This window comes from Oncorhynchus tshawytscha, linkage group LG13 (assembly GCF_018296145.1).
Source record: "Oncorhynchus tshawytscha isolate Ot180627B linkage group LG13, Otsh_v2.0, whole genome shotgun sequence".
NCBI classification, from domain to species: domain Eukaryota; kingdom Metazoa; phylum Chordata; class Actinopteri; order Salmoniformes; family Salmonidae; genus Oncorhynchus; species Oncorhynchus tshawytscha.
The window spans coordinates 41,072,018-41,136,354 of record NC_056441.1 but is presented as its reverse complement, the minus strand read 5'-3'; the positions used below and the strand labels follow the sequence as shown (position 1 = coordinate 41,136,354).

General features: G+C 42.1%; 1 protein-coding gene across 2 annotated transcripts; it reads right to left on the bottom strand.

The window, feature by feature from the left end:
• Positions 1 to 7,550: 7,550 nt before the first annotated feature.
• Positions 7,551 to 49,879, bottom strand: lrp12 (low density lipoprotein receptor-related protein 12). Of its 2 annotated transcripts, none has more exons than XM_042295737.1 (10): positions 49,861 to 49,879; positions 39,744 to 39,800; positions 28,835 to 28,970; positions 21,440 to 21,642; positions 16,953 to 17,131; positions 12,693 to 12,923; positions 12,251 to 12,472; positions 10,918 to 11,387; positions 10,455 to 10,587; positions 7,551 to 9,553 (listed from the first exon to the last, which is right to left on the bottom strand). In XM_042295737.1, the coding sequence occupies exons 1-10, from the start codon at positions 49,871 to 49,873 to the stop codon at positions 8,606 to 8,608; spliced, it is 2,592 nt and encodes an 863-aa protein (XP_042151671.1). In that variant the 5' UTR covers positions 49,874 to 49,879; the 3' UTR covers positions 7,551 to 8,605. The 2 variants fall into 2 exon arrangements, with proteins under 2 accessions (XP_042151671.1, XP_024297666.1); XM_024441898.2 differs by lacking the exon at positions 49,861 to 49,879 and adding an exon at positions 48,141 to 49,676.
• Between the last annotated feature and the right edge of the window lie 14,458 nt (positions 49,880 to 64,337).

The following is a 64,337-nucleotide window of genomic DNA, read 5'->3' as shown; positions in this document are numbered from 1 at the left end:
AGGAGTAGTTTGTACCAAACCAGAACATCACGTTTAAGAGATACAAGTTTTTCTTTCATGATCCGTTTTGACCAGTACTTCACTGAGCTGAACACACTGAGCAAAACATGTGAATTTGAAAATCTGAAAGACTCACTCGTGAAAGACAGGATAGTCTGTGGCATACTTGATAAATGTACTGCTGCATGAGCAAGATTTAACTTAGGAAAAAGCAGTGAAGGTGTCGAAAAAAATTGCCCTAAAAATTGTCAAAGACCCCAGCCACCCCAGTCATAGACAGTTCTTTCTACTACGGCATGGCAAGCGGTACCGGAGTGCCAAGTCTAGGACAAAAAGGCTTCTCAACAGTTTTTACACCCAAGCCATAAGACTCCTGAACAGGTAACCAAATGGTTACCCGGACTATTTGCATTGTGTGCAAATTTTGTGAAGAGGGTATGTAGTGACAGACTGAAAATGACCAAGAATCACTACTGGCTGAGTATGAGGACGTGTTTGAGGGTCTCAGATGTTTACCTGAAGAATGCAAAATATGTACTGATGACAAAATTACTCCAGTTGTGCAAGCAGAAAAGTACCATTTGCACTGAGGAAAAAGCTCAAGGAGGAACTCGGACTCATGGAAAAGATGGACTTCATCACAAAAATGGATGAACTGACAGATTGGGTAAGCTCACTGGTTATTGTGATGAAAAAGAACGGCGAGCTCAGGATATGTCTAGACCCGTGGGATCTCAACAATACTATCAAGCGAGAGCATTTCAAGTTGCCTACCAGAGAAGAGATAATGTAGCAGTTTGCTGGAGCAAAGTAGTTCAGAAAGCTTGATGCCTCATCAGCATTCTGGCAAATTAAGCTAGATGATTCAAGCTCAAAGCTATACACGTTCAACACACCTGAGGGCAGGTATAGATTTCTTTTTCTAGCATATGGGATTCTCTCGGCAACATCAAGACAATCCACATGATTTTCAAGCACATTCCAGGAGTAGAAACCATGATTGTCAACATTATCGTCAGGGGGGAGGCATAGAAAAAGAGTACGACGTCTCACTCTCGCGTGTGCTGGACCTGACACAGAAAGTCAAACTAAAACTTAACAAGGATAAATGCCAGTTTGGTATAAAAACACTTTCTTCATGGGAGACATGAGGAAATTAGCCATCAACAACCTGGAACGCCCGAAGAATAAGGACAACGTGAAACGCTTCATGGGCACCTACCTTGCAAAATTCATATCTCAACTGTCAGCACCATCCACTCCACTCACGTCTTCAGGAACAGAAAAACGATTAGGAATGGGCCCATAAGCAGGAAAACTGCTTCCAAAACCTGAAGACAATCACAGAAGAGCCAGTGCTCAGGTTCTATGATCCAGAGAAAAGCACAAGGATTTCTGCAGACGCATCAGTTTGGCCTGGGAGAAGTTCTTCTGCAACAGCATGACGACACATGACAACTCGTCGCTTATGCGTCCAGAGCCTTGACAGGCAGAGAAACAAGGTATGCACAAATCGAGAAAGGACTACTGGCGAGCACATACATGTGTGGAAGGTTTCACCAATAGCCTTCAAAGTAGAAACCAACTACAAACCATTGGTGTTGATAATGTCTAATGTTAGATTTGCATCAATTCAAATCTGGTATCAGGATAAATATGACAATGAGTCACCGATTGTATACTATGTATTTTTTATTAGCAAAGCAATAAGTGGTAAATGCAGTTTTCGTATATACAGGCTCTCTGTTCCACCGCGCAGAGCAAACAGAGAACTGACTTGTTCCTGACAAAGATATTATAATATACCCTGATGACAGTAGTAGTTCCGGCTTCCGAGCCGGCTTGTCAGAGTATAGACTGGGCGTGGTTTAAACTCACCCAGCCTATCGTTGATTGTTGTCGTACGAGCTGGTACCAGCCCCCGGGCGCTCCAGTTGATAGATGTAACTTGCTGTGTCGAGTATCTATGCGCTCATTCCCTAGATACCGTTATCACATATCTGGTTTCTCTTATTGTTACGTTTGAGTTCTAACAAAAACAGTCTGTGGTTTGCTACACTACGTTCTGTATGTGTCCGTTTTTATGTTATTCTGTATTTTTCCCATCATGAGAAAGGCCCATGGCCCTGAAACTGTTAACAATGTTTCAAGTCAGCTATGTTGCATAACACCTACATACATCCACACAAGCCAACAGCAGATAATATTCAATCACATATATGGTAACAGGCTATAGTGCATAACACAGAATCCTCATACTAAGCCACTGAATGATTGTCCAATGAGAATCCAGAGAATGTTGATCAGACTGCAAAAGTGTGATGTGAAGATGATCTACACCCCGGGAAAGTTCATGTTCGCCACAACACTCTTTCAAGAGCAGTTGATAAGAAAGAGAGAGCCGACGTACAGAAAAACACTGAGATTCAGGCCTGAGTCGAAATGATCATAGCATCAATTCCTGTCTTCTGGGAGAATGGAGCAGATCAAAAGAGAGACTGCAGCTGACCAAACAATGACAGGGTTGAAAGAAGCAATAGTGAAAGGATGGCCCGCAAAGAAAAACAGTTCAAGGAGAATACAGGATTACTGGATTTGCAGAGCTCACCGTTGTGGATGACAGTGTTCAAAGGCAAGAAGATTATCATTCTCATGACACTATGCAAAGAAATGCTACAGAAAATACAAGGGCCACTTGGGTGAGGAAAAATGCACACGAAGAGCATGAGAAGTAATGTACTGGCCAAGAATGAACCAGGAATTGGCCAGACCACTGCTTCATGTGAACTTTGTTTGACCTACAGGCCAAAGCAGCGCTGCTAATGCCTCATCCAATACCCAACCGACCCCACTACAAAGTTGGAGTTTGCCTTTTTGACTGCAATGGCAAAAGTCACATTGTTGTTACCGACTACTTCTCAAACTACCCTGAAGTAGTAACACTGTCAACTACCTCCAGCAGAGATGTAATCACTTACCTGAAATCAGTCTTCGCAAGACATGGGGTTACGTCTGAACTGTACTCAGACAATGGCCCGCAGTTCTCAAGTTCCGAATTCTGATCGTTCACTAACAACTGGGGATTCCTACACAACACCTCCTACCCCAACTATCCAAGGTCCAATGGCTTAGCAGAGAGGTCAGTCAAAATTGTCAAAGGTCTGATGAAAAAGGCAAATGGAAAGGAGAAATTCCTAAAATTTCTGATAATCTACCGCAGCAGAACAGATGTTCACCTGCACAAATGTTGATTGAACGTCACATCAGAACCAACCTACCCATCAGGACTTGCTAACACCTAGAGGTGCTCAAAAGTCAAACATGCAAAGGAAAAACAAAGACAAACAAAAACAGTGACACGACTAAAGTGCAAGACACTTAACTGAAACCGGGAGATTATGTACGACTCTGAGGCATCACTACAGGAACCCGGACTGAATGTTTTTCTATCTGAAAACAAATAGGGCCACAATAGAGAATTGTTGGACAGAGACTGCATTTAGTAAAAACCAATAAATACACACTCAAAATATGTTTATTGCCTCAAGTGATGAGAGCGAATCAAAAAAATAAAGGGGAAAGAAATGTGCGGTTATTGAAAATTGCATGTTACGCAGGTTGAGTACACAAATGTGAAATTTGACATGTTTAGTAACAGAGAAAAGTAGTTCTCTTTTAAAGCAATGAAGATGTGTTATCTTCTTTGGGGTAGGGGGCAGTATTTTCACGTCCGGATGAAAAGCGTGCCAAGAGTAAACTGCCTGCTACTCAGGCCCAGATGCTAGGACATGCATATTATTAGATTTGGATAGAAAACACTGAAGTTTCTAAAACTGTTTGAATGATGCCTGTGAGTATAACAGAACTCACATGGCAGGCAAAAACCTGAGACACATCCAACCAGGAAGTGGGAAATCTGAGGTTTGTAGTTTTTCAACTCATTGCCTTTCCAAGATAGTGTAAATGGGGTTATATTGCACTTCCTAAGGCTTCCACTATATGTCATCAGTCTTAAGAACCTTGTTTCAGGCTTCTACTGTGAAGGGGGAGCGAATAAGAGCTTTTTGACTAAGGGGTCTGGCAGAAGGCCGTGAGCTAAATCATGCGCGCGGGCCGTGAGCTGCATTCCTTTTCATTTCTAAAGACAAAGGAATTGTCCGGTTGGAATACTTTTGAAGATTTATGATAAAAACATCCTAAAGATTGATTCTATACATCGTTTGACATGTTTCTACGAACTGTAATATAACTTTTTGGACTTTTCGTCTGAACTTTCGCCTGGACTTGCCCAAGCCTTGTGAATTTTGATTGGTGAACTAAACGCGCTAACAAAAGGAGGTATTTGGACATAAATGGACTTTATCGAACAAAACACACATTTATTGTGGAACTGGGATTCCTGGGAGTGCATTCTGATGAAGATCATCAAAGGTAAGTGAATATTTATAATGCTATTTCTGACTTTTACTGACTCCACAACATGGCAGGTATCTGTATGGCTTGTTTTGTGTCTGAGCGCTGTACTCAGATTATTGCATGGTCTGCTTTTTCCGTAAAGTTTTTTTCAAATCTGACACAGCAGTTGCATTAAAGAGAAGTATATCTTTAATTCTGTGCATAACACTTGTATCTTTTATCACAGTTTATGATGAGTATTTCTGTAAATTGATGTGGCTCTCTGCAAATTCGCCGGATGTTTTCAAGGCACAACATTACTGAACATAACGCACCAATGTAATATGAGATTTTTGGATATAAATATGAATTTTATTGAACAAAACATACATGTATTGTGTAAGATGAAGTCCTATGAGTGCCATCTGATGAAGAACATCAAAGGTTAGTGATTAATTTCATCTCTATTTCTGCATTTTGTGACTCCTTCTCTTTGCCTGGAAAATGGCTCTATGTTTTTTGTGACTAGGCTCTGACCTAACATAATCATATGGTGTGCTTTCGCTGTAAAGCCATTTTGAAATCGGACACAATGGGTAGATCAACAAGTTAAGATTTAATTTGGTGTATTGCACTTGTGAATGTATGAAAGTTAAATATTTTCAAAAAATATTTTTGAATTTCACGCTCTTCCTTTTCAGTGGATGTTGTCGAGGGGTTCAGAACTGAAAAAGTGTGTGCGAGCAAGGAGGCCTACAAACCTGACTCGGTTAAACCAGCTCTGTCAGGAGGAATGGGCCAAAATTCACCCAACTTGTTGTGGGAAGCTTGTGGAAAGCTACCCGAAATGTTTGACCCAAGTTAAACAATTTAAAGGTAATGCTACACTTAATTAGTATTTGGTATGTAAACTTCTGACCCACTGGGAATGTGATGAAAGAAATAAAAGCTAAAATAAATAATTCTCTCTACTATTATTCTGACATTTCACAATCTTAAAATAAAGTGGTGATCCTAACTGACCTAAAACTGAGTTTTTACTAGGATTAAATATCAGGAATTGTGAAAAACTGAGTTTAAATATATTTGGCTAAGATGTATGTAAACTTCTGACTTCAACTGTACTTCTTGCACTTCGCTGAGCTGTTGTGAAGGAAGTTGTCAAGGAAGCAAGTTTGTGCTTATACTGGACCTCCCGTACGGCGCTTCTGCATGCTAACATAGGCTCTGCAATTGTGTAACACCATCCAATACGGCGCCTCCGACCACATATTCGGATCAAGCATAAATTGCCTTTAAGATAGATTGGCCTAACATCACAACAGCATGTTTCCAATAAAAGACACATCAAACTAGTTCTGCTATTGAACAATTCACATTGAACAGGCCCAAATAAACGTGTTCCTTCAGTGATGTACTTTGTTGTTTATATTGCTTATGAAAGTGGACATGGAATGGAAAGTCCTGCCACTAGAGAGTAGATATCTTCTCACAGTTTGCATGCATCATGACCATCAAAACGCTAATTTACAGAATACTCCAATGCCAGGTATTACCATGGCAACTGCCCAAGCCTGTTGTTGTACAATATAAGGGTTGTACCAGAATGTGAATTACGCTATGACATTTGGGAAGGTCTCAGTATTGTGCATGATTTTTCTTAAGGGCCTAATAATAAACTGTACATTTTAATGTGGCATGAACTCAACCAGTCAGGATATCTTCATCTGATTGTCCAAGAAATAACTTCAACTTTTTCAGCTTCTACCCTCCACTTGGCCTACACCACTGCCGGTAGCCCTCTTAGCCAAGGCAATGCTAAACACTTGAACATGCACAGAATAGACTACATGTAATATAATACATGTTTTGCACCCTAGTTCATGAATTGTCCATAATTCACGAGTTAATGCTTTGGAGTCTTCACAGATCATGTGATATAAAACACTACATTTCTTTCCTTACATTAGTGTTATGTAGCATTTAACAATTAAATTAGAACATTGAACTTAAACCCTGTACGAATCATGGAGATCTCAGAAAATGTACCATAAGTGTAACTATACCTAGGTAACATTTCATTATGTTTCGCCGTGAAAACAGATCTCACACAAATCCAACATATTGTAGGCATATGCTAATTCAGAATCGAATGCCTCTAACCAAAATAGTTAACTATAGGCCTGCTGTCATTAACATATACTGTACACTGAACAAAAATATAAACGCAACATGTAAAGTGTCCCAGAAATGTTCCAAATGCACAAAAAGCTTATTTCTCTAAAATGTTGTGCACAAAGTAGTTTACATCCCTGTTAGTGAGCATTTCTCCTTTGCCAAGATAATCCATCCACCTGACAGGTGTGGCATATCAAGAAGCTGATTAAACAGCATGATCATTACGCAGGTGCACCTTTCCTTGGGACCATAAAAGAACACTCTAAAATGTGCAGTTTTGTCACACAACACTGCCACAGATGTCTCAAGTTGAGGCACAGTAGTGTGCAATTGGCATGCTGACTGCAGGAATGTCCACCAGAGCTTTTGTCAGAGACACCCTACCCAACTTTATGCAAAGTAGATGAGTCGCACTGCATAAGGCAAATGGTGGTCACACCAGATACTGACTGGTTTTCTGATCCACGCCCCTACCTTTTTTTGTAAGGTGTCTGTGGCCAACAGATGCATATCTGTATTCCCAGTAATGTGAAATCCATAAATTAGGGCCGAATGATTTTATTTGAATTGACTGATTTTGTTTAAATCTTTTTGTTCAGTATACTTGGATGCGCATTCTTTATTAAACCTGTATTTAACTAGGCCAGCCAAAGAAGAACAAATTCTTACAATGACAACCTAGGAACAGTGGGTTAACTGCCTTGTTCAGGGGCAGAATGAGATTTGTACCTTGTCAGATCTGCGATTCGATCTAGCAACTTTTCGGTTACTGGCCCAACGCTCTAACCACTAGGCTACCTGACGCATTTGTGTCTAGCTGCAGGCTAGTTGTCAAGTGATATTGTCGACCATCAGGTGATTCAGTAAAGAAAACAAATATTGACAGCAATACAGGTACAAACATTAGTCCTGAATTTACTATTGACTTATTGAGTATTACAGATTTCACCTCATATCCCAACAAAGAAACAAACAAGTTAGCAGGATGAATGCTTTATTCTGATTTTCTACATGCAGAAAACAGTTATGCTTATATACTTGTTTTTCAATGTATCACTTTAACAAAACAATAGCACAAGACAATTTGACATGCATCTTCTCAAGTAATAACTACTGAAAATGAAATAAATACACAGTGGCACAAGTATTCTCAGTACCAAAACACAGAAGTTACCAAAACAGTAACAAAACAATAAATACAACAAACATCTGTGGATGTTATACAACGTTTCGTCTTCAGAAAGAGGTTCTCTGCAATTTACTTTTCATAAATAAACTGCTCTTGCTAAGATCACGCATGAGAACACATCAGTACCTTTCAATAGAAAAGGAGTTACACAGCCTCCCATTGAACTGAAATGAAACAAACATACCATCACACGGTAAACCACAGATACTCAGAGCCCTCACCCTCACATTCCCTGTACCGAAGAAGAAGAAACAACTGACATCAAATAAAGCTGACAGCTATTTTTAAATCTCGTCTAGCTTTTCACAGGCTCTAGTTTGTTAATTGTCCGTACTCTATACTTGGTCTCTCTCGTACCATTATTCTTGAACATAAAAAGACAGCTTGTTTATTCTGCTTAATCCCAAATTAGTGTGAGAAGAAGAGGTACTGTGGCTGCGTTGTTATACACCTCAGTCCCACTCTGCTTGCCTTGAGCTAAGCCTAACTCACACTCACAGGTGCACGTGTCTTGTTGCTATGGAGGCAATTCAACTTCTGCTCGGCTAGACAAAGTCAAGGTTCAGTAGTTCTACTCCCCAGTTCCCAGGCTGAGTTGGAACTCCCGAGGGAAAGGTGGAACTTGGAGGGGAAGAGGGGGAGGTTGGGCAGAGATTGTACCATCTGATGAATACACCAAGAAGACTGCAATACAGTACGAACTACAGACGTTTCAAAAACGGGGCATAAAAATGACATTTACCCCCGCCCTCTTCCAGAGAAAATAAATGGCAAAGTTTTACAGGGATGGTCCATTTTGACAGTCAGTTGAGTCAAACTGTAACGTCATTTAGGTTAGAGCTATTAGCAGAGCAGAAGTAACTCGTCATCACTATTGGTCTCCGTCTTGCCTGTGGCCTCCAGACAGGCGTCTGGGATCTGTGCGGTGTGAACCATGCTACAGTGTTCACAGGGCCCGTTCCGACCCAGGGACACCCGGCCTGACCTGAGAGAGGCTGGGGATGATAGGCGGGGGGCAGCCTGATCTAGACCTACCTCCAAGCTGAGAAGCCTGGAGGTCTCGCTGGTGGAGTCAGTGTCCGAGGCAGCATCCGATACAGGGATAAGCAGCTCCACGTCGTCTTCGTCCTCCCTGGTCCCTGCTCCGTGCTCTAGGTGCCTCAGAGGGCTGTGGTTCTGGGTTCCCCCACCCGAGGAGCCTCCGGAACGGCCCAGGGAGAAACGTACCCAGTGCAGGCTGCGGGTGACCCGGCTCAGGGCACTGCTCAGCTGGCTCCTCCCGGTCGCAGTACACTGAGGCTCTGCTGCCTCTCCCCCTGGGGTCTCCATGGTGTGTGCCTCCACCACTGCCGGGTTGGCCCTAGCCCGGTGGCTGTCCCTACGGCTGGGCAGAGGGGCGGGAGTGGTGGAGTTTGTCGACACCGAGACGATGGCCTCCACTGCAGTTGCCGGAGGGGTCTTTACGGGGAGGGGGGCTACAAGCCCCCCCACGGCCCCAGGGACATCCCGGCGCTCGCTCTCTGTATCTGTGTCGTCCGAGTCGAGGGGCAGCAACCCACGGTGGGGTCCAGCCCTGTCGGGTTCGTGGGCCGAGCAGCCACCGTTACCGCTGCTGGTGCTGTTGTCCTCGCCGTCAGCAGACACCAGGGCCAGTGAGCCGGAGCGCCGTGAGCGTGTGAAGTTGAAGAGGCGTTGCCAGATGTTGCTGTGGCGACCGGAGGTGGGCAGGTGGATGGAGGTGAAACCCAACTGGGAGCGAACAGCCAACCTCAGGTTCTCCAACACAGACGCCTGGACAACACACAGGGAGAACAGCAAGACTGTTAGTATCATCAATCAAATAATAAAGCCCTTTTTAAATCAACAGTTTTCACAGTCCTTTACAGTAAGTAACCCAATCTATTATAGATGACAATAAACATCAAACTCCTGAGATGTGAATCTGAAGGTCATTGGGAAATGTGTCTCCCAACAGAAACCAGGAAAGAAGACAGTTTATCCCACATAGTTGTAAGCTGGCGGCAAACGGGACTGTTTGTTTGGATTTCCATGACAAAGGCTTTATGAGGAGAGAAAAGTTGGTGCTGAACAAACTTGTTGGAGGAGTGGCCATACAGAGAAGCAGGCAGGACAGCTTGATTCGTGGCTCCGGACCTGTCCGTGTTTGGCTGACTAACTGTGACCCTCCTGGCTGCTACCGCGATCTTCCCTCCACTCAGAGACAAACGATGCTTCCTCCCTCCACTCCAGTTCCAAACGGCTTTAAATCAATTATTTAATTTCACCCGAATAATATCTTTTCCCCCCCTTTTTTGTCCGTACACTGTAATTCAGCTTTCAGCTGTGAATGTGTACATGCTCAAATAAACATTACTATATATAAACGGCCATATACTGTAAACAGCCATAATGTTCTCCATACAGCAGTTACTGTTAAACTAAACAATCCCAGTCAACTTCCACTTAATGAATCACAGTTAAACCGCTTCAACTTTGGTTACTGAAGTCAGGTTGTTAGACATTACACAGTTGATTCTTGGTGTCTCCAATCCTATGACAAAGATAGACATTCACGCCCGGACTTGAAATGTGCACTCTTAACACAGACGTAAGCTTAAGTCGTGTACGGACAAGAGGATCACATCTTCTGAGGAGAACAAGAGAAGGCAGTGTGATCTAGATGTAGACTTACCTGGTTGCCGGAGCAGACAGGGAAGTCCTCCACCGGGGGTATAAGGCCCTGGGCGATCAGCTGGCCATACGACGGAGGAGCCTCCCTCCTCAGGAGCTCAGCCTCAACTCTGGACAGCTGTGTCTCAAATGACCTGGGGAAACAGTTAGAGGGATTCAAAGGAATGGAGGCAACAAACACAACCAGATCAGTTAGATGTACAAAAACAAAGTTCATTCAGTGTCCTTTGATGAAGATCAAAGACAGAAATCACTAGCTATATGAATCCAAAGAAAGCATTTACAAAAGCCTAAAAACTAGTCTGGATTACCAATCATCTATCGTAGTAGGTGTACAACATACTAAAGCTGTCATAGCAAACCACACAGACAGAAACAAAGGCTTATGACTTATGTGGGCACTATATAACTGTTTAACACCTGTGCAATAACAAGAGTAATAGCATGGGGTCTGAGTTTATTACCTGCGCTCAAACATCCGGAGGGAGTAGAGTTTGCAGGTGCAGCCCAGAGCGATGACCAGCAGCAGGCCACAGATGAGACTTCCTATAACCGCTGCCGTGATGACCCGTGTGGGCACGATGACCGGGCAACTCTCCTCGTCGCTCCCGTCGCCGCAGTCGTCCTGCGCGTCGCACACCCAGCTCTCGAACACACAGCGGTTGTTCTTGCAGTGGAAGTTGCCAGGCTGGCAGAAGAAGCAGTTCTTCTCGTCCGAGCCGTTGGGGCAGCGGTTCTGGTAGTTGCAGCGGTCCGAGCGCGGGTAGCAGGCGCCGTTCCTGGAGCAGGGGAACTCATCCTCCTGGCAGGTGCTGCAGTTGACTTCGTCGCGGCCATTGGGGCAGTGCCAGTAACCGTCGCAGCGCTGCTGCTCCGTGTAGCAGCCCCAGTTGCCCCCACACGGGATCTCCCAGGGCAGACAGAAACCGTCCACCTGGCAGGAGATGAGGTAGATTTCATTAATTAGTTGATTCGAGGGCATCTGTAATGATTCCGAAATAATGAAATCGAGACCTTTCAAGGGAGAGTTTAAAGGGAAATATCAGAAGCACTTCTAGGTCAGTGAGATGTGTTTTACACATATTTGGCCTCGAAGAAAGTGCGCCTGGGTTTCGTGCGTTTAACGATACACGTGCGCCGAACGATACACTATACACCCATTGACAACAATACGGACGAGATCAGAAAATGAAAGTAAGTCCTGCTTTGTGGCATTTCGCAAAGCCTCTGATATACCAATCACACAATATATTTGTGTGCGTGTAGATATTGTTGTACTTCTTCGATAGAGCCATTGGATGTCTTTCAGCGGATTCATTCCGATATATACACACGACGACACATCAGAAATACTACAGCTCTGTGTGGGCCAGTGCTTCCTGCTCTGGTCCCGTCGTGCATTCGGTATGAATGCTGGATCTCGTGGTACACTATGAGCAGAGGAATAGACAGGAAGTCGAATCTTCCTAATTCTACCAGTGAAATGAAAATGAGCTTGTTCTAGCTTGTGGCGAGGAGATTTTTTATGTTTATGAAAAACGTAACGTTGTTAATATGCTATATACAGTGGCAGAGATAAGGCTAAATGTCACTTTAAATAAACAAGATTGTTTGTTTAGATGTATTTTTTTTAAAGCCTTTCTCCCGCGCAATAAATAAGAAGCTAGTATGCAACGATGTGGGTACCTCTTACTATATTTTGCCCGGAAAACTATTAATTGAATCAATCGGCCATAGCAACCAAACCAATAGCAACTAATCGATTTGGAGAAACTTGGGTTGAACTCATGCGCCTACCTGGTAGGTGACATTGAAGCCCCTTGCCGCATTGATCTTGTCAGCGTAGAAGTGAACGCGCAGCTGGCCAGAGGACGAGACAACGGCCATGGGGGCACGGGAGTCGAAGGCTGTGAGGACGCGGAGTAGACGGCGAGGGTTCTCTTCCAAGCCGTCGTACACCTTGACGTAGTCCCCATAGCCCGTCCCGTCCAGCTTGAAGTCCATGAAACGCAGGATCACCTGGAATCAGTCCATTAAAGAATTAATTAATATTTTTAAATACATAGTCTGCGTCTGGTGAGCCTTTGTCAAAAATAGTTTACCATATAAGGACAGCGTGTCATTTCAGACAAACCCATAGTTGTCTCAGCCATGTGAATACCGTACAATAATACACACATGCAAAAAAATCATTGAGGATAAAAAATATAAAAAATCAACAGTCCTAGCTACATCCAACCTTGCGGTGGTCGCCTGTGTCGATAAGCCAGGTGCAGTTGCTGCCTGGTGGGTAGAAGTCAGGGTAGTTGGGTGAGCTGAAGGTGCCGTAGAAGTTCCGCAGCCACTCGCCGCAGGTAGGCACGTCACAGTCGATCTCGTCACCAAGGTCCTGGCAGTCGATGCTGCCATCGCATTTGAGCGACTCGTGCAAGCAGGTGTAGACGCGGGTATAGCGGGAAAGGCAGGGAAACTGAATGATAATTGTATTAATTAATAATATTAATATTATTTTATTTGACAAATGTAAAATACATATAGTTGTCTCGGCCATGGGAGTACAACAAAAATTGTAGAGGATTGAAAACAAAGTCTATCAAGGTATTTTCAATTGTGGTCCTTGCTTTTATCAAGTGGGCAAAATAATGGACAGCTTGCGCAAGATTGGCTGTACACTAGACACCCCATACTCACTTTATATTCAATTAAATTGGATAATACATACAGAAAGTATTCACACCCCTTGACTTTTTGCACATTTTGTTGTGTTACAGCCTTAATTTAAAATCGCCTAAATTTAGATTTTGTGTCAAGTGGAATTATGTGGAAAAACATTTTCTACAAACTAATTTAAAATGAAAAGCTGAAAATGCTTGAGTCAATTAGTATTAAACTCTTCTGTTTATAGCAAGCCTAAATAAGTTCAGGAGTACAAACGTGCCTAACAAATTACATAAGTTGCATGGAGATCACCTATTGGTAGATGAGTAAAAATACTGACATTGAATATCATTTTGAGCATGGTGAAGTTATTAATTACCCTTTAAATACACCCAGTCACTACAAAGATACAGGCGTCCTTCCTAACTGAGGTTTCCTACCTCTTCAGAAACTCAGGGATTTCACCATGAGGCCATGGTTACAGAGCTCAATGGCAGTGATAGGAGAAGTCCCACGTGGCTCAGTTCGTAGAGCACGGTGCTTGCAATGCCAGTGTTATGGGTTCGATTCCCACAAGGGACCAGTACAAAATAGTATGAAAAATGTATGCACTCACTCCTGTAAGTCAATCTTGAGAAGAGTTTCTGCTAAATGTTAAAAATGTCAAATTTAGTTACTCCACAATACTAACCTAAATGGCTGAGTGAAAGGAAGGAAGCCTATACCAAATAAAAAAATATTCCATGACATGCATCCATTAAAATTAAAATGCAAAAAATTTGTGAAAGAAATACACTTTTTGCCCGGAATACAAAGTGTTATGTTTGGGGCAAATCCAGTACAACACATCACTGAGTACAACTCTTCATATTTTTAAGGGTGGTGGTGGCTGCATCATGTTATGGGTATGCTTGTCATCGGCAAAAGGACTAGGGAGTTTTGGGGGGGGATAAAAATAAATGGAATAGAGTTAAGCACAGACAAAATCCTATAGGAAAACCTGGTTCAGTCTGCTTTCCAACAGACACTGGGAGACAAATTCACCTTTCAGCAGGCCAAATATACAGGAGTTGCTTACCAAAATGACATTTAAAATTGGCTTGAAAATCTATGTCAAGGGTAAAACATTGAGGGCCTCCTGCATGGCTCAGCGGTCTAAGGCACTGTATCGAAGTGCTAGCTGCGTCACTACAGATCCTGGTTCGATCCCAGGGCTGTGTCGCAGCCGGCCGCGACCGGGAGACCCATGAGGCTGCGCACAATTGGCCCAGCATCATCCAGATTAGGGGAGGGTTTGGCCGGCTGGGTTGTCCTTGTCTCATTGCGCTCTATCAACTCCTGTGGCGGGCTGGGCGCAATGCATGCTGACAAGGTCACCAGTTTCCTCCGACACATTGGTGCGGTTGGCTTCCGGGTTAAGCAAGCATTTTGTCAAGAAGCAGTGCGACTTGACACAAAAATTGGGAAGTAAAAGGGCAATAAATAAATAATTAAAGACCGTAAAATGGCTGTCTAGCAATGACCAATAACCAATTTGACAGAGCTTGAAGATTTATACAATCCAGGTGTACAAAGCTCTTAGAGACTTACCCAGAAAGAGTCGCAGCTGTAATCGCTGCCGAAGATTATTCTAACATGTATTGACTTAGGGGTGTGAATACTTACAGTACCAGTCAAATGTTTGGACACTCCTACTCATTCCAGGGTTTTTCTTTATTTGGACTATTTTCTATATTGTAGAATAATAGTGAAGACATCAAAACTATAAAATAACACATATGGAATCATGTAGTAACCAAAAAAAGTGCTAAATCAAAATATATTTCAGATGATAGATTCTTCAAAGTAGCCACCCTTACCCTTGATGACAGCTTTGCACACTCTTGGCATTCCCTTCAAGAGGTAGTCACCTGGATTGCATTTCAATTAACAGGTGTGGCTTGTTAAAAGTTTGGTAAAAGACCAAGTCCATATTATGGCAAGAACCACTCAAATAAGCAAAGAGAAATGATAGCCTATCATTACTTTAAGACATGAAGGTCAGTCAATCCAGAGTTTCTTCAAGTGCAGTCGCAAAAACCATCAAGTGTTATGATTAAACTGGCTCTCATGAGGTACGCCACAGGAAAGGAAGACCCAGATTTACCTCTGCGGCAGAGGATAAGTTCATTCGAGTTACCAGCCTCAGAAATTGCAGCTCAAATATATGTTTCAGAGTTCAAGTAACAGACACATCTCAAAATAAACTGTTCAGACACTGCGTGAATCATGGTCAAATTGCTACAAAGAAACCACTCCTACAGAACACCAATAAGAAGAAGAGACTTGCTTGAGCCAAGAAACATGAGCAACGGACATTAGACCGGTGGAAATCTGTCCTTTGGACTGATGAGTTCAAATTTGAGAGCTTTGGTTCCAACCGTAGTGTCTTTCTGAGACACAAAGTAGGTGAATGAATGATCTCCGCATGTGTGGTTCCCACCGTGAAGCTTGGAGGAGGAGGTGTGATGGTGCTTGCTGGTGACACTGTCTGTGATTTATTTAGAATTCAAGGCACACTTGAAAAGCATGGCAACCACAGCATTCTGCAGCGATATGCCATCCCATCTGGTTTGGGACTATAATTTCAACAGGACAATGACCAAAAACACACCTCCAGGCTGTGTAACGGCTATTTGACCAAGGAGAGCGATGGAGTGCTGCATCAGATGACCTGGCCTCCACAATCCCCGACCTCAACCCAATTGGGTTGTGCCGTGGCGAAGATCTTTGTGGGCTATACTCAGCCTTGTCTCAGGATGGTAAGTTGGTGGTTGAAGATATCCCTCTAGAGGTGTGGGGGCTGTGCTTTGGCAAAGTGGGTGGGGCTATATCCTTCCTGTTTGGCCCTGTCCGGGGTGTCCTCGGATGGGGCCACAGTGTCTCCTGACCCCTCCTGTCTCAGCCTCCAGTATTCATGCTGCAGTAGTTTATGTGTCGCGGGGCTAGGGTCAGTTTGTTATATCTGGAGTACTTCTCCTGTCCTATTCGGTGTCCTGTGTGAATTTAAGTGTGCTCTCTCTAATTCTCTCTTTCTCTCTTTCTTTCTCTCTCTCTCGGAGGTCCTGAGCCCTAGGACCATGCCTCAGGACTACCTGACATGATGACTCCTTGCTGTCCCCAGTCCACCTGGCCGTGCTGCTGCTCCAGTTTCAACTGTTCAGCCTTATTATTATTGGACCATGCTGGTCATTTATGAACATTTGAACATCTTGGCCATGTTCTGTTATAATCTCCACCCGGCACAGCCAGAAGAGGACTGGCCACCCCACATAGCCTGGTTCCTCTCTAGGTTTCGGCCTTTCTAGGGAGTTTTTCCTAGCCACCGTGCTTCTACACCTGCATTGCTTGCTGTTTGGGGTTTTAGGCTAGGTTTCTGTACAGCACTTTGAGATATCAGCTGATGTACAAAGGGCTATATAAATAAATTTGATTTGAATTGAGATGGTTTGGGGTGAGTTGACCGCAGAGTGAAGGAAAAGCAGCCAACAAGTGTTCAGCATATGTGGCAACTCCTTCAAGACTGTTGGAAAAGTATTCCTCGTGAAGCTGGTTGAGAGAATACCAAGAGTGTGCAAAGCTTTCATCAAGGCAAAAGGTGGCTACTTTGTAGAAACTAAAATCTAAAATATATTTTGATTTGTTTAACACTTTTTTGGTTACTAAATGATTCCATATGTGTTATTTCACAGTTGATGTCTTCACTATTATTCTACAATGTAGCAAATAATAAATATAAAGAAAAACCCTTGAATGAGTAGGTGTCCAAACTTTTGACTGGTACTGTATGTAAATGAGATACCTGGTTGAAGGCACAGGGCTGGAAGGAGAATGCTGCCGAGGGGTTGGGCTGGACGCACAGCTCCTCGTCAGAGTTGTCACCACACTCGTCCATGGTGTTGCACTTCCACGACTCTGGGATGCATTTTCCGTTGGAGCAGTGGAACTGGTCCAAGTCGCAGCTGATCATCTCCGATTTTCCTGAAATTAGGAATATTAGGAAATACTAGGACTGTGGCGGTCAGGAAAGTTCGTCAGCCGGTGATTGTCAAGCAAATATCTGTCGGTCTCAAGGTAATTGACCGTTAATTAACATGAACACGTTTTGCATCTCCTGGCTTCCACACATCCCTGCCACTGACGCAGACTTTTGGAACATGTACATTTTTTAAAAGTCTCATAAATACATGTAATATGGCCTACATCTTCACAATAAATCCATTATTCATTTTAAAATGGGTCTAAAGAAGCATGATATGAAGAAAATGTCCTTATTTAGGTCCTGATCTGGCTATGCCAAATGGCTGTGGGCTACACTAGTTCATTTAGCAGACAAGATTTGCTTAGGATTCCGTGGCATTATTTTATAGTGTATGAAGAATACAATAGAACAAAGCTGAATAAAATAGAAAGGACATTTTCTCCAAACAATTTGAGGGAGTGCACACGTGCGCAGTTATTCTGTGTTGAGGGGTTAACAAAGAAATACCTATTCCTATATGCTTAATTTAGAGTTATTAGTGTAACTTCAATTCTACAAATGTTGGGATATATGTTTTGACTTTTAGTACATTGTAAGGCTGCATGATGCGACTCTAATGATGATTTGAAAAAAGTAGCTTGAAAGGCATGAGCTCTGCTTTGTTTCTTGAGCAGGCTGCATACACATTACATCAGTCCCTCATCACAATTTGACAAGCACTTGATAATGCTTATAATTTCATGTCGGCAATAAATATTCCAAACAGTCTGGTACAGTTGTGGGATGCGAAGGGTAGCCCAGTGGTTAGAATGGCAGGGTAGCCTAGTGGTTAGAGCATTGGACTATTAACCGAAATGTTTCATGTTCAAATCCCTGAGCTGACAAGGTACAAATCTGTCGTTCTGCCCCTGAACAGGCAGTTAACCCACTGTTCCTAGGCCATCATTTAAAATAAGAATTTGTTCTTAACTGACTTGCCTAGTTAAATAAAGGTTAAAAAAAACTTGAAACTCACACACTGCTTGCTTGGGTCTGCCAGTTAGGCTCTACACCCCTTGTAGAGCAGCTTAATTTTAAGAAGTTATTTGGCCACTTTAACCTTATTTGGCCATCCAAACCTTATCAAAATATATAGGACTATGGGCTAGGCTACATGAGGTGTGATACTAACCTTATAGGACTATGGGCTAGGCTACATGAGGTGTGATACTAACCTTATTAAAACGTATAGGGCTTTGGGCTAGACTACATGAGGTGTGATACTAACCTTATTAAAACATATAGGACTATGGGCTAGGCTACATGAGGTGTGATACTAACCTTATTAAAACATATAGGACTATGGGCTAGGCTACATGAGGTGTGATACTAACCTTATTAAAACATATAGGACTATGGGCTAGGCTACATGAGGTGTGATACTAACCTTATTAAAACATATAGGGCTTTAGGCTAGACTACATGAGGTGTGATACTAACCTTATTAAAACATATAGGGCTTTGGGCTAGGCTACAAGAGGTGTGCAATTATGATTTGAAAAAGTTGCAAAAAATGCAGTTTCTTATGCTGGGCATCATTCACAAGTGATATTATATAATTCACAAGTGATAGGCTAATATTGTCACCCATCAGACTATTCCTGATTTAATCATGTCTTTACATATACTAAATAATATACAGTGCCTTGCGAAAGTATTCGGCCCCCTTGAACTTTGCGACCTTTTGCCACATTTCAGGCTTCAAACATAAAGATATAAAACTGTGTTTTTTTGTGAAGAATCAACAACAAGTGGGACACAATCATGAAGTGGAACGACATTTATTGGATATTTCAAACTTTTTTAACAAATCAAAAACTGAAAAATTGGCCGTGCAAAATTATTCAGCCCCCTTAAGTTAATACTTTGTAGTGCCACCTTTTGCTGCGATTACAGCTGTAAGTCGCTTGGGGTATGTCTCTATCAGTTTTGCACATCGAGAGACTGACATTTTTCCCATTCCTCCTTGCAAAACAGCTCGAGCTCAGTGAGGTTGGATGGAGAGCATTTGTGAACAGCAGTTTTCAGTTCTTTCCACAGATTCTCGATTGGATTCAGGTCTGGACTTTGACTTGGCCATTCTAACACCTGGATATGTTTATTTTTGAACCATTCCATTGTAGATTTTGCTTTATGTTTTGGATCATTGTCTTGTTGGAAGACAAATCTCCGTCCCAGTCTCAGGTCTTTTGCAGACTCCATCAGGTTTTCTTCCAGAATGGTCCTGTATTTGGCTCCATCCATCTTCCCATCAATTTTAACCATCTTCCCTGTCCCTGCTGAAGAAAAGCAGGCCCAAACCATGATGCTGCCACCACCATGTTTGACAGTGGGGATGGTGTGTTCAGTGTGATGAGCTGTGTTGCTTTTACACCAAACATAACGTTTTGCATTGTTGCCAAAAAGTTCAATTTTGGTTTCATCTGACCAGAGCACCTTCTTCCACATGTTTGGTGTGTCTCCCAGGTGGCTTGTGGCAAACTTTAAACAACACTTTTTATGGATATCTTTAAGAAATGGCTTTCTTCTTGCCACTCTTCCATAAAGGCCAGATTTGTGCAATATACGACTGATTGTTGTCCTATGGACAGAGTCTCCCACCTCAGCTGTAGATCTCTGCAGTTCATCCAGAGTGATCATGGGCCTCTTGGCTGCATCTCTGATCAGTCTTCTCATTGTATGAGCTGAAAGTTTAGAGGGACGGCCAGGTCTTGGTAGATTTGCAGTGGTCTGATACTCCTTCCATTTCAATATTATCGCTTGCACAGTGCTCCTTGGGATGTTTAAAGCTTGGGAAATCTTTTTGTATCCAAATCCGGCTTTAAACTTCTTCACAACAGTATCTCGGACCTGCCTGGTGTGTTCCTTGTTCTTCATGATGCTGTCTGCGCTTTTAACGGACCTCTGAGACTATCACAGTGCAGGTGCATTTATACGGAGACTTGATTACACACAGGTGGATTGTATTTATCATCATTAGTCATTTAGGTCAACATTGGATCATTCAGAGATCCTCACTGAACTTCTGGAGAGAGTTTGCTGCACTGAAAGTAAAGGGGCTGAATAATTTTGCACGCCCAATTTTTCAGTTTTTGATTTGTTAAAAAAGTTTGAAATATCCAATAAATGTCGTTCCACTTCATGATTGTGTCCCACATGTTGTTGATTCTTCACAAAAAAATACAGTTTTATATCTTTATGTTTGAAGCCTGAAATGTGGCAAAAGGTCGCAAAGTTCAAGGGGGCCGAATACTTTCGCAAGGCACTGTATGTGTGAAATTTGTTTTGGATTTAGAATGGACCATTATCATGCACCTGTATCGAAACAGGGACAGCGTGAAAAAATACATGTCATCTATGGACTTAAATAGTGAATGGAGAACGCTTTTCCCCGTGGTTTATTTTCATGCCAGCCAGGTAGGCTATACTCCTGTTGTAAAGATAAACAATGTGCTTAATATTAGGAAAGTTGAGAAATAAATATCGTAGGCCTAGCCTTCAGAAAGCTGATGGGATCCTCCTCTTTTAGTAGAGGCCATCACTCTTGTTTTCTCACGCAATTGCATAGCCTATAGAAATGTTACGCAACATGAGCTCATGGGCTCTCATGAAGTGTTTGGTTCAATTTTCTGAAACATTTGCATTGATGTCAGAGTGATTAGAGGAACAATATAGTGCTGACTACCAGGTAGGTAGCAAGTTTGGTAGGCTACTATATGACCAGCAGCCGCATCAGAGCTTGGAGAAGCCTAATTACCGTGACTAAATGGTCACATGGATTTTGACTGCCTTCATGACTCGCGACCGCTGCTGTAGCAGAAATCTGATCACCGCAACAGCCCTAGGGAAAATACCACCATTTAATGCAGTGTGTGACCATTTAAAAATGTTTTACAATTAGTGACAATCAAGCGATTGTGGTATCATTTAGTTAAATTACGTACAATGATAGTGTTTATTGATCAAGCTGTGCACCATCAACATTATATCAGCAGAATCAATTTCTTCATACGTTCATTTATAGACGTGCACAGTTCGTGAGCCTCTGATCCTCTGTCTTTTTACACATTTGAAAATCCAATGCTTGGAGACAAGAGAGAAAAGCATAGAAAGAGGACAAAAAAACTAAAAGCTGCTTTCTCTCTTTTCTCTTGGGGGTAGGAACATCCTCACCACCAGTAGACATCTGTCCACATGTCATCTCTGATCTGACCGTACAGTAGCCCTTGATACATATATAAATAGTATGACTCTGCGAGTGGTGCTACCTGTTATATAAGACAGCCTGAAGCCCTTGCCAGTCATGATGTCATCTGAGTGGAACTTAATCCACACGTGGTCCTGGGAGGAAATGTAAGGGGCTGGGATGGATGAGCCACATGCCCGGTAGCCGTCCAGGTTCTTGTAGGTGCTAATGGAGATCCAGTCCAGGCCGCAACGGTGGGAGCTCTGGATCTCAAAGTCCTGGAAACTGCGGGGAGAAATGGCAAAGGGTTAAAAGAGGTTTCCCGACAGTAAAAACCATTCATGTACTGTACATTTCACAATTTAGTAAGTTAAAGATCGAATCTGCATTTTGGGAAACAGCACCACTGTTCGCCCCAGCTTCTTTGTTATTGTTTTGTTGATGAAACAATGGAGAGGGGTGTCAAGCAGCGTGGTAAAATAAAATGTGCAGTACATATTCGGCTGTTCTATTGTGCGTGCATTGATGATCGAGTGTTCGTTGTTTGCCGTAACTTGTTGAAATATCCCAAAAGGACGTGGCAGGTCCACTAATTAAGGACTCTAGAGACACTCTTATCCAGAGCGAATTACAATAAGTGCATTCAACTGAAGTAGGTAAGAAAACCACATATCTTGTCGAAGTCTGTAAATTGGATGTCACCGATATGAGCGACTTTCATAGGGTACATGCTGGAAAAAAGCAAACAGTTGAAAGAAGTTTCCCAACAATAAAGATGATCAATGTATTTCCCTGATATGACTAGTTAGTTGACTTTCCTCCAGGGTTAGAATACAATGGATGAGACATAACGAATAACTGAACTGCTTTCATAAAAAATAAAAAAAAGAGAGTAAAACCACTTATATTACTAATGTGTAGAACCATGACTTAAGTATAAACACTACTAACCTATTATTAACACATTCGCTAATTTAGTGGATTTATCAAGTGTTTTTTGCATGCAAGCCCTGTTGCCCATTAATGGTCATTGATAGATTGCATTTTCTGTTTGTTCTTAACCACTAAACAGGGTCTATTTCTGTGCAGGTAACCATGGACATAGCACAGCCATAAAGAAAAGGCAAGTTACTGTCAGCACTCTGATCGGTGCTCATCCAGAGGTGGCGTTCCTAGTGGCCAGGGACTTTAATGCAGGGAAACTTGCAACATGTGCAACCAGAGGGAAAAAACCTCAAGACAACCTTTACTTCACACACACAAAGATGTGTACAAAGCTGTCCCTCGCCCTCCATTTAGCAAATCTGACCATAACGCTATCGTCCTGAAGCAGGATGTACCAGTGACTCGCTCAATACGGAAGTGGTCAGATGATGCAGATACTAAGCTACAGGACTGTTTTGCTAGGAGACTGGAATATGTTCCAGGACTCTTCCGATAGCATTGAGGAGTACACCACAACCGTCACTGGCTTCATCAATAAGTGCATTGATGACGTTGTCCCCACAGTACGTACAGTTGAAGTCGGAAGTTTACATACACTTAAGTTGGAGTCAATAAAACTCGTTTTTCAACCACTCCACAAAAATCTTGTTAACAAACAATAGTTTTGGCTAGTCGGTTAGGACATCTACTTTGTGCATGACACAAAACATTTTTCCAACAATTGTTTACAGACAGATTATTTCACTTATCATTCCCTGTATCACAATTCCAGTGGGTCAGAAGTTTACATACACTAAGTCGACTGTGCCTTTAAACAGCTTGGAAAATTCCAGAAAATTATGTCATGGCTTTAGAAGCTTCTGATTGACATCATCGGAGTCAATTGGAGGTGCAGCTGTGGATATATTTCAAGACCTACCTTCAAACTCTTTACTTGACATCATGGGAAAATCAAATTAAATCAGCCAAGTCCTCAGAAGAAAAAATGGTAGACTCCACAAGTCGGATTTCCAAACGCCTGAAGCTACCACGTTCATCTGTACAAACAATATTACGCAAGTATTAACACCATGGAACCACACAGCCATCATACAACTCAGGAAGGAGACACGTGGTCTCCTAGAGATGAACGACTTTGCGAAAAGTGCAAATCAATCCTAGAACAGCAGCAAAGGACCTTGTAAAGATGCTTGAAACAGGTGCAAAAGTCAAATGAGTCCAATATCGACATAATCTGAAAGGCCGCTCAGCAAGGAAGAAGCCACTGTTCCAAAACCGCCATAAAAAACAGACTACGGTTTGCAACTGCACATGGGGTTAAAGAACGTACTTTTTGGAGAAATGTTCTCTGGTCTGATGAAACAAAAATAGAACTGTTCGGCCATTATGACCATTGTTATGTTTGGAGCAAAAAGGAGGAGGCTTGCAAGCCGAAGAACACATCCCAACCGTGAAGCACAGGGGTGGCAGTATCATGTTGTGGGGGTTCTTTGCTGCAAGAGGGACTGGTGCACTTCACAAAATAGATGGCATCATGAAAAGGGAAATTCTGTGGATATGTTGAAGCAACATCTCAAGACATCAGTCAGGAAGTTAAAGCTTTGTCGGAAATGGGTGCTCTAAATGGACAATGACCCCAGGCATACTTCCAAAGTTGTGGCAAAATGGCTTAAGGACAACAAAGTCAAGATATTGGAGTGGCCATCACAAAGCCCTGACCTCAATCCTATAGAACATTTGTGGGCAGAACTGAAAAAGCATTGCTTGCCTCGAAGCGAGCATAAAATTGATTTAGCCAGTTGGGTAGGCTCATGTCACTGGGCAACTCGCGGCTGGGTTTCCCTTTGTAGTCCATAATAGTTTGTAAGCCCTGCCACATCCGATGAGCGACAGAGCCGGTGTAGTAGGATTCAATCTTAGTCCTGTATTGATGCTTTGCCTGTTTGATGGTTCGTCTGAGGGTATAGCAGGATTTCTTATAAGCGTCCGGATTAGTGTCCCGGATTAGTGTCTTGAAATCGGCAGCTTTAGCCTTTAGCTAGGTGCGGATGTTGGCTGTAATCCATGGCTTCTGGTTAGGATATACAGTGGGGCAAAAAAGTATTCAGTCAGCCACCAATTGTGCAAGTTCTCCCACTTAAAAATATGAGAGGCCTGTAATTTTCATCATAGGTACGCTTCAACTATGACAGACAAAATGAGAAGAAAAACAATCCAGGAAATCACATTGTAGGATTTTTAATTAATTAATTTGCAAATTATGGTGGAAAATAAGTATTTGGTCACCTACAAACAAGCAAGATTTCTGGCTCTCACAGACCTGTAACTTCTTCTTTAAGAGGCTCCTCTGTCCTCCACTCGTTACCTGTATTAATGGCACCTGTTTGAATTTGTTATCAGTATAAAAGACACCTGTCCACAACCTCAAACAGTCACACTCCAAACTCCACTATGGCCAAGACCAAAGAGCTGTCAAAGGACACCAGAAACAAAATTGTAGACCTACACCAGGCTGGGAAGACTGAATCTGCAATAGGTAAGCAGCTTGGTTTGAAGAAATCAACTGTGGGAGCAATTATTAGGAAATGGAAGACATACAAGACCGCTGATAATCTCCCTCGATCTGGGGCTCCAGGCAAGATCTCACCCCGTGGGGTCAAAATGATCACAAGGACGGTGAGCAAAAATCCCAGAACCACACGGGGGGACCTAGTGAATTACCTGCAGAGAGCTGGGACCAAAGTAACAAAGCCTACCATCAGTACACACTACGCCGCCAGGGACTCAAATCCTGCAGTGCCAGACGTGTCCCCCTGCTTAAGCTAGTACATGTCCAGGCCTGTCTGAAGTTTGCTGGAGAGCATTTGGATGATCCAGAAGAAGATTGGGAGAATGTCATATGATCAGATGAAACCAAAATATAACTTTTTGGTAAAAACTCAACTCGTCGTGTTTGGAGGACAAAGAATGCTGAGTTGCATCCAAAGAACACCATACCTACTGTGAAGCATGGGGGTGGAAACATCATGCTTCGGGGCTGTTTTTCTGCAAAGGGACCAGGACAACTGATCCGTGTAAAGGAAAGAATGAATGGGGCAATGTATCTTGAAATTTTGAGTGAAAACCTCCTTCCATCAGCAAGGTTATTGAAGATGAAACGTGGCTGGGTCTTTCAGCATGACAATGATCCCAAACACACCGCCCGGGCAACGAAGGAGTGGCTTCGTAAGAAGCATTTCAAGGTCCTGGAGTGGCCTAGCCAGTCTCCAGATCTCAACCCCATAGAAAATCTTTGGAGGGAGTTGAAAGTCCGTGTTTCCCAGCAACAGCCCCAAAACATCACTGCTCTAGAGTTGATCTGCATGGAGGAATGGGCCAAAATACCAGCAACAGTGTGTGGAAACCTTGTGAAGACTTACAGAAAACATTTGACCTCTGTCATTGCCAACAAAGGGTATATAACAAAGTATTGAGATAAACTTTTGTTATTGACCAAATACTTATTTTTCCACCGTAATTTGCAAATAAATTCATTAAAAATCCTACAAATTGATTTTTTATTTTTTTTTCTCTCATTTTGTCTGTCATAGTGTAGTGTACCTATGATGAAAATTACAGGCCTCTCTCATCTTTTTAAGTGGGAGAACTTGCACAATTGGTGGCTGAGTAAATACTTTTTTGCCCCACTGTATATGCGCACAGTCACTGTGGGGGTGACGTCATCGATGCACGACCAGTCGCGGAAAAAAATATTGGCACCCTTGCACTTTTTTTAAATATTGCACCATTTCTTCCAGAAAATGGTTGAAATTAAAACATATTTTGGTATCACATATGCATGTCTTTGGTGTGCAGTTGAACAAAACCAAAAAAATCGGAATAATTTACTAAATCTTAGATAATTCCACAAAGAAATCCTAAAACGGCCCTGACAATATTATTGGCACCTTCTAGAAGTAGTTAGAAATAATTCGATTTCAAGTAGGTGATTCTCATTTACTTTGGAATTGAAGTCACCTGTGGTGAATGGAAGGTGCCTGCAGTAAAAAAAATATTGTATTTATCATGTTTGAATAGAGAAAAAGACTCATTGTCCTGTTTTGTGTCACTGCGTGTACCACACTGAGCATGGACAAAAAGAAAACCAGAGAATTATCTGAGTAGGTCAGACACAAGATTGTCCATGCTTGGCTACAATCTCAAGTTCATCTCCAGAGACCTTGATGTTCTGGTTTCTCCTGTACGTAATGTTATCAAGAAGTTTAAGGCCCTTGCCACTGTTGCCAACCTCACTGGATGTGGCCACAAGAGAAAACTTAATGGAAGATTGCAGCAAAGGATTGTTCGAATGGTGGCGAAAGCACCTCAATCAACTGCCACACAGATTCAAGCTGACCTTCAGACACAAGTTACGAGTTTCAACTCGCACCATCCGTCACCAACTCAATGAAGGGGGTTATATGGTAGGAGACCCAGGAAGACCCCACTGCTGAGAGAAAGACATAAGAAAGTCCGATTGTAATTTGCCAAAACACATCTGAACATGACAAAATCCTACTGGGAGAATGTTCTGTAGAAAGATGAGACCAAATTAGAGGTTTTTGGTAAAGCACACCATCCCTATGTTTACAGAAAACAAAATGAAACTTTCAAAGAAAAGAACACCTTCCCTACAGTCAAACATGGAGGTTGAGTGATGTTTAGGGGTTGCTTTGCTGCCTCCGACACTGGGTGCCTTGAAGGTGTGCATGGCATCATGAAGTCAGGTGAATACCAAGGTATTTTGGAGCGCAATGTCGGACCCAGTGTCAGAAAGCTGGGTCTCCGTCGAAGGTGATGGGTCTTCCAGCTGGACAATGACCCCAAACACACTTCAACCAGCACAAAGGAATGGTTCAAGACAAAATGCTGGACTGTTCTGAAGTGGTCATCAATGAGTCCAGATCTAAATCTTGTGGAGAGATCTGAAAACAGCAGATAGGAGAAGGCACCCTTCTAATCTGGCAGAACTGGAACAGTTTGCCCAAGAGGAGTGGGCCAAACTGACTGTACAGAGGTGCAGGAAGCTCATCAATGGTTATAGGAAGCGTTTGATCGCAGTTATTCTGACCAAAGGCTGTAGTACCAAATATTGAGTCTAGAGTGTCAATACTTTTGTCAATTTAAATGGATATATTAAGTTCTGAAAAAACAAAGGTTCTGTAATATTAACAGTGAAATAAAGAATTGTGGAGACCAAATACTTTGTTCAATTTCAACTTATTTTTAGGGTGTATTGTGAGTTACTTGAAAAAAGAGCAAGGGTGACAATATTTTTGGCCATGACTGTATTGATGAATCCGGTGACTGAGGTGGTAAACTCCTCAATGCCATTGGAATAATCACAGAACATATTCCAGTCTGTGCTAGCAAAACAGTCCTGTAGCGTAGCATCCAACCACTTCCATATTGAGCGAGTCACTGGTACTTCCTGCTTTAGTTTTTGCTTGTAAGCAGGAAACAGGAGGATAGAATTATGGTCAGATTTTCCAAATGGAGGGCGAGGGACAGCTTTGTACACATCTTTGTGTGTGTGAAGTAAAGGTTGTCTTGAGGTTTTCCTCTCTGGTTGCACATGTTACATGCTGGTAGAAATTTGGTAAAACTGATTTAATTTAAGTTGGCCTGCATAAATGTCCCTAGCCTCTAGGTACGGCGCTTCTGGATGAGCATTTTCTTGTTTGCTTATGGCCTTATATAGCTCGTTGAGTGTGGTCTTATTGCTAGCATCGTTTTATTTGTGGTAGATAGATGGCTATGAAAAATATAGATGATAACTCTCTTGGTAGATATTGTGGTCTACAGCTTATCATGAGGTACTCTACCTCAGGCGAGCAATACCTCAAGATTACCTTAATATTAGAAATTGCACACCAGCTGTTATTGACAAAGACACACACCCCCTTCCCCATGTCTTACCGGGCGTAGCTGTTCTGCCCTGCCGATGCATGGAAAACCCAGCCAACTGTATATTATCTGTGTCGTCGATTAGCCACAACTCGGTGAAACATAAGATACTACAGTTTTTAAGGTCCCGTTGGTAGGACAGTCTTGAAATGAGCTCATCCAGTTTATTATCCAGTGATTGCACGTTGGCTAATAGAACGGATGTTAGGAACGGGTTGAGAGGGCCGACTAAAGTGTTCTGCACCTTGCTTAAGGGCCCCCAGTTACCCAACCCCCATATGGGCCCCCTACCTCCTCTCTTCCCCATCTTCTGATTGAGTGCAGGTTTCTGTAGTTGTCGGTTGCAGAAAAAAACATCTCTGCATTTTCCCCACCTCAAGTGCCCCCTACGAGCTTGGGCCAGGAGGAATCAGCCCCTGCATTAATCAGGCCCTCTTATCGCGTGGGCAATGTATGCATCCAGCTAGGCTGAGGAGGGTACAGACTGAGGCAGAGAGCTACTGAGGGAGGAGAGGGAGAAATGTTTCGAAGTGCAGAGGGAGACAAACGGTATAGATTGCGGAGAGGAGATGGTGTAGAGCTCTACCTGATGGTGATGATTTCCCCAGGGTTAGCCCTGATGTTCCAGCTGCAGTTGATCCTGGAGGGGTACTGGAAGGGCCAGCCAGGGCTGGTGATCACTCCACTGGACGCCCTGATCTGCTCTGCAACATCTCCACAGGCTGGACACACACACACAAACACAGACAGGCGTGCGCACACACATGCACACCCACGCAGACACACAAATGAGCATTTAAAGTGATAATTTAAGGCCGGTAGTTTTGAAAGTAGTGCTCTCAAGCCAAAACGGTTCACCAAAGATTGTGTTCCACCTTACATACAGTTGAAGTCGGAGGTTTACATACACTTAGGTTGGAGTCAATAAAACTTGTTTTTCAACCACTCCACACATTTCTTGTTAACAAACTAGTTTTGGCTAGTCGGTTAGGATATCTACTTTTTGCATGACACAAGTAACCTTTCCAACAATTGTTTACAGACAGATTATTTCACTTATAATTCACTGTATCATAATTCCAGTGGGTCAGAAGTTTACATACACTAAGTTGACTGTGCCTTTAAACAGCTTGAAAATGATGTCATGGTTTTAGAAGCTTCTGATAGGCTAATTTATTTATTTTATTTCACCTTTATTTAACCAGGTAGGCTAGTTGAGAACAAGTTCTCATTTGCAACTGCGACCTGGCCAAGATAAAGCATAGCAATTCGACACATACAACAACACAGAGTTACACATGGAAATAACAAAACATACAATCAATAATACAGTAGAACAAAAGAAAACAAAAAGTATACATATAGTGAGTGCAAATGAGGTAAGTTAAGGCAATAAATAGACCATGGTGGCGAAGTAATTACAATATAGCAATTAAAAACTGGAATGGTAGCTGTGCAGAAGATGAATGTGCAAGTTGAGATACTGGGTTGCAAAGGAGCAAGACAAATAAATAAATACAGTATGGGGATGAGGTAGGTAGATGGGCTGTTTACAGATGGGCTATGTACAGGTGCAGTGATCTGTGAGCTGCTCTGACAGCTGGTGCTTAAAGCTAGTGAGGGAGATATGAGTCTCCAGCTTCAGAGATTTTTGCAGTTTGTTTCAGTCATTGGCAGCAGAGAACTGGAAGGAAAGACAACCAAAGGAGGAATTGGTTTGGGGGTGACCAGCGACCAGTGAGACATCATTTGAGTCAATTGGAGGTGTATCTGTGGATGTATTTCAAGGCCTACCTTCAAACTCAGTGCCTCTTTGCTTGACATCATGGGAAAATCAAAAGAAAACAGCCAAGACCTCAGAATATTATTTTTAGACCTCCACAAGTCTGGTTCATTCCTGGGAGCAATTTCCAAACGCCTGAAGGTACCACGTTAATCTGTACAAACAATAGTATGCAGATATAAACACCATGGGACCATGCAGCCGTCATACTGCCCAGGAAAGAGACGTGTTCTGTCTCCTAGAGATGAATGTAGTTTGGTGCGAAAAGTGCAAATCAATCCCAGAACAACAGCAAAGGACCTTGTGAAGATGCTGGAGGAAACAGATACAAAAGTATCTATATCCACAGTAAAACCAGTCCTATATCGACATGAATGAACCTGAAAGGTCGCCCAGCATGGAAGAAGCCACTGCTCCAAAACCGCCATTAAAAAAAGCCAGACCACGATTTGCAACTGCACACGGGCACAAAGATCGTACTTTTTGGAGAAATGTCCTCTGGTCTGATTAAACAAAAAAATAGAACTGTTTGGCCAATAATGACCATCGTTATGTTTGGAGGAAAAAGGGGGAGCTTGCAAGCCAAAGAACACCATCCCAACCGTGAAGCACAGGGGTGGCAGCATCATGTTGTGGGGGTGCTTTGTTGCAGGAGGGACTGGTACACTTCACAAAATAGATGGCTTCATGAGGTAGGAAAATTATGTGGATATATTGAAGCAAATCTCAAGACATCAGACAGGAAGTTAAAGCTTGGTCACAAATGGGTCTTCCAAATGGACAATGACCCCAAGCATACTTCCAAAGTTGTGGCAAAATGGCTTAAGGACAACAAAGTCAAGGTATTGGAGCAGCCATCACAAGCCCTGACCTCAATCCCATAGAAAATTTGTGGGCAGAACTGAAAAAGTGTGTGTGCAAGCAAGGAGGCCTACAAACCTGACTTAGTTACACCAGCTTTGTCATGAGGAATGGGCCAGAATTCACCCAACCTATTGTGGGAAGCTTTTGGAAGGCTACCCAAAACATTAGAACCAATTTAAACAATTTAAAGGCAATGCTACCAAATACTAATTGAGTGTATGTAAACTTATGACCCACTGGGAATGTGATGAAAGAAATAAAAGCTGAAATAAATCATTGTCTCTACTATTATTCTGACATTTCACATTCTTAAAATTAAGTGCTGACCCTAACTGACCTAAGACAGGTAATTTTTACTTGGATTAAATGTCAGGAATTGTGAAAAACTGAGTTTAAATGTATTTGGCTAAGGTGTATGTAAACTTCCGACTTCAACTGTATGTGTATCATGCCATTGTTCTCGAACCCTGCACTGTGCACAAAGAGAGTAAATTAAACAGATGTGCTTGGATCCACTATGCAAACTCATTGGACAATACTGGGCTGACCTGATCCCGTCTAACATTTTTACCTTGCAACCTAATTGGGCATGATTCCACCTGCCAATAAACATTGTCCATCATGCTAGGTTGCTGTAAGCTACTGATTTTCTATCACACTTTGTGGCATGGTCGGAAAAGACTAGGGCAAAATATAATAACATCTGAGGACCTTCAGAATGTATTCACACCCCTCGACTTCTTCCAAATTTTGTTGTGTTAAAAGTGGGAATAAAATTTATTTTATTTTCATTTGTGGTCAACAATCTACAGAAAACACACAAAAAAATATATATTAGTATATTAGTAGATAGGTAATGTTAGAAACAGCTAAGATTTTTGCACACCTGGATTGTACAATATTTGCCCATTATTTTATTTTTCTATTCTTCTTCAAACCTCTGCCAAGTTGGTTGTTGATAATTGCTAGACAGCCATTTTCAAGTCTTGCCATCGATTTTCTACACTGAATGTACAAAACATTAGGAACACCTGCTCTTTCCTTTCCATGATTTAAGCCCTATTCGCATAGGGACTAATACTACTATAGAATGTCAGTAATTATTAGCCCAGCATGTCCATTTTTTCAGTGGACGATTCGGACGGAATTGGTTTTACCAAACTGCCACTGCAATTCTTTTTTTCCCCTCATTCAAAATTGGCTCTTCCTTGCGTGAAGACATTTCAAATATCTAAGGATAGCCTAATATTAGCCTACAGTTCAGAGAAAGTCAAAATAATAATGCATATTATTAAGAACCATGAACTGTAACCTATCCAGACATTTAATTACCTGACGTGTACGGAAATGTAGCAATTCATTGGCACAATATCGTCCACTTCATCTTTTAAAAGAGAAGTATGGCACTAGGAAAGTTGATATATGACAAAACAATTAATCCGAAGGACCAAAAAAAAACGATACCAATGAATTGGCAGATTTAAGAAAGAAAATGTATTTGTAATAATGACAATAGCAACAATACTGAATGAACACATATTTTAACTTAATATAATACATCAATAAAATCAATTTAGCCTCAAATAAAATGAAACGTTCAATTTGGTTTAAATAATGCAAAAACAAAGTGTTGGAGAAGAAAGTAAAAGTGCAATATGTGCCATGTAAAAAAGCTAAAGTTTAAGTTCCTTGCTCAGAACATGAGAACATATGAAAGCTGGTGGTTCCTTTTAACAGGAGTGTTTAATATTCCCAGGTAAGAAGTTTTAGGTTGAAGTTAAAATAGGAATTATAGGACAATTTCTCTCTATACGATTTGTATTTCATATACATTACTATTGGATGTTCTTATAGGCACTTTAGTATTGTCAGTGTAACAGATTATCTTCCGTCCCTCTTCTCGCCCCTACCTGGGCTTGAACCAGGAACACATCGACAACAGCCACCCTCGAAGCAGCGCTACCCATCGCTCCAAAAACCGTGGCCCTTGCAGGGCAAGGGGAACAACCACTCCAAGTCTCAGAGCGAGTGACGTTTGAAACGCTATTAGCGAGCACCCTGCTAACTAGCTAGCCATTTCACATCGGTTACACCAGCCTAATCTCAGGAGTTGATAGGCTTGAAGTCTTAAACAGCTCAATGCTTGAAGCACAGCGGCGAGCTGCTGGCAAAACGCACAAATATGCTGTTTGAATGAATGCTTATGAGCCTGCTGGTGCCTACCATCGCTCAGTCAAACTGCTCTATCAAATCATAGACTTAATTATAACATAACACACAGAAATACGAGCCTTAGGTCATTAATATGGTCGATTCCGGAAACTATCATCTCAAAAACAAGATGTTTATTCTTACAGTGAAATACGGAACCGTTCCGTATTTCATCTAATGGGTGGCATCCATAAGTCTAAATATTCCCAAACTGTTGCACATACACTGACTCTGCATGCAATGAATGCAAGAGAAGTGACACAATTTCACCTGGTTAATATTGCCTGCTAACCTGGATTTCATTTAGCAAAATATGCAGGTTTAAAAATATATACTTCTGTGTATTGATTTTAAGAAAGGCATTGATGTTTATGGTTAGGTACAGTCGTGCAACGATTGTGCTTTTTTCGCAAATGCGCTTTTGTTAAATCATCCCCCGTTTGGCGAAGTTGGCTGTCTTTGTTAGGAAGAAATAGTCTTCAGAGTTCACAACGAGCCAGTACACATTGGAGAAAGACAGTCCTTTTTCGCGAATACGCATCATCAACCATGTGTAGTTAACTAGTGATTATGATTGATTGATTGTTTTTTATAAGATAAGTTTAATGCTAGCTAGCAACTTACCTTGGCTTCTTAACAGGCAGTCTCCTCGTGGAGTGCAATGTAATCAGGTGGTTAGAGCGTTGGACTAGTTAACTGTAAGGTTGCAAGATTGAATCCCCGAGCTGACAAGGTAAAAATCTGCCATTCTTCCCCTGAACAAGGCAGTTAACCCACCGTTCCTAGGCTGTCATTGAAAATAAGAATGTGTTCTTAACTGACATGCCTAGTTAAATAAAGGAGTAAAAAAATATATTAAAAAATCAGCTAAAATGGTCTCCAAAAATACAGATTTCTGATTGTTATGAAAACTTGAAATCGGCCCTAATTAAATCGACCATTCCGATTAATCGGTCGACCTCTAATCTGAAGGCTATATGCATAGTACTTTGTTTTAAACATCAATTGTCCAGATGTTCTTACCCAAACTGGGTGCAGCACCTGTTGAACTCTGTAATATCCCTAAAAACCGAGGCGTGACGATTTGCACAGGATAATTATTATCTGAAGAGCTGGAAGTTTGCTGAAAAACAGTAGGTTTTTAGGGCTGGGATAATAACCTTCCTGCCAAGTAAAACTGACTGACATGGCAGATTTGAATGGGACTAAAATGACAGATGTTCTCTTCACAGTCCATGCTGTTCCATAGGGTGTATTTTTATCATAAAAAAAAGAAGAAATCTGATTCAAATGCTTGCATCTGTTACCCGATGTGAATTTGGGTGTCTGAGCTGTGTGCTAGTAGTTTAAACGGACAGCTCTGTACATTCAGCATGTCAACACTTCTTACAAAAAACAAGTAGTGATGTCAATTTCTCCTCCACTTTGAGCCACGAGAGATTGACATGCATATTATTCATTTTTAGCTCTCTGTGTAAATTCAAGGCCAAGCTGTGCTGCCGTGTTCTGAGCCAATTGTAAAAAGCCAGGAGCTTTTTTTCATAGTATAATTTCTAATAGTATAACTTCTTATTTAGTTTAGTCACGATTTCTCAATTTGCAGTACTTTTGCCAATCAGTTGTGCAGCCAGACTTATTTGCCTCAGCTCTCTCAACCATACAATTTTTATATTCTTCATCAATCCACTGGGATTTAACAGTCTTTGCTGTCATTTTCTTAAATGGGTGCATGCTTATTAGTAACTGGATTAAACAATTTCATAAATGTGTCAAGTGCAGCGTGTGGTAGCTCCTCATTACACACCATAGGCATACAAATATTGTTTATATCAACATAGGAATCACTACAAAACTTATTGTATGACCTTGTGTGACTTTGGTTTTCCTAGATATTATTACTACATTGTGATCACTACATCCGATGGATTTGGATACTGCTGTCAAGCACATTTCTTGCAGGATTAGTAAAGATGTGATCAATGTTGATGATTTCATTCCTGTGCTGTTTGTTAATACCCTGGTAGGTTGACTGATAACCTAAGTGTATGTAAACGTACGACTTCAACTGTATGCATGTTGATGATATCATTCCTGTGCTGTTTGTTACTACCCCTGTACAGTAGGTTGACTGATAACCTGAACCAGGTTTCAGGCACTAGTTACAGTTTGAAGCTTCTTCTTAAGTGGGCGCTTGATGAAAGCCAGTCAATGTTACAATCACACAGAAAATATACCTCTCTGTTGATATTACATACATTTTTCAAGCACTTCACACATTATCCAGATACTGACTGCTAGCACTTGGTCTATAGCAGCTTCCCACAAGAAAGGGCTTCAGGTGAGGCAGATGAACTTGTAGCCATATTACTTCCAACATAATTTAACATGAGATCCTCTGAGCTTTACAGGAATGTAGTTCTGAATATAAGCAGCAACAGTGGTAGCAATAAATGCATTGGGATTTCTGTCTTTTCTGTTGATGTTATAACCATGTGGCTCAGTTGGTAGAGCTTGGCGCTTGACTCCCACGGGGGACCAGTACCAGAAAATGCATGAACTCACTACTGTAAGTGGCTCTGGATAAGAGCATCTGCTAAATGACTAAAATGTCAAATGTATGTATTGCTACCACTGTATCAAAAGGTATGATCTATTATCCATCTTCCTTATAAAACGTGTTTTGTTTACAAAAAAGCTGCAACAATCACGTAGCCAGTTGTGAAGAGAAAGAATCCGGCTAAAGCATTCAATGACACGATTCAAAGAGGACACAGGGCCAGATATGATGGGTATTTTATTAGTGTCTAGCAGAGAATCCATCAGCTCTTTGACATCCAGTTTCAACTGTTCAGAGCTGACTTCATAATGTCATTAAAACCCACATGGACTACAGTAGAATCGATGACGAGTCCTGACGTAGTACATTCGGGAGCAGCTTAGTAATGTCGTTTACTCGAGCTCCGGGATAGGACATTTTTTTTGCACCAGGAACAGTCATATTTCTTATGGAGCTGCCAAAATCATGGCTGGCAAGAAGGACGAGGAAATTCTCCCACTCCAACGCTTCACAGGATTCGGAGAACCCTTTAAGGATGGGCGAGAGGTCGGCTAAGCTATCAGTTGTTTGGATCTGCTCCAGGCCTGTCGTAGGGAGTGTAGCCTGCTTTGCGGCAGGCCGCTGTCTTCAGCTTCCATGGCTCGTAACATGCGACCATCATTGGATTTGCATGCTCCTCTTGCTGTGCTCCTTCGACTCCACTATCAGATGGGGGAGGAGAGGAAGAAGATGGCTCCCCTGGAGAGCGAACTCTGGGCAACAGTCGGACAACAACAAACAGCAAGGCAGAGATGCATCCAAAAAGTGCGAACACCATCCAGCCCACCGGCGTAGAAAAGGTAAACATTCCAATCTGCGTTTCCCCCAGTTTCTTACGTAGGTTTGGAATTTCTTTGATCAAGGAAACCACTTCAATCCTATAATCCCCGGCAAGCAAACAATTGCCACATTGGAACTCCGAGTGATTTGTATTTACTATGGATCCCCATTAGCTGATGTAAAGGCAGAAGCTACTCTTCCTGGGGTCCGGCAGAATTAATGCAGTTATACACATTTAAAAACATTACAGAATTCACAACACACTAAGTGCGTGCCCTCAGGCGCATACTCCACAACCACATATCTACAACACAAAATCCATGTGTACGTGTGTGTGTGTATAGTGCATTATCATGTGTGTGTTACTTCACAGTCCCCGCTGTTCCCCGCTGTTCCAAGGTGCATTTTTACCTGCTTTTTAAATTTGATTCTATTGCTTTCATCAGTTACCTGATGTGGAATAGAGTTCCATGTAGTCACGGCTCTATGTAGTACTGTGCGCCTCCCATAGTCTGTTCTGGACTAGGGGGCCGTGAAGAGACCTCTGGTGGCATGTCTTGTGGGGTATGGATGGGTGTCTAAGCTGTGTGCTAGTAGTTTAAACAGATCTCTGGTGACATGTCTTGTGGGGTATGGATGGGTGTCTAAGCTGTGTGCTTGTAGTTTAAACAGATCTCTGGTGACATGTCTTGTGGGGTATGGATGGGTGTCTGAGCTGTGTGCTAGTAGTTTAAACAGACCTCTGGTGACATGTCTTGTGGGGTATGGATGGGTGTCTGAGCTGTGTGCTAGTAGTTTAACTTCTTATGGCTGCAGGGGCAGTATTAAGTAGCTTGGATGAAAAGGTGTCCATTGTAAACTGCAAACAGTTTGGGCTGCCTGGCTCATTGCGAACTAATTTGCCTGAATTTTACGTAAGTATGACATAACATTGAAGTTTGTGCAATGTAACAACAATATTTAGAGTTAGGGATGCCACCCGTTAGATAAAATACCAAACGGTTCCGTAATTCACTGAAAGAATCAAACATTTTGTTGTCGAAATGATAGTTTCCGGATTCGACCATATTAATGACCAACGGTGTGTTATTATGTTATAATTAAGTCTGATTTGATAGAGCAGTCTGACTGAGCAGCAGCAGGCCCATAATCATTCATTCAAACAGCACTTTCGTGCATTTTGCGAGCAGCTCTTCACAAGCACAGCGCTGTTTATTACATCAAGCCTATCAGCCTAATGCCTGGTGTAACCAATGTGAAATGGCTAGCTAGTTAGCTGGGAGTGCGCTAATATCGTTTCAAACGTCACTCGCTTTTAGATTTTGAGTAGTTATTCCCCTTGCGCTGCAAGGGCCGCGGCTTTTGTGGAGCGATGGGTAACGCTGCTTCGAGTGTGGCTGTTGTCGATGTGTTCCTGGTTCGAGTCCAGGTAGGGGCGAGGAGAGGGACGGAAGCTATACTGTTACACTGGCAATACTATAGTGCCTATAAGAACATCCAAGTCAAAGGTATATGAAATACAAATGGTATAGAGAAATAGTCATAAAAATCCTATATTAACTACAACCTAAAACCTCTTACCTTTATATTGAAGTCTCATGTTAAAAGGAACCACCAACTTTCATATGTTCTCATGTTCTGAGCAAGGAACTTAAACGTTAGCTTTTTTACATGGCACATATTTCACTTTTACTTTCTTCTCCAACTTTGTTTTTGCATTATTTAAACCAAATTGAACATGTTTCATTATTTATTTGAGGCCAAATAGATTTTATTGATGTATTATATTAAGTTCAAATAAGTGTTCATTCAGTATTGTTGTAATTGTCATTATTAAAAATAAATAAATAAATAAAAATTGGCCGATTAATCGGTATCGGCTTTTTTGGCCCTCCAATAATCGGTATCGGCTTTTTTGGCCCTCCAATAATCGGTATCGGCGTCGAAAAATCAATCGGTCGACCTCTAGTGTGGGGTAAAGCAATGGGGTACTAATTCAAAAATCATATTAACCACATATTATTGAACACAGAATGAGTTAGCAAATTCAGTGATTTATTAAGCACAGTTTTAATCCTGAACTTACTTAGGCTTGCCATAACAAAAGAGGTTGAATACTTATGGACTCAAGACATTTCAGCTTTTTATTTTTTAAATTAATTTCTAGAAACAAAATTCGACTTTGACATTATGGGGTGTTGTGTGACATAAAATCTCAATGTAATACATTTTAAATTCAGGCTGGAACAACAAAATGTGGAAAAAGGGGTGTGAATACTTTCGAAAGGCACGGTATAAGCTAAAATAAATTATTTATTCAAAAAATGTATTAACCTGGTTTTTCATTAGGCTAGATGCTTCAACTGCCAGAGAGCTTCTGACAGGGCAAAACAATTTAAACACCATCAAAAAAATGATCCTAGATATTGATGCGTGCAGCTATGGAAATACAATTTATGATCAAAAAAAGCTACAAAAAAAGTCCTAACTTTAAATTACTAATAGTTTGCAAGAGATGTTTCCAAGCCAGGGCTAAACTTCCTCGAGCCAGTAAGTGAATGTAATTTTGTACAATGGAAATGTTATACTTATGTCTGCATCAAATAACCTACTCCTTTGCAAGTCATGTAGCCAATAGATTATAGATGAGCCATACTGTAGACTACCATCACTGGAATACCCGTTGTGAGTTTGTCAAGACCAAAATATCACTATGGAATCAGGAAAGTAGGCCACAATCTTCTTATTTATAGTGAGTGAAAAAGCAGTTTGCTTCTGAGGGCCTATACAGTACAAGTCAAAAGTTTGGACACACCTACTCAAGGCTTTTTCTTTATTTTTTTATATAATAATAGTGAAGACATCAAAACTATGAAATAACACATATGGAATCCTAAAGTAACCAAAAAAGGTGTTAAACAAATCAAAATATATTTTAGATTCTTCAAAGTAGCCACCCTTTGCCTTGAGAGCTTTGCATTCTCTCAACCAGCTTCACGAGGAATGCTTTTCCAAGTCCAAGGAATTCCCAAATATGCTGAGCACTTGACATGTTGGCAGCTTTTCCTTCAATCTGCAGTCCAACTCTGGTTGTTCTGTTCTGTTCATGCAAAAAGGCTATTCTGAAAGTCTGCTGTGGGCAACAATTGTAGTGTTTGGTTCTTCGCAGACAAAAACAAAGGCTGAGTTGTAAGTTACTGCCTACAGCCTACAAGCTCAGAGATAATCATAAATCATGTGATCTAGGCTAAATGAACTTACCATTAGAAATCCCCGATACGTAAACGTTCTCGTTGTGCTGGGAGCAAACTGCAATTCCTAGAAAAGATGAAACAAACAAAAAAAAGGTTATTTTCTAATGAATGATTGTGTGATCACAAGCTTTGGACTCATCTTTTGTGTAAACGGGACTTATTCATAACTCTGGCCCTTCTGAGGCAAGTCCACTGGTTCTAGGGCAAATGCAAATATTGACCTATTGAATCAATGAAACGCAAGACTGATGATGATGTTGGAAACCCAAGGCTACAAACAACACATTGATTAACAGGCAACTGAAATGACATCTGTAGTCTTGCAGCAGGAGAATTTGATAAGCTTTGAGACAGTGTGTAGGCTAATGTGTATGGGAACAACTGGCAGTTAGGGAGGACGATTACACTTGCCCAAAGTGTCACACGTAAACATTGGTCAACAACTGAGTGGAAAATAGTAGAAAGTGAAAAACTAACTAGGCTTAACAATCTTGCAGGTTATGAGTATCATAGAAAATGAAGAAAAAATATATGACTGAAAGAATGAATTCTACATGCCTATAGAAATATATAGGCTCATGGAAGACTTGGCTAATGGAAGACTTGAAGTACTTGGCTGCCTGGCCCTAGGCTTATGCCATGTTATTAGCCAAGCTGTGAGCTGAGGGCATTTAGGCAATGTCGGGTGTGTGGTGCTGTGAGTGAGCAATAGAACAGAGCATCAATAATCTTCAGACAAACCCTCCAACATGTCCTAACAAAGGAAACAATGTTGTTAAACGACTAGTTTGACTACAGAACCACCGCTCCTTCCCTGGGGTAGCCTAGGAACTGACTAAACGTAAATAAGACAAGGTTTTTGTAGGACTGAATCATTTGACTACACAAACTACTTAGAAGTACTAACCTATGACATATTATTCTGAAAACTTCATCGCTCATGCCTCAATCAACTCTTTGAAATAAGGCTAGCCGCTACGCCTACATGCCCATTATGGATGGTAGTGGGGGGGGACACCTCAGTAGGCATATTGCATTCATTTGTTAGTTGGGTAGTTCCACCTCAAAAAGCACAAGAAAGAGGGTTGACACCCACCATCTCAGATTGTTATGAAATCGCTTCTGTTGTTAGAAACCGTTAAGATTAGCATTCCTGCAACATAATTTTGTTAAAATATAACTTTGGCTCAGAGAAATTAAGCTAATTGATTGCACCCAATTTGGCAATTTTATAGGATTCAGATATAATAGTACCTAACATCTGATTTGAATGGTCAAAAGCCACCCAAGGACCCTCCACACCAATCCCCACCCCAACAACAAGTATATAGTATCAGTTCTTTATTGTTTCACAAGTAGTATGGAGCTGCGGCTCTGAGTATCGGTGATGTTGTGGTGAATTTGGTGATGTTGTTTTCCCCCAGTTCAGAGAAATTAGTAAATTAAGATGTTGGGTTTATGTCCCATCCTACATCCTGATATTACCAGGTTCTGACCACTATAATGGTGCTGTTCCTCCTATTAGGTGATTCTTTAAAGAACCCACCCCCTTTTTGTCAAAAGTGATAATTCACCCAAATTACATATTGGTTTTCTTACCCTGTAAAGAGTCCATTGACCTGGTATGACAGCAGCACATGCTATGTAATTTGGGTGAACTATCCCTTTAACAATGGGGGAGATTCTTTAAATGGGGCACAAAACCAACAACTTCAATTACTAATTTCTCTGAACAGGGGGGGAAGAAACATTACATTACATAGGAAGAAGCAATATTCCGAGCCGTATCTTCATACTACTTTTCAGCCATAGAGAACTGATACCATATACACTTGTTGCTGGGGTGGGATGTGGGGGAGTCCGTGTATGGCTTTTCAACACTCCTTTGGATTCCTCATGTCTAACTCATTGTTAGAAACAAAAGTTTGGTCCAAATTGGATGTTAGATACTATAATTATTGAATATTATATGAATCCTATAAATTAAAATGGCCAATTTTGGTGCTATCAATCAGCATAAGATCAAATGATATTTCAACAATATAATGTTTCTGGAATGTTTATCTTATGTTTCTAAATACAGAAATTATTCCAGAACAATCTGAGATGACAGGTGTTACGGTTTGCTGAAATGACATGGAACGACCCAGTTAACAAATGTGGATTTAAATGTAATAGCTGCCTTTCACATGGGCCGAAATAACAGAATTAGAAAGGTGACAACCCCCACAGAGCCCTGGTGCTGCTGATTAATATTTAAAGGTAACCCATCCAATGACAATCAAATCAAATGTTATGTCGCATGCGCCCAAATACAATGTGTGCAGACTTTACCATGAAATGCTTGCTTAGGGGCCCTTCCAAACGATGCAGTGTTTTTTTTGTTACCCAGGTTAGTCTCATTAAGATAAAAATCTATTTTTCAAGATAGACCTGGTCCAACCAAGACAGCAACAGGGTGGAACAATGTTTAAGACTAAGATCAGACATAACTTAAAGACAGACGCACTATAAAATGTATAAATAAACATATACAGTACATTAAAATGACAGAAACATAGAAGCATCATAGATAAACATCCTAATGACAATCACATTCCTCAGTCACGTGAGTGAACCAGACATTTAACCTCCTCCAAAGAACCAAGATCCTGGAGTTTCAAGCAGGTCTGGAGAGAACTGCAAGCCAAGGAGCGGAGTAACTAAAACAATTTTTGACATGATCCGTTCTGATTTTAGGAACCATTAAAACTAAGTAAGACCGTAACTGCTATTGTTTTTCTGGCCTTATCTATTAAGAGGGATAAAGCATCTGTTTTCCCAAAAAGGTTATAGACCATAGTATACCAATGTTTAAGTGTAGAGTCTACGAAGACCAGCCAACAGAACTACAGAGATCACAGTGATGTGTCAGATGCTTTTGGTTGGTAATAAACCTAAGAGTTGCATGATACATAGAATCAAGTGCCTTCAAATCAAATCCAAAACTTTGTCACATGCACCGAATACAAGTGTAGACCTTACCATGAAATGCTTACTTACAAGCCCCTTAACCAACAGTGCAGTTCAAGAAGAGGTAAGAAAATATTTACCAAATAAACTAAAGTAAAAAATAATAAAAAGTGACACAATAACATAACAATAACAAGGCTATATGCAGGGGGTATCGGTACCGAGTCAGTGTGCGGGGGTACAGGTTAGTTAAGGTAATTTGTTCATGTAGGTAGGGGTGAAGTGAATGCATAGATAAACAGCAAGTTTTGATTAATTGTTGAGCAGTCCTAAGGCTTGGGGGTAGAAGTTGTTAAGGAGTCTTTTGGTCCTAGACTTGGTGCTCCAGTGCTGCCTGCCGTGTGGTAGCAGAGAAAACAGTCTACGACTTGGGTGACTGGAGTCTGACAATTTGATGGGCTTTCCTCTGACACAGCCTATTATATAGGTCCTGGATGGCAGGACGCTTAGCAACAGTCATGTACTGGGCCATACGCACTACCCTCTGTAGAGCCTTATGGTCAGATGCCGAGCAATTGCCATACCAGGTGGTGATGCAACCGGTCAGGATGCTCTCGATGATGCAGCTGTAATGCCAAATCTGACCCATGCCAAATCTTTTCAGTCTCCTGAAGGGGAAAAGGTGTTGTCGTGCCCTCTTCACGACTGTCTTGTTGTGTTTGGACCATGATATTTAGTTGGTGATGTGGACACCAAGGAACTTAAAACTCTCGACCGGCTCCACTACAGCCCCGTTGATGTTAATTGGGGCCTGTTCAGCCCGCCTTTTCCTGTAGTCCACAATCAGCTCCTTTATCTTGCTCACATTGAGGGAGAGGTTGTTGTCCTGGCACCACACTGCCAGTTCTCTGACCTCCTCCCTATATGCTGTCTTATCGTTGTCGGTGATCAGGCCTACCATTGTTGTCTTGTCAGCAAACTTAATGATGATGTTGGAGTCGTATTTGGCCATGCAGTCGTGGGTGAACAGGGACTACATGAGACGGGACTAAGTACACACCCCTGAGGGGCCCCAGTGTTGAGGATCAGTGTGGCAGATGTGTTGTTGCCTACCCTTACCACCTGGGGGTGGCCCGTCAGGAAGTCCAGGATCCAGTTGCAGAGGGAGGTGTTACAGACAACCAAAGCTTTAGTTACTAGACTATCATTTTACAGATGCATGCTGAAAATGTTTTTGGAAGATGTGATGGATCATATTCCCTTTCTTTTGTTGTTCAGGGAAATCATGCTGTTTAATCAGCTTCTTGATATGACACATCTGTCAGATGGACGGATGTAAATAAATGTATGTAAATATGTAAATAAATGTAAATAAATGACTTGGCCTTTTTTTATTTTATTGTAGCTTATTGACGGTATACTGAACACAAATATAAAACACAAACATGTTAAGTGTTGGTCCCATGTTTCATGAGCTGAAATAAAAGATCCCAGAAATGTTCTATATGCACAAAATGCTTATTTCTTTCAAATTTTGTGCACAAATTTGTTTACATCCCTGTTTGTGAGCACCATCACCTGACAGGTGTGGCATATCAAGAAGCTGATTAAACCGCATGATCCTTACACAGGTGCACATTGTGCTGGGGACAATAAAAGGCCACTAAAATGTGCAGTTCTGTCACACAATGTCTCAAGTTGAGGGAGCGTGCAATTGGCAAGCTGACTACAGGAAAGTCCACCAGAGCCGTTCCCAGAGAATGTAATGTTCATTTATTTACCGTACGCCGCATCCAATGTCGTTTTAGAGAATGTGGCAGTACGTCCAACCGGCCTCACAATTGCAGACCACGTGTATGGCGTTGTGTGGGTGAGCGGTTTGCTGATGCCAACGTTGTGAACAGAGAGCCCCATGGTGGCTGTTTGGTTATGGTATGGGCAGGCATAAGCTACGGACAACAAACACGAGATCCTTAGGCTCATTGTTGTGCCATTTATCCACTGCCATCAACTCTTGTTTCAGTATGATAATGTACACTATTTCTGGAAGCTGAACATTTCCCAGTTCTATTATGGCCGGCATACTCTGCAGACGTCACCCACTGAGCATGTTTGGGATGCTCTGGATTGATGTGTACAGTTGTGTTCCCGACAATATCCAGCAATTTCACAGAGCCATTGAAGAGGAGTGGGACAACATTCCACAGGCCACAATCAACAGCCTGATCAACTTTATGCGAAGGAGATGTGTCGCGCTGCATTAGACAAATGGTGGTCACACCAGATACTGTTTTTTTTTAAATCATGACCTTACTTTTTTTATATCTGCATCAAAAGATGCATATCTGTATTCCCAGTTAGGTGAAATACATAGATTAGGGCCTAATTTATTTATTTCAATTGACTGATTTCCTTATATGAACAGTAACTCAGTAAAATCTTTTAAATTGTTTCATTTTGCATTTATATTTTGTTCAGGACATTTTTGGCTATTGAACTTCAGTAAAGTGAAGTGGATCAACACCCGGTAACATATTTACGGTAAAATAATGACATCATGGGTCCTTGATCTGTACTATACAGATATGCATAATTATGAGGGCTTTCTATAAACTAGGGTACCAGTGAGGACCAGTGAGGATTTTTTTTTTACACTGGACAACTTGTTGCAGCTGTTGACAAGTCAATGTGCCGTTTTTTCCCCCACGTCATTACATGAAGATATAAGGGGGATCATAGCTATATTCAACCAAATTCAAGAGTTGATTTAAAACCTGTTTAACCCTTTATCATGGTTGTCTTGACGGATTGTCCAAAATCGTGTGACATAAAACATGACTTTTCTGTCCTTGCATTTATGACAGTGTAAATTGTTGTCATACATTTTAAGCAGTTAAATTTGACATTGAAGTTGAACCCTGTAAGAATCCTGGATACAGCTGGTGGACAGTTTTTTTGTATAGAGATCCCATAAATGCAGTGTAACTACGTAACATTTTGTGTCTCCTTGTGTTGTTACAGGTGAAAAAGTTTTCATGGGCACACAAATTCCAAATGATTTATGAAATTGCAAAATTGAATGCTTCTAACCGAGTCACCTTACCTTGATACTTAAAACTTAAATCTATATTTTCATTAAGGTGGTTCTTTCTTAATTATGCAAAATAGTTACACCGTGACATTTTCACACATCATCTGATCCAGGAATGAATTTTCAGAATGACACAAGTGACACGCAGCTGTTGTGATGGGCTGTTGTTGCATCGCAGGCACTAAGTACTGGAAAAAAGGCATTTGCAAGGAATGTCAAGATCATTTTGGTGTCTCATTCATTACCCTGAATAGGCAGATCTTGAAAATCTGCCATTTCCTCAATTTAGTTCTTGAAAAGTCCTTGTAATTATTTTTTTTGTTGCCAATTTTAAGTTCTCCTACTCCCTTAGAATTATCTGTGATTTCATTTTTGATCCGTTTTTGTGAGATGTGACCACTTTCGTTTGTTTCCCACGCTTCAATTGAAGGGTGTTGCGGTAAAACCAAATGCAGTTATTATGAGGACAAAAATATCTATTGCCTTCAACTTGGATTTCAATACAAATCCTTCCATTAAAAAAGGAACCTGTTTTTTGGTAACTTTCTCATCATAAAAACAGCAATGGTGCGATTAATGCTACCGCTATTCATGACTTTATTATGTGTCCCTGCGTCAACCAGTCTATCAATGCATTCGTAAGGCCTAAAAAATGCATTATTCTGGTATTGGCTACTTTTTTGTATGCTGGGAGAGGTGGGGGAGTTCTATATTAGGCCCTATATGTACAATTATATGAATTATACCATTGTATAACATTGAAATCCTAGCCCTATGTTGTTATATAGGTGGACTTATGGGACAATTTGCATATTCACTTTTATTCTTCTAAGTACACATGTGGAACTGCATGAAAATCTTTTTTTCACCCATTTAAAATGTTGATCCCAATGTGACACATTGGCCCTATTATTTATAGAAAGACCCATGAATGTCATTCTCTTCATGGTGATGTACAAAGGTAGAAAAATGTAATATCCTCCATTGCATGTTTGGGTATTATTCTACACACAGGCTATTATTCTAATGAGGTCGGACCCCAAACAGAATCAAATTTGGTTGGTTCAGAACGGACTTAATATCTACCAATCTTAGACGTGACTATGTTAAACAAGTTCAATCTTGGTTTCATCAGAACAGAGAATCTTGTTTAACACTGTCTGAATCCTTTAGGTGCCCTTTCAGCAAACTCCAAGCGGGCTGTCATGTGCCTTTTACTGAGGAGTGGCTTCTGTCTGGCCACTCTACAACAAATGCCTGATTGGTAGAGTGCTGCAGAGATGGTTGTCCTTCTGGGAGCTTCTCCCATCTCCACAGAGGAATGCTGGAGCTCTGTCAGAGTGACTATCTGGTTCTTGGTCACCTCCCTTACTAAGGCCCTTCTCCACCGATTGCTCAGTTTGGCCAGGCAGCCAGCTCTAGGAAGAGTCTTGGTGGTTCCTAACTTCTTCCATTCAAGAATGATGGAGGCCACTGTGTTCTTGGGGACCGTCAATGCTGCAGACATGTTTTGGTACCCTTCCCCAGATTTGTGCATTGATACAATTCTGTCTCTGAGCTCTACGGACAATTCCTTCGAACCCATGGGTTGGTTTTTGCTCTGACATGCACTGTCAACTGTGGGACCGTATATAGACAGGTGTGTGCCTTTCCAAATCATGTCCAATGAATTGAATTTACCACAGGGGGAATCCAATCAAGTTGTAGAAACATCTCAAGGATGATCAATGGAAACATGATGCACCTGAGCTCAATTTTGAGTCTCATAGCAAAGGGTCTGAATACTTATGCAAATATGACATTTCTGTTATTAATTTTAATACATTTGCAAAAATGTCTAAAAACCTGTTTTTGCTTTGTCATTATGTGGTATTCTGTGAAGATTGGTGATGGGAAAAAATATTTAATCCATTTTAGAATAAGGCTGTAAAGTTATAAATTGTGGAAAAAGTCAAGGGGTCTGAATACTTTCCGAATGCACTGTAGTGAGCAATATGATTGGAACATCAAATCACAAGAAAATCCCAGTATCGAATCACAATACATATAGCATTGTGAGAATCTCCCAAAATTATAGACTCTTAGATTCTATTTGACACCAAATGTTATATGCTCCTAAAAACTTCATGTTACATTTTAGTCATTTAGCACATGCGACTTAGAGCATACATTTTCATTCTGGTTCACTGTGGGAATCGAACCCACAACCCTGGCTTATCTCTACCAACTGAGATACACAGGACTATGTCAGTGCTCATGGGTCCTTTTAAATGGAAATGACCATATCCTGCTGTGTGCTTGAGTTGCTGTGGTATAGATTGTATGAGAGTGGTAACAAATATTTAGTTATTAAATACTTACCAGTGAATATGAGGAGGACCATGTGTAGAGAGATCCATGATGAAGATGAAATCCCATTTGAGCTCAAAGTGTAGTAGGCCATTATAGCTAATGAACTAGGCCTAATTATATTTGTTACTACTTTATTACTTGTTACAATGTTCCCAAAAATGTAACTAGGCAAGCTCTCTTCTTTGGTGTCCCAAAAACATTTAGGCAGTGACAAAAACAAAAGCAACCAATGAGATTGCTACGGATTTAAAGTTATTTTAACTAACGTTTGCCAATTCCTGGCTGGCCAGACAACCGACAGTGATTGACAATCAATTATACAGCCAATACAGATCTTATAAAGTTATCTTGCTAGCTAGATGACAATGAAGAAACAATAATATAGCCGTCTTGACAAAATACTGCAATCAAACCGTTGAACGCAACAGTGCGTTGTAACTGGCTGGCTAGTTAGTTAGCTAGCATAACAACAAAATAGCGACATTGAATTTTTAGCTAACTGCTAGCTAACGATTACTCTAATGTAAGCTATCTATCTATTCCTAGCCAATATTAATCCATCGTCACATTACATGTGTAGATATACGTGCCACCCCATATCCTAGTATGATATTAACCTTTGTGTTATGCATTGTTCCAGAACAGAGGAAAATACAAAGGCATTGCTAGCAATTACAGTCAACTCCACCGTTAACTAGCTCACGTTAGCTACTAGAATTCCCCTTTGTGTTAGCTAGCTAGCTAATGTTAGTGTTCAACGCAAACGTTAGCTATCGTTAACAAAGATAGCTAGCTGGGTTAGCACAACGACGTTTCATTACCAACATTGAAATCGCACATAAATATGTCACTGAATGTAAACTAGAAAAAATAAATACAATATAACCGAAAGATAACTGAACTAAAAAACAAAAGAGCGTTGCAATCCCCCTTCTCTCGTTTACGCCTCCACAACCTCACAAATGCTAGCTACAAGCTAGCACGCTAACGTAAGCTAGTTTCCAAAGCAATGGCAGAACGGAACGAAAATATTTCTGAGAGGTATCCTTGAAATGTCACTTCACTGTCTTCTTCTAGTGGTGTCTCAAATGTTTATTTAGAGTTTCACCATCATTGAAAATGTTATAAAGCACAAGCCCCCTAAAACTCCGGGCCCTAAACTGTGTGTAACAGTACACCCCGTTGTAGCCACAACTAGCTATGAATCGGCTGAATGTTGTTACAGCCGGGCTATCGGTGGTATCAGTATCATCATCGTCCCCTTCTGCTTAGTCTTCTTGTGCTGTATTGCTGCCTTTCTCAGGTCGGAGTGCGAATTACACATTTAAATATATTTAAAAAACGTCACCCGTAGGTGCAGGCCGGTGGATTAGGGAAACGACTACAGCTTCCTTGCCATTTTTCTCTGCATGTCGTTTTGAGTCCACAATTGTTACAAGCTTAAATGTGGTTACAGCTCACAGAAAATGTCTTCCTATGCTCAGCATACCAACTGCAATATAACAGGACATGCTTCACAGTCTCTACCTCCCCACAATCCTCACATTTCCCATCGGTGTGTTTCCCCACTACCCAATGACCCAACCTCAACCTCATGGACAGAACCCCATCCCTCCTTTCACTACCAATTATAACCGTTGCGTAAATGTAATACAAAACACCTGCATGCAACGATTCGCGCATGTACACAAATATTGAGATTTATGAATTTGGTGCACGCCATACATACGCATGTTTTCCATTATAAGCAGACTTGTCGTGAAACAGTGCGCTCGCGCTCTACGCCTGAAAAGCGACCATCAATCACCTTTCATGCTGGCAATAACACTCGGTATACTTTGGAAGTATTGGAATTAGGCCAAGATTGTATCTAAGGAAATCGCAATATATCACGAAGCTGGTCAAGTGTCTTTGGAGCGGTTGGCAGAATTTTGTTTTTTTAAAGTGACATTTGCTGTATCTGAAAGACAAAAACAATTGCATATTGTTGGATGTTTTATATTTGTGTTTTATTTTTACTTTTTCCGAACATAAATATTGTAATGAAACAGGGAGGAAGCAGGTCTCGAACCCTCGACCGTCTAGCCAGTCGAGCGCGCGATCGACTGTGTCGCAAAAGCATGCTCGTGCGGCAGAATCGATATCAGAGTTTATAAACCCAGGGTCGTGCCAATATGCTGCACTGCCTGTGAATTCTGAAACATTGTCCACTCGGAACGAAAAGAAAACTGATTTACAGTAGGCCTACTTACAGTGGTAGCCTACCCACTTAAACTGTTTATTCGCTTAAAAAAAGCAACATTGAAATTATAATATCTAAAGAGCACAATGATAGATACGCATGGTAATTTGTTGTATGGCTGCTACAGGAATATTAATTAAAAATGGCCAGAAAAGGTGAGGAATTTATTCTGCAATGGTTATAATAGTGTACGTATTATGTTTATATATGAAATAATGTCTCCTCGAGAAATTTGACATTACCGTATTCAGCCGCAGTAGCCTACAAACGTCAATGGAAAAGGTAAACCGTCCGTTCTACCAGTAAACTGCGCTTTGGATAGGATCAAACAGTAAAATACTCGAAATATCTAAATCAAATCTTATTTGTCACATACAGTTGAAAGTCGGAAGTTGACATACACCTTAGCCAAATACATTTAAACTCAGTTTTTCACAATTATATTAATTATTATGTAACAAACGTTTAATCCGAGTAAAAAATCCCTGTTTTAGGTCAGTTAGGATCACCACTTTATTTTAAAAATGTGAAATGTCAGGATAATAGTAAAGAGAATGACTTATTTCAGCTTTTATTTCTTTCATCACATTCCCAGTGGGTCAGAAGTTTACATACACTCAATTAGTATTTGGTAGCATTGCCTTTAAATTGTTTAACTTGGGTCACATGTTTTGGGTAGCCTTCCACAAGCTTCCTTCCCACAATATTTTGGGTGAACTTTAGCCCTTTCCTCCTGACAGAGCTGGTGTAACTGAGTCAGGTTTGTTGGCCTCCGTGCTTGCACATGCTTTTTCAGTTCTGCACATGTAGCATTGTTCCCCTAGATTATGCACCAAGTGCTGGCTCCGGATATGCCAATCTGTAGTACTCCCCATCCTGAAATTAGACCTCTGAGCACGGTTAGTGCTGTCTGTGACATTCCTGCTTGGTTTTTGGATGAGGGTGTTCGGACTAGACTAGGAAAATGTATTAAGCCAGTGAATAGGCTAATCCAAACTATGTCTACACAGGAAATGAAACAGTTCTTGGGTTCTCAGTGACGGTAGGATATTGCCTACCTTTTCTTTGTATATATATATATGTAGTAAGCATGTCCTAGAATGATTTATGGGTTTGTCTAATATATTTGACAATTCATGTAACTTTGTGTGTAGTCCATCGGCATAAAATGTATATGGCATTTTTCGAATACAGAATAAAGGATTAGCTACCTGTCACAACTTCAGCCGAAGTCGATGCCTCTCCTTGTTCGGGCGGTGCTCGAAGGTAGACGTCACAGGTCTTCCAGCCTTCATTGATCAATGTTTAATTTTCCATTGGTTTTGTCTTGTCTTCCTACACACCTGGTTTCAATCCCATTCATTTGTTGTTGTGTATTTAACCCTGTGTTTCCCCTCATGTCCTTGTCAGAGATTGTTTATTGTTATGTTCGTGTTTTATGGATTGGTGTGCGACAGGTTCTTGTACCCACGTTTATTTATTATGTACTTTGGTTTTGGAGTTTTGTTTTAAGTTATTAAACTACTCCATTATACCAGGTTTGATTCTCCTGCGCCTGACGTCCCTGCCACCAACACACACGTCATGACACTACCCCTTATTTTTCCTAATCCTTCGCGTGATAGCTTTTCAGCTGATCGACCAATTGTGGGTCTAGAATTAAGGGACTACACTGGGTTACTCTGTCGCCCTGTGGGTGTGAAATGTTTTAGTTCTTTCTTTGCTTTGTTACCTTCGAGGTAATGTGTTTTGTACTGCTCTCTTTTGCCTGACCTTCGGCTAACGAGGTGCCTGAGAGCTGTGACTGCGCCAAGGGCTAAAATATTATGTGTTGTTTCTTCGTGTGCAGGGCAAATAAAACAGTCCAACCAGCAAACCTCAAGTTGTGGCAGTGTCCTACTTAAATCACACAACACAGAACGAACCACGCTACACCCACACATTTTCTATAGGATTGAGGTCAGGGCTTTGTGATGGCCACTCCAATACCTTGACGTTGTTGTCCTTAAGCCATTTTGCCACAACTTTGGAAGTATGCTTGGGGTCATTGTCCATTTGGAAGATCCATTTGCGACCAAGCTTTAACTTCCTGACTGACGTCTTGAGATGTTGTGTCAATATTTTCACATACTTTTCATTCCTCACGATGCCATCTATTTTGTGAAGTGCACCAGTCCCTCCTGCAGCAAATTCCTCCCACAACATGATTCTGCCACCCCCGTGCTTCACGGTTGGGATGGTGTTCTTCGGCTTGCAAGCTCCCCCTTTTTCCTCCAAACATAACAATGGACATTATGGCCAAACATTTATATTTTTGTTTCATCAGACCAGAGGACATGTCTCCAAAAATAACAATATTTGTCCCCATGTGCAGTTGCAAACCGTAGTCTGGCTTTTTTATGGTGGTTTTGGAGCAGTGGCTTCTTCCATGTTGGTCGGCCTTTCAGGTTATGTTGATATAGGGCTCGTTTTACTGTGGATATAGATGCTTTTGTACCTGTTTCCTCCAGCATCTTCACAGAGTACTTTGCTGTTGTTCTGGGATTTATTTGCACTTTTCACACCAAAGTATGTTCAGCTCTAGGAGACAGAACGCATCTCCTTCCTAAGTGGTATGACTGTTGCGTGGTCCCATGGTGTTTATACATGCGTACTATTGTTTGTACAGATGAACCTGGTACCTTCAGGCGTTTGGAAATTGCTCCCAAGGATGAACCAGACTTGTGGAGGTCTACCATTTTCTTCTGAAGTCTTGGCTGATATCTTTAGATTTTCCCATGATGTCGAGCAAAGAGGCACTGAGTTTGAAGGTAGGCCTTGAAATACATCCACAGGTACACCTCCAATTGACTCAAATAATGTCAATTAGCCAATTGACCCCGATGATGTCAATCAGAAGCTTCTAAAGCCATGACATAATTTTCTGGAATTTTCCAAGCTGTTTGAAGGCACAGTCAACTAACTGTATGTAAACTTCTGACCCACTGGAATTGTGATACAGTGAATGAGAAGTGATATAATCTGTAAACAATTGTTGGAAAAATTACTTGTGTCATGCACAAAGTAGATGTCCTAACCGACTTGCTAAAACTATAGTTTGTTCACAAGAAATTTGTGGAGTGGTTGAAAAACAAGTTTTAATGACTCCAACCTAAGTGTAAACTTTCGACTTCAAATGTATATAATATGCGGTGTCAGAGGAAAGCCCATAAAATGGTCAGAGATTCCAGTCACCCAAGTTATAGATTGATTTCTCTGCTACCGCACGGCAAGCGGTACCGGAGCGCCAAATCTAGGACCAAAATGCTCCTCAACAGCTTCTACCCCCAAACCATGAGAATTCTGAACAATTCATAAACATCACCACCGGACAGGTTACATTGACCCCCCTCTCGTGTACACTGCTGCTACTCGCTGTTTGTTTTTACCTATGCATAGTCACTTTACCCCCACCTACATGTACAGATTACCTCAACTAGCCTGTACCCCTGCACATTGACTCAGTACCGGTGCTCCCTGCATATAGCCTCGTTATTGTTATTCTTATTGTGTTACTTTTTATTATGACTTTTTATTTTAGTCTACTTTGTAAATATGTTCTTTCTTCTTCTTGAACTGCACTGTTGGTTAAGGCCTTGTAAGTAAGCATTTCACTGTAAAGTCTACATTTGTTGTATTTGTTGTGGCAAATAAAGTTTGATTTGATCCCCCTCCCATGTGAAGGAAATTGTAGGCACTCTGCAGGGCCAGTTTGGTGAAGAACCTGCTCGATGGCTGACAGCACCAGCAGGAGAGGGTACCAATACTTTGTGGTGATGTCATTGAGTCCCCGGTAATCGATACAAGGGATTAATCCTCCCTCCTTCTTGGCCACGAAGAAGAAACCAGCCAACGCAGGGGATGTGGACCTGCAGGTGAAACCCTGTTGGAGGGCATCTTGAATGTAGTCCATCTACATGCGTCTGTGCGGAGGTGTAGCACCGGAAAACAGGTAAATGGCATAGACCCAGGGGCGATGAGGAGGGAGACAGGTAAGACGGGTCTTGGAGAATACCTCCCTTAGATCCTGATATTCCTCCGAGATATTGGGCTGGAGGGCAACCGACGTGGAACCAAAGGGGACAGGGAAGCATGTCCTCCGGCATTCAGGTGACTAGTCAGTGATTCTCATCCTCGATCATGAGATGGTAGGGTTATGGCGCTGAAGCCAAAGTAGACCCGAGGATGAATCTGAATATCTGGACTTGTCCAGTGACTGCTGAGAAAGATCAGCTGACAACAGGGGAAAGTCCTTGTGGCGGCACGGAGAGATGGCTGACAGGAGGGAATAGACCCCACTGGGACAGTCATGGGGTAGCTTCCCATGCTTCGCAGTATGTTGGAAACACCCGCTTTAGCTACAGAAAGTCAACATACGAGAATACCCCTAGAGTCTGCGAGAGCGGGGGCGGAAGATGACTCATCGGCTGACAACATGGTAACGACTGGACCGGAAACGACTACGAGTAATGAGAGCACAGCACAAGAGAACACCACAGCAACTGTCACAAGTTCTGCTGCAACAGCGGGCCACAAACAGATGCAGGTATGTGTCTGTGGTTGGAGGAAAGTTACATCACACCATGGGTTGAGGATCCACCAGGGGAAGAAGGGGTGTTTGGGCAAGAGAGACAGAGGCCTCGCATTGATTACTTTCTGCGAAAGCGATCAAATCACTCGAATGAAGCACAGCAACTGGACGCAAACCATAGTTTGCAGTGCATCAGTACCACTGTCATGGAGGACGTAAACTCAAGCACCGAAGTAACAACTGAGGTGGAACCAACAACAGGAGTGGAACTCAACGAGCCTCCCAGACCTGCAGTCGAGAGGAGACTACCAGGGCACAGACCGTATATGAAGTGGCCTGGCGCCAGTGACAAGAAGTTGTGGGAAACAGTGAATACTGACCTTACCTTGACCCTCGAGAAACTTCGAGGCACAGTGGAGAAGAAGTTGGAGAGGATGGGGGACATTATCTATGAGTACGGGACAGAAAGATTTGGAGTGGAAGAGGCAAAAGGCGGGAGAAAGGTTCCAACACCACCAGTTTCCAGGAGGCAACAAGAAATCAAGCGCCTCGTTCAAGAAAGGCGACAGCTTAAGAAACAGTGGAAGAAGGCCTCGGAAGTGGAAAAGGAGGGCATAGAGGCACTTCAGGCTGATATCAAAACCCGGTTGGCATCCCTCCGTGGAGCAGAGAACCTACGGAAACGCAGAAGGAAGAAAGAACAAACTAGAACTCAATTCTATAAAGATCCCTTCAAGGTCCTTAAAAGTCTCTTCACGAAGGAAAAAAGTGGAGCTCTAAAACCAACAAAGAAAGACCTAGAGGAGCACCTGAGAACAACAAACTTTGACTTAAAGCGACATGAAGATCTGGCCATCCCATCAGATATCCCACCCATTGAACCCCCGGAACATCATATTGAGACCAGCCCTCCGACATGGAAAGAGGTGGAAAACACGGTTCGACGGGCAAGAACAGCATCAGCCCCGGGGCCAAATGGAGTCCCGTACAAAGTGTATAACAACGCACCAGACGTCCTGAGGTTCCTCTGGAGGCTTATGAGAACAGCTTGGAAAAATAAGATAATACCCAAAGTGTGGCGTAGGGCAGGCGGGGTCCTGATCCCTAAGGAGAAGGATGCAGTGAACATCAGCCAATTCCGCCCAATCTCCTTACTGAATGTCGAGGGTAAAATCTTCTTTAGGGTCATTGCCTAGAGGATGGCCGAGTACCTGCAAAGGAATGCGTACGTCAATACATTTGTACAGAAGGCAGGAATATCAGGGTTCTCTGGCTGCTTGGAACATTCCAGCATGATCTGGCACCAGATCCAAATGGCCAAGGTGGAGAAAAGGGACCTCCATGTAGTCTTTCTCGATCTCGCCAATGCATTTGGCTCTGTGCCCCATGAACTCCTGGGGTCTGCCTTCAGATTTTTCCACATACCGGACACCATCACAACCCTGGTGAAGTCGTACTTCCAGGATCTGCAGTTCTGCTTCACCACCTCAGAGTTCACCACCTCATGGCAGTGCCTGAATGTAGGTATAATGGCGGGATGTACCATTTCTCCGTTGGCATTCATAATGGCTCTCTAACACCCCCAGCAGCATCACACCCCTTACGGACAAACTTTGTCCACGAAGGGGCTAAACCACAGAAGCGCGGCTCGACACCATTAGAGCGAGACCAGCTGCGCTTGGCCCGCGACTGGAAAATGCTAGCTGACATTGGCCGGCAACTTGTGTTTCCTCCTGAGATCGCAACCACCACCCTAAGACCTGACATGGTGCTCTGGTCCCGTTCGCTCAAGAAGGTCTTCATCATTGAGCTCACAGTACCCTGGGAGGACTCAGTAGATGAGGCTTATGAGCGAAAGCATCTGCGCTATGCCGATCTAGCTGCCGAAGCACGGCATCATGGCTGGAACACAGAAGTCCAACCAGTGGAGGTGGGCTGCAGAGGTTTTGTGGCAACATCTACAACCAGACTGCTTAGAGACCTTGGAATTAAGGGCCAGAGCCAGCGTTCGGCAATCAAAGCTGTATCGGAGGCGGCAGAAGGCAGCAGTCAGTGGCTCTGGATGAAGAGGAAAGACCCCAGCTGGGCCCCGAAGTGAGAGGGCCAGGAGGTATGCGGTCAACAATGCTTGACTCAGGGAGGAGGATGCCCCTGCCATGCATAGTCCCATGGGATGTTGGCTATCATCAACAAGGCAACTCCTATGACTAATTGGGAATGGGACGCAAGCGTAGGATTGATCACCCTGTCGCTGGCCGCCTTTGGGGAGGGTCTATAGTGTGAAAGGCCGAAACACCCTAGGAACCAAAGGTACACTACTGACGATGCGCTCCCCAAATTTCAACAGGCTCACTGTTCATTAACTCTTGGAAGTGCTTGCACAAAGGATAGTAACATCTCATCCTGTGTTATTGGAATCTTTGTGAACTGGTGTACTGGTGATGAAGAAGGGGATGTTTTCCTGGTGATTAGGCTCCACAGTAAGGGTGAGTGGTTGGGTGATGTGTGTGATGGTTCCGGATCCTAGAGGCCGACAGCCAAGCCACCTTGAACCGGAAATGGAGAGGAGAGTGGGTGTGTATTAATATTGAGAGAGGAGGCAAGGGTCTGATCCTTAAAGTTCCCAGCAGCCCCGGAATCCACTAAAGCTGTAGACACACGGCATGAGGGACAGTCAGTCAGAGTGATGGGTACGGCAAAGAGTCTAACAGGAAGAGCAGTAGCTGGAATACTCACTCCTTGTCCAGGGGATGTAACATCACGCACCATCCCTCTAGTGGATCGCGGATTCTGAAGTAATGGACACTGCTGGTGCTTGTGCCCTCCCTGGTCATAGTACAGACAGAGCCCCAGCTGTATCCGTCTGCATCGTTCCGCCGCGGGAAGGTGTGTGACCCCTACCTTCATGGGTTCAGGCTCTGATCCCGAACACTTGCCGAAGGAGGGAGAGAAGCAATGAAGGTGCCAACTCTCCCGGAGGAGGATATCCAGACGGATTGCCATCGCAATGAGTGTGTCCATGGCCTCCTCACGCAGAGGACCTCCATACGCAGACCTCTTCTAAATAACGTGCTGAGCGCCGGCTCATTCCGTCCACTGGAAGCTGCTACTGTCCGGAAGGTAAGAGAATACTCAGCAGCTGTCTGATTCCCCTGCTGGAGCTGATACAGATGCTCACCTCCCTCCCTGCCCCCCGCAGGATGATCGGAAATACATTTAAACAGAGCCATAAACCCCTCATAAGACTCAAGCTCCTCCTCTCCTCTCTCCCAGACAGTGGTAGTCTATTCCAATGTCCGCCCAGTCGGCAGAGAAATAACCGTGGCAACCTTAAACCTGTCAGTGGTGGGGGCTCCCATCTGATGTACGAAATAGAGGGAGCCCTGAATGAGGAAGCCACGGCATTTGGATGGTGTCCCATCATATTTCTCCGGGAAGGGTAGACGTGTATCGCTGACCTGAGCGGGTTGCTGGATGGGCTGGTGTGCTGATTCGTTGGGTAGACTGGCTCTAGAATATCCTCCGCTGTTGAGATGTTGTAGACTGCAGAGAACATCTTCCATGGCCATCCCCAGTTGTGCCAGCTGATCATGGTGTTGACAAAGAAGTTAACCTTGTTCATCGATTGTCTGGTCAGATGTCTGGTTGTCCGGTTGTCCTGCTGTTTCCATTTTGAGTATGTATTCTGTAATGATGGGGCAGAGAGTTTGAAGCAGGTGAAACATTTTAATAGAACACGACACTAACATAAGGCAGAACGCTGATACACAAGAATAATACCAACTGGTGAGTGAACATGGAAGAGTTACATATAAAAGGGAGTAGATGATGTAGGTAATTAAGTCCAGGTGTGAATTATAAGGATTACCAGGTGCACGTAATGATGAGTGCCAGGTGTGCGTAATGATGAATCCCAGGACTGGTGGTGTAACGGCATTCAGAGGAAGAAGGTGAGGACCAAAGCGCAGCGTGGTAAGTGTTCATGATTATTTAATAGAACAGAACACTGAATGACAAAAACAACAAGAGAACGAAATGAAACCGAAACAGTTCTGTCTGGTGCAGACACAAAAACAGAAAACAACTACCCACAAACACAGGTGGGAACAGGCTACCTAAGTATGGTTCTCAATCAGAGACAACGATGTTGTAGGTGTCACGTTCTGAACTTAGTTCCTTTGTTTTTGTCTTTGTTTTAGTATGGTCAGGGCGTGAGTTGGGGTGGGCAGTCTGTTTGTTTTTCTATGTTGGTTTTTGAGTTCGGCCTAGTATGGTTCTCAATCAGAGGCAGCTGTCAATTGTTGTCCCTGATTGAGAATCATACTTAGGTAGCCTGGGTTTCACTTTTGGTTTGTGGGTGTTTGTTTCCGTGTGAGTGTTTGGGCCACACGGTACTGTTTCATTTTGTTCACATCGTTTATTGTTTTGTTCCAGTGTTCAGTTTGTTTATTAAAAAGACATCAACACTTACCACGCTGCACCTTGGTCCTCCTCTCTATCTCCAGACGACAACCATTACAGTAGGCCTATAGGCTATTTTGCAAATATGAAACCATCACAGTTAGAAAAGGTGAGGCATTTACTCTGAAAGGATCGTGGAAATTAAATAAATAATAGGAAATAGATGCCTATTTCTAATTATTTTAGAATGCACTCTTCTCACTAACAGCAAATGATTGCTATTATATTAAGCTATATGAATATTCCTGCACAAGGCTACTAAATAGGCTACTTTTTTTATTTAACTGGGCAAGTCAGTTAAGAACAAATTCTTATTTACAATGACGGCCTAGTTTTGCCTCTTGCAATGCAATACTTCAAACACTGTGCATATGCATGATCTAAAGTTTGCAGGAGGATAAGCACATTCTCAGGTCAAATACATTTTTTATAATTTCCCAATTTTATGTGAAAACTGGCACATGCATGTTTTGGGGCATATTTTGTGCGTACGCAACATTTATAAAAGAGGCCCCTGATTCCTACTGACCTTCCTCACAGAATTCTGGATAGAGAAAAACTGCCTTCCCCGCTCCTCTCTCCCTCTCACTTATGTTACCACTCCTGGGTCAACCCCTCTACTGTGATGCTCCGAAATTCCATCCCCCCTAATGGGACCACCACATCTCCCTCTTCAGAGCTGCCTCATTTCCCCTACCACAACATGAGTACAGAAAACTACCGTACACCCTTTCTTACCCACATTATCAGGTCTGGTCATGCCTTTGAATTCCCTTTGACCAGTCTAGCAGCAGAGTCTGAACACAAAACCCTTTAGGACCCATTTCTTCCAACCATCCCAACGCCGAAACTAGTGCTAGCATTTCAGCAGAGAAGACTGAATATTCTGCCCTTGAGTTGAGTTCCCATGCAAAACTAGACAGATAGCTAACAACTAAGTCTTCAATAAAACTCCCAAGGCGTGACTTTTCTTGAATGAATATATTGAAAACGTTTATGTTGTGAAACTGCAAAATACAGAAAAGAATATACTTTAGTATTCAATTCACACCGACATACTGTAGCTGTACATTAAACATTTGAAGTTGCATAAATACAAAGCACGCGCTAAGGTACCATGCATCTAGCATGATGCCAAACCATATAGCTAATTGTTAACCATATGGTAATTGGCTCCTTTCATTACTCTAATAATGTATAACCATCTATGTAGAATAACAAAGCATATTACACTAGAAACAGTAACAAAACTACAGTATTGTATATTTTAACAATTCGTTTGCATGACGCATGAGCAAAGTAATACAGCTAACGACATACATTAAAGGCATTGCAATTTGTGAGTAAATGCAACCAACATCGATATGTAAGCAACTCTATCAATAACAAGATTATCATCATTAGCTAAATGCTTGAATCGAACTTACAAACAAATATGTTTCCAAGGCTGAAGCGTGACAAGAAATAACTACATTGAAAGACCTGCACCGTAGCGTTGTTTGTAGCTGCTTCTATGCGTGCAAAACAAATTCTGTACTTCCTGTTTGCGTCGTCTTTCTAAGTACCAGAAAGCGCCACTAGGGGGCAAATAACACCATTGAACACAATGAAAATCCAATTTAACCATTGTAATAAAATAATCTGTTACCTTCTAACAGGATGGCAGCACACTGAACCTTCATCAAACAGCCACTGAGGAACTTATGGCCAGCAGACAGGGACCCCCACTTCCAGACCTCCCATTCTTAACTCCTCCCACCATTCCTGCACTTAGGTTACATAGCTTGGCCTACCACTTCTCACTCCATTTCCCTCACCTCCCCATTCCCATGCCTCTCCCAACAGACACCTTGCGAGGGGAGTTGAGTCATTCCCCGTACTTAGCTCGTCTCAGCCTCAACGGAACCTCCCCAATTACAACCAACAACACAGGGATAGGGGTAGTTCGAAATGCCCCACAACACAACCTTAGCTCCCATGCCTGTACCACATGCAACATCCACAGTGTTGTAGCTGCCGCCGATCCAAATGCCATGCTCCCATATTCCAGCACCAAGCGGATCATCCTCCAGGACGGCTATTCCCAGACTGGGGCAATGTCGTCAGGGGTACGCCAAATAAAAATGTGATTCATATTTTCAAACAGTCCATTTATATTTTCCAAGGGGGCTATACATTTGGGTAAGTTTTTTCTCTCGCCTGAGTAGCCTCATTTCACTGTCAAAAATAAAATAAAATCATGTAGTGTTTTGCGAAATAACAAGCCAATGTCAAATACAGGTAGCCTAGTCAAATAGTGAACAACCAATCACGTTAACTGTTACTCTTTCGCAAGAATTCCACTAATGGTGTCATATGTAGCCAAAACTAGCTGCTGCTCCTTCTGTTTGCTAGAATATTGATAAATTGTTTTAAAAAAGTAAGGTCCATAGAGACACATACCAGCTCTACTGGTAGTACTGCTACAACCAGAAATACTACACCTGCACTGTTTCACGACACATCAGTGACATGGCAGGAGATATTTTGAAACAATTACTGCTTCACATACAAGCCAGTGAATTTTATGCGTTACAGCTGGATGAGTCAACAGATGTGGCAGGCCTGGCACAGCTCATGGTATATGTCTGTTACATTTATGGGGGGTCAATTAAGGAAGACATCCTCTTCAGGAAACCAGGATAACATGAGAGGATATTTTTCAATACTGGACAGCTTTGTGACATCAAACGTACTTTAGTGATCAAGATGTGTTGGTATCTATATCTGGACTGATGGCGCAAAAACCATGACAGGGAGACATAGTGGAGTGGTAACGGGTGTGTAAGCAGTTGCTCCTGACGCTACTTGGGTACACTGCAGCATCCACCGAGAGGCTCTTGCTGCCAAGGGAATGCCTGACAGCTTGAAAGACGTTTTGGACACTACAGTGAAAAATGGTTAACTTTGTTAAAAGCAAGGACCCTGAACTCTCGTGTATTTCCTGCACTATGCAATGATATGGGCAGCAACCATGTAACACTTTTACAACACACAGAAGTGCGCTGGTTATCAAGGGGCAAAGTACACGTTTTTTTAAATTGAGAGACGAGGGCAACGTTTTCTTTACTGACCATAATTTACACTTGTCTGTTTTTCTCTCCTGAATGATCTGAATCTAGGATTGCAGGGACTCTCCGCAACTATATTCAACGTGCGGGACAAAATTGAGGCTATGATTAGCTCCTCTCTGTCTGCATTAACAAGGACAACACACAGGTTTTTCCATCATTGTATGATTTTTGTGGTGAGTTATTCACCATTTTTGATGAACAAATAAGGTTTTATATGTAAGATGGCTAAATAAAGAGCACAGTTATTGATTATTATTATTTTATGATTTGTGCCCTGGTCCTATAAGAGCTCTTTGTCACTTCCCACAAGCCGGGTTGGCTTGCCGGGTTGACACTCATTCTTAAGTTTAATAAATGTATCGTATAGTGTGTGTGGCAGGCTTACAAATATGGCAAAAAGCAACATTTGAGAGTGCGCTGACCCCGGTGCTAGACGGGGTACACAGCTGAAGGTTGAATGTTTGAAGGCGTACGGGACTATAAAATGTTTGGGAACCACTGCTCCAGGACATTTTCTCTTCCAACCAAACCCACAGGAATTTGAACGTCTTGACCCGTTCCAGCAGTGTATCATACATTTCAAGCCCTTGCTCCACATTCTTTTTTATACTGGTCTAAACCCCCACCTATATTTTCAGTCCAACAGCTTTCCCAATGCTTCCTGCACCTTCTGGACCACAAACGGAATATTCCTTCCTCTTTTCCAGAGCACCCCATCATCGGCAAACAGGGAGAGGCCAAAAATAGGCCCGACATCCTGGAACATGTCATTCATCATTATATTAAACAAAATTGGACTAACTACACTTCCCTGCCATGTCCCATCCTCTGTCCCCACTGACTCAAAATAGGCTCCACCAACTCAGACCTGGTTCGCACGGTTCTTCAAGAATTCCTGGATCCAATTAAACAGGCGACCCCGCACCCCAGCAGCATACAAGTTCAGCAGCAGTGCCCCTTTCCAGAGCATATGCCTTTTCAACGTCCAGAAACACCGCCACCACTCCCTCCTTGTTGGCCAGCACCTTCTTTATATCACAGTCCAGTGCTAGCACTGAGTCCATGGTACACCGTCATAACCTAAATCTGCTCTGGTACAGGGAAAATAGACGTTTACTCGCAAACATCCAGTATGTACTAATCAGTCTGTGACCATTCCTTCCATTACTTTACACAGTACATAGGTCAACGCCATGGGTCTGTATTCACAATTGGCACCACCAAGGCATGTTTCCAGGCTGCTGGTAACGTCCCTTAAAATCAGGGCGTTATCATGTTCCTTAATACATTTTTTGGTATTTTGGTATTTTATTAGGATCACCATTAGCTAATGCAAAAGCAGCAGTTACTCTTCCTGTGGTCCACACAAAACACGAAACATGACATTGTCACGGTTTTCTGTATGTGAAAGAGAGTCGGACCAAAATGCGGCATGATGATGATTCATGTTATTTTAATGAAGGAAAAACTATACATGAATAAACTACAAAATAATGAAATGTGAAAACCTAAACAGTCCTATCTGGTGCAAACACAGAGACAGGAACAATCACCCACAAACACACAGTGAAACCCAGGCTACCTAAATATGGTTCCCAATCAGAGACAATGACTAACACCTGCCTCTGATTGAGAACCACATCAGGCCAGACATAGAAATAGACAAACTAGACATGAAACATAGAATGCCCACTCAGCTCACACCCTGACCAACCAAAACATAGAAATATACAAAGTAAACTATGGTCAGGGTGTGACAGTACCCCCCCCCAAGGTGCGGACTCCGGCCGCAAACCTGAACCCATAGGGGAGGGTCTGGG

Bases quoted from the DNA above. Each gene is read 5' to 3' on its own strand.
- lrp12 (XM_024441898.2), bottom strand. From the start codon at position 48,222: ATGGCCTACTACACTTTGAGCTCAAATGGGATTTCATCTTCATCATGG. The intron at 39,801-48,140 runs GTAAGTATTTAA...CATCTTTTCTAG, and splicing joins GGTCCTCCTCATATTCACTG to GAATTGCAGTTTGCTCCCAG. The intron at 11,388-12,250 runs GTAGGCGCATGA...ATCTCCTGCCAG, and splicing joins GCTTCAATGTCACCTACCAG to GTGGACGGTTTCTGTCTGCC.